This window comes from Stylophora pistillata, chromosome 3, assembly GCF_964205215.1.
Source record: "Stylophora pistillata chromosome 3, jaStyPist1.2, whole genome shotgun sequence".
In the NCBI taxonomy this organism is placed as follows: Eukaryota; Metazoa; Cnidaria; class Anthozoa; order Scleractinia; family Pocilloporidae; genus Stylophora; species Stylophora pistillata.
In genome coordinates this window covers 46434705-46498224 of record NC_142521.1, presented here as the reverse complement: position 1 = coordinate 46498224, position 63520 = coordinate 46434705, and the positions used below count along the sequence as shown (strand labels likewise).

The following is a 63520-nucleotide window of genomic DNA, read 5'->3' as shown; positions in this document are numbered from 1 at the left end:
CTTCTCTCTAAAGCAGAGGTTATAATCTTAACATAACAGGTTAGTTTGTTGACTCACTCTTGCATTTACACTTTTTAATCCCAAAAATAAGCTCATAACAGTGAGGAAAAGTTATTCCTTTAAATTTTTTGGAAGCTCCAAAGGATGCATCCTCGATGGATCTCGCCTTTAAGCATGACAACAGATTGGTCAGTCCGCGTTTGAAAGAGCGGCGTAAACAAATTCTCTCAAGTATTAGCCAAGATTTCAGACTATGCCTTTAGTATCTTCAAACTTTGAATCGCGTACGGCTTTAGTTGGTATTTTGGCGTATTTATAAGCAACTTTCGTGTTTATTATAGAATTTCTCACCACAAAATTCTTAAATGACGAAATTTACCTTAAATTTTCGCCTGCAACAATTTTGAAACGTTGAAACATCCGAAGAATTGATAACGTAGAGGGCCAGAGTGCCAACAGTGTAATACCATCAAGATGTTTAATCTATTACAACTGAGTATTATATTCTTATTCATCAGTATTTAAATATTATATCAATAGGCATGGGTTTTTTGATGATGCTGGAGATGTGAGGAAGCGACGGATTAAAAGTAGTTATAAATGGAATACGGTTAGGTTTTTTTACGTCTTTAGTTTGTAAGGTGAGTGTGCGGGAGATGTCAGCGGCGCGTTGTATTTATTTGGTGACGAATTTGTGGCTGTAACCTCGTGTGAGAAGGTATGAGGTAAGTTGAGCGGCGCGAGTCTCAAAAGTTTTATCTGTAGAACAGATACGTCGTAGGCGGAGTGCTAAACTGAACGGAATGGCTTTTTTGGTATGTAATGGATGGCAAGAAGCGTGCAATAGATACATATGTTTGTCTGTGGGTTTGGTGTAGAGGTCAGTGGAGATATTACCGTCGGTGGTTAAACAGACACTTACGTCAAGGAAAGTCACATTAGTGGAAGAGTGTGAGCTGGTGAATTTGATGGTGGGGTGGATATTGTTAAGATAATCGACGAAAATTTTTAGGTTATCTAAACCTTCGGTCCAGACCATAAAGATATCGTCGATGTATCTAAACCAAGTGTGGGGTTTACATGGGGCATTTTTCAAAGCGTTAGCTTCGAATAGACCCAGAAAAAGGTTAGCGAAAGAAAGGGCCGTTTTGGTACCCATGGCTGTGCCGTGAACTTGGAGGTAATGAGCATCATTAAAAGTAAAATTGTTCATGGTAAGAACCATACGAATGAGGTCACAAAGTGTGACGGTAGGAATAGGGGTATTGGAGCAGGTACACAGTTAAATGGTCACAAGCATTAATACCTTCGTTATGTGGGATATTGGTGCAGAGGGATGAAAACACTGGCATCTACTGCAGTCTTCTAACCGCTGCAAAAAAGCTTTTCCTCAACTGCCAGTTGTCGCCTTCAGACGCTCCCCCAACCTTCGCGACACATTAGTAACAGCCAAACTCCCCTCTAATTCTACCACTTCCCATCCTCAACTCCCCCCCGGCTCTTTCCGTTGTGGTAGAAACTGCGCTACTTACCCCTACATCTCTGACGGTCTTACTAACTATACCTTTTTTTCTACCGGCGAAACACGTCCCATTAAATCTCACTTGACCTGTGACACTAAAAACCTTATCTACTTAATTCAGTGTAACCGCTGTAACTTACAATACATAGGAGAAACTAAACGACGTTTAAGAGACCGTTTTAATGAACACCGCCGTACCATTGATAAACCTAACTCTAAATCTAAACCTACTACAGCGGCAGAACACTTCATTTCCTCTCCTAACCACTCTGCTCACGACATGGAGCTAATCGCCATCGAAAAAGTGTTTTCCAAGAGAGACTCAATACGCAAGGCCACGGAAGCTTTTTTCATTTCAAGAGGCAATACTATTTATCCAGATGGCCTCAACGCTCGCGAAGAAATGTATTAGTTTCTAGTTATTTATCCAATTTACCTTACAACATTTCTATTTTTGCTCACTATTTCTATTTTTATTGTTATCTCATTGTCAATCAAATTAGTTTTACATATTTCCGCGGTTGCATCATACAGCTATCTATGAAGCATCACCTCAATTCTTTGTTAATTCCCATTGCACCTGAAGAAGGCTGGTTTGGCCAGCCGAAATATAGTGCTCGGTCTTAAAATTTACTTATCTACATTGTATCGGTCTTGCCTCTATATTTATATTTCATATTCGTTATTTTGGGCCGATCAGATCAACGCTGATCCAACGTACAAGAGTAGTAGTATCGTCCACGGTTGCCTGCTGAACATTTCACACTTATTCCTATTCCAAACAATTTCATGAGACTTTCGAAATGAACAACAAAGTACTTGAAAAACAATCGCTCCTCGAGAAGACAAACCCAGAAACGACTAGCGGTGGCGATTATTGTCTGAGAAGTAAGCGCTATCATAATGGTCAAGGGCAAATCACCAAAAAAAGGGAAACTATATGTGGTCTTGCATCACATGACAAAACAAGGTTTACAAGACTCGCATCAGGACCTCACGATAATTTGACAACCCTAAACAATTCGCAGACTCTTTACCAATACTAGTAGTTCATACCAATACTAATTACATTCTTGGCTCAGTATTTTTCGGTTTTTTTCGTCTTCTCTATACCCAAATTGTCACTTTCTTCTCTTACAAATGTCATGTCATATCAGTTTCTTTTCATTCATCTTTTTTTCATCATTATTATTTTCATTGTCGTCATTACTATCATCATTATCATTAGCATCGCTAATTTCGTCTTTCACGATCTTTTTCAGCGAAAATTCTTTGTTATATCGATTTGCTATAATCATTCATTTTTTCATTTAAGCGTTCGTTGACTTGTTTATTCTTTATCTGGAGAGAAGGATGAGCACGCAAGATCTCTTCTCCAACGTATTTTTCTTTGTATTGATACAACAGAGCATCGCCGCGACTGATAGAATCTTGACCTGCGGTAAGTTACATGACTCCAGTGTGCTCAAACGAATCAGAGCCAACTACTTTAGTTACTGAGAACCATATGGGCAGTGCCGGAAAACCGCAATGCAATAATCCTAGAGGACTGAACTTTGAAAATTTACCGTCGTCATATTATTGAAAGTAAGACGATAAGTAGATAACAAACAAACAAGCAAACAAACAGACAGACAAGCTTTAATATCACTTGTCACGTCAAGTGTATATTCGGAGATCTATAAATGATTTCTTAAAAAATTATTTTTCGTTATTATCTTAATTATAATCATTGTATCAAATAGTAGTACTCTCCTAAATAATTCTTTTCTTGCTCAATTTTAAACAGGAATTATTAGTGGACAAACTGATGAGTTTCATGCATTGAACTCAGTCTTCAGTTATTTCTCCGGCTTGAAAAATGTTTCAGTGGTTTTAAAAAAATTCAACATTTCAGAAGTTGCAGAACTGTTTGGTGAAGGTAACATGACTCCATATTTGGTCATGTCTGGGTTTTTATGTTATTGAAAAGTTTTGCAGCCAAATAATTCAAGCTTCCTTTTCTACTACAACTACTTCAGCATCAAACGTCATCACACTTATCGAGGGAGGTGTAGCAACCACTTCCGCTTGTGCACTCTCTACAATGACCGGCATTCCTCTCATCCGTCTCTATGGTAACATTGCACCCCTGGACCAATGTGAAAAAGAAATCCGCATGTCAGCAGGATACAGAGATTATGCCCAAGCCACACTTGACATACTGGAAAAGTACGGATGGAAAAATATTGTACTTGTCAATGAAGGTAATAAAGGTCAATTTCATGGATTCCATATGATTATGTCTTTGCTCCTTTCAATGTTTTGCAAACAACATCTGTTATCTTTTGACAGATTCGAGGCATGTTCACTCTGAAAAATCGTTATAAATTACCTTTCACTGAAAGTACGCATCGATAACTTTCAGGCCCGTGAAAAAAATTGTATCCCCCAAAGTGTCTTTTGATGGGTCTTATAGCCTTTTAGGTGTCATAGGTCGTTGATTTTGGTGCTTATTGTTTGATATTGTTTAGAGCGTCGAGTGCACGAGGCTGGACATTTTCTAACTAAATCACGGAAATTACCGCTGATCGTTAATCTAGTTCAGCTTTCTGGGCGCGACAAAAACGAAAAACCGACTGAACCAGCCCACAGAGTAATAGAACAAGTACGGAAGTTTGATGCCCAAGTTATTGTACTCTACTTGGAAAACAAAAACATCGAGCTATTACTGCAACAGGTAAGAATTAGGTCTTTGTTGTCTTTTAAGTCTACATTGCTTCACCAACGCAAATTCCATAATAGCTCATTTGAATCTGTGTCTTATCCTGTGACAGAGGCCTTGTCCGCACGAAAAGACATATGTATGGATCATTCAAGGACAGGTTTGACTTTGGAACTTGTTAAAAGCATTTCAAAAGTAAAGAAAGAATTGCTATTTTAATTTACAATTGGTAATATAGATAATCCAGGTTCTCTTGCCAATCATATTCCAAGGCTGCAGCCTACCGCAGGTAGAAATGTCAACTATGGAATTCACCCGGATTAATTTTCCACTAAATTTAGAAACTGCATGGAACAATTCAGCTTTTATCAGCGAGCTACTTAGTATTGAGTATTTTATTCGTTACATTGAAAGGTGCCCTTGAATTTCACTTGGTATCAAAATGTGGTGATAGCTTTAAAGTTGCCGCATGCCGAGACTTCACTCGTTGATGAAATAAAACATGCTGTTGGACATAACTTTACAGGATTCATCAACGAGGTAAGCTTTCTTTCTTTGGAACGCTTCCAGTTTTTGTTTTAATAAATTTCTTTGTTTATTTGTTTTACACTGGGCTATTTCTCTGCTATATAATTTGGATATATCAACAAAGTTGAAATGGTAAATTGGCCACCATAATGATTACAAAAGCTGACGTTTCGAGCGTTAGCCCTTCGCTCCGACGAGGGGCTAACGCTCGAAACGTCAGCTTTTGTAATCATTACGGTGGCCAATTTACCATTTCAACTTTGTTGATATATCCAAATTATTTCGTTACTCCCACCGACGCAGCCCCAAACAGTTTCTTTCGAAACTATCGGCCTTTATTTCTCTGCTACACTGCTATACCCTTCGGAATGAGATACAAGAGGCTTTGAATTAATCTATTCAGAACCAAATTTCTCAAGACAAACGCAAAGGTGATTTTTGTATGGTTTTTAAACCATATACTCTAAGTACGTATCAGCTTTCTATACAACGACCTCTATAATTTCTCTACCTAACAGTGAAGCATTATTGTGATCTCTTCACCTTTTGACACATCACCAGTAAAAGTTAAGGACATTGTTCTCGCTATAACCTCAGGAACTAGTTGCTGTTATTCATGATGCCGTGCAAATCATCCAGGAAGCAGCGAATACCGAACCTTGTTCGTCGACTTATGGTTCTGATATTCGTCTCGAAGATAGGAACACAATGTTGACATGTATCAGAAAGGTGAGCAAATTTTGCCTCCACAGACATTCTCATTGAATTCTTAGGTTATATCAGCTAAAAAGGACAAATGAGTTTATCAAAACGTTTTCTTTTTAATCTGGGTGCCTAGATCTATTCTTGGTAGTAAAAAAAATAAACAGCGCTCATTTTTATTTCTCTTTCCGAAGGGGGATTGTGGCAATAAAATCCAAGAGTCCCACTACCCCAAACAAAATTGCGTGCGAACAGCTGAATTATGTTAACATATTTCCCAATGAAACAGGTGATCCTCCACGGTATGACTGGACTTCTCCAATTTACCGAGAATGGGACACGGAAATTAATTGAACTGGAAATTTTAAACCTTAGAAACAATTCCTATAGGAAGGTAGGTGTCTCTTATCTACTCTAATAATAATAATAATAATAATAATTTTATTTATATAGCGCTAAAATCCACTAATTGTCCAAAGCGCTGTATACCCACCCAACCCACCCCAGGGGAGGACATCCATCACACAGTAATCTCGTGCGTGGGAAATTAACGTCTCCTGCCCCTAACCCTGCAGGAGACGGGACCTCCATTTATTCGTCCCTATCCGAGAAGACTAGAATATCTAACCATTTCTTGATGTTAAAGAAAGGAAGCATATTCTTCTCAGTTAATTTTAAGACCCTGAGTGTTGGTCCGGCCGGTATTGAACTCTCGACCTCCCGCACAGCAGTCCGGCGCTCTCCCAATTGAGCTAACCAGGCTACGATAACTTCATAGGTATTTTCATTAATTAATTAATGAAAACTTTGATTTCTTTTCATTGTCAAGCAACTGCAAAATTATTAATTTTTTTTTACTTTCTTCTGTTTTACTTTAACTGTAATGTTTTATTTCTATTCAAATATTTTCGCGTTTTTGCTTGAGATTAAATAAAAATTACGAAACGTCAGTAGCTATTTATTTCTTGCCCGTAAGCGCGTTGATTTTTTTTAGATAACTCTGGTAGTTAGTTCATTGCAACTTAGTCAGTCGTTTCATTAGTGTTAGTTGGCGCCGTGTTCCTTTTGTTTAAAAGTTTTACTGCCATACCTGATTAGCTGAAAATTGTAAATTCGTTTACATTTCATTTCGTTTTTTGTCGAGTCCCATCTACAAATCCTTACATCTAAATAGACGTCGATCTGGCAAATAATGGAACAACATGTGTCTTCACTTTGTGGCGTTCAACGTGTAATATTTATCTACGCCCACCGTACTCCTGAGCTTTGAGCTTCCTATTCGAAGTAGCTGAGATTTATAAAGCAAAATCTATTTTGTAGGTTGGTACGTGGAATTCAACCAAAGGTGCTGTTATGACTGGAAATATCAAACGTAACATGGATAGCCCGTTATCAAAAACAACTCTGGAGGGAAGAAAGCTTCGAATCGTTGTTTTATTGGTAATGAGCCTCAAACACAAGTATTCATATTTATGAGTGGTTTATATACCGAGGAATAATTTACCACAATTTGCCTATCAAACTCCAAAAGTATAGTAGCAGTTTCATGAGTGCCTGTGGAAACTTGACGTCCTTAATAAACAGGCTTGCAATGACGAAGAAAATTGATGGCTTGCAAAATTGGCTTTCTAGAGGGAGAAAGAGGGTATTTCTTTATTCAATATTTTTACTCTCTATCTGTATCTGTGTTTCTTGTAATTGTTCATATACCTAGTCCACGTTTTATTGCATTACACAGTATCTTCATTTTGCTTGTCATGTGGGTCGTGAATTTTCATTCCTTCTGAGTTAAACTGGATGACACTGTCTTGTAAATACATATCAGAGAGAGGTTAAAAGGGACCTCGCAAACGCGATCTTAACTTATGCTGTGTAAAGATATTTGTAAAGATTAAGACACTCACACAGAAAATAAATCGAACTTCACAAACTTATAAGCCAGGTAGACAGTCTTGGTGACAATGTGTTAATTAGAAGCCTAATTATTGCTATTACGTAACTGAATTTTCATCATCATCGGCAACAGAGGCAGAAGATGTATTACACTTTCAAAAACGATTGTCGTCTAATATTTTCGCCCCCAGGAAAGTCCCTACGTTATGAAAAAGAGAAAGAACGACGGCGAGTTATTCTATGAAGGATACTGCATTGACTTCCTTAATGAGCTTGCAAGAAATCACACATTTACCTATGAGATCTACATCTCTCCTGACGGTAAATATGGCGCTGAAATGGATAACGGAACTTGGAATGGGGCTATTGGTGAGATTATAAATGAGGTATGCTGTAAAATTTCCCACCAACCTCACTTCTCTGATAGGTCAAATTATTGGAAAGCAAGACAATATAGACAATATATACCTAAAATTAGGAATTGTAAGACTCGGCTGTGGTGGAAAGTTACCTAACCTTGTCCTCAGTTAGGTCCACGAAGCCAAATAATAAAATGATGGTATGGAAGAAATTGGTCCGGATTTCCGACATTTCGCTTCACGCCCATACACACAGTTATTAAGAGAATGGCAGAAACTGCTGATTTGGACGTGCTACAATTACAATTAATCTGTCTTTTGTTTGAAGCTTTCCTGCTAAAAGCCCTGATATATCATTTTTTCAAAATGTGTATTCGATATTACACAGAATGCAAAGATTGTATTTGGCGTGGGAGAAAGATCCATGCGAGCAGTGGAGTTGAAAGGTCTCGTTCATCGAGAGAGAGATACTCCTAAGAGATAAGTAATAAAGATCAAATTAAATAGGCTGTTCTTTTCTTATCTCAAAGCGAGCGGATATGGCTCTTACCTCCCTCACAGTGACAGAAAGGCGAGAGGAGGTTGTGGATTTCAGCGTTCCCTTTATGCACCTCACCTCAGATATATTATTGAGGAAGGCATCGTCCAAAGAAAAATATGAGCTTCTGCAGTTTATGGATCCGTTTGATAATCAAGTCTGGTTCGCTAATTTGGCTACCCTGGTGATCAGCTCTATTGCTGTCTTTGTAATAAACTATTACAGTCCTTATGGATACAAAGATGATGATGGCAGAGGAACATCGAAGGAGTTTACCTTTTCCAACAGTGTATGGTTTGCTTTAGCTTGCATGCTACAACAAGGAGGAGATAATACACCAAAAAGCCTCTCAGGTGGAGTAAAAAGATATCCAAGGGATTACTTAAACGCGATGGTATTCTGGTTCACAACCATATTACTATTGTGTTACCTAAAAATTACTAGACTTTATTTCACGACTCAAGACAGTGCCCAAGCATCAAAAGGCTAGAAAAGATTCTCGTATTATCTTTCAATTCATCACAATTAACTTTATGAAAGAACTGAGAGTAAGTCATCGATTGCCATATGTTATGACAAGCCTTCCTGAAATCCACATATTTTTTATCAAATAATCCTTAGGTCGTATACTTACTGGTTGCTACTGGTTCTGCATACTGATCTGTATCTCGACATATACTGCTAATCTGGCAGCATTTTTCACGGTGAAGATCGCGGTGCATCCTATTCAAAACCTGGGAGAGCTCACAGAATCATCTTACTCTATAGCAGTGCTTAACTCATCCAGTACGTCAGAGTTTTTCAAGGCTAGTGACTACGAAACACACAAAAAGATCTGGCGTAAAATTGAAGCAGATGGCACACTGGTTAAAACCATTTCACAGGGTGTTCAATGGGTGAGAGAAAAAGAACAGTTCGCGCTTATAACTGACGGTCCTTCCCTCAGAAAGATTGTCAGCAAGCCACCTTGTGACTTGGAAGTAGGTAAATACTGAATTAATAGTTGGCAGTTTTATGGAGGCTTTGTGAGTACGTTCATTAATAATAACTGTCGCTGTTTGTAAATACATAAAAACAACACTGAGGCAAAAACATTAATGGAACAATGAAAATAAGTAGCAAATCCAAACAGTATGCGAGGAGTTTTATAACTCCACACAGTTTTCCATCGATATCTATAGCTAATTACTGCGATTGGCCCGACGAAATGTTTTGAACAGGCCTGCACATCACACCTTATACGTTGAACTTGTGTTTAGTGACATTGCATTAAACGGACACCCAGTATTAAGCAGTCGGTTGTCAAAGTCCCGAACCTGTTTCCCCTTAATCACAATAGTTTTCTCCTCTGTTGAGCGGTCGTAAAAACCTTTGAGTGAGTCCTAACGGACTGTTTGTATTACGTTCCGCATAATGTTGAACGGTCACTTAAGCGGAACCAGTCAAATAAAACTAGGAATGATCTTTCAAACAAAATTTAATCTATGTTATTCTCCCGAAATTTGTTTTAAATAGTATTTTTAAACGTGTCATTGTACCTTAGGTAGTCAATTATGGCATAGAATGACGTTTTTATCGTGTTTTTATTTTACCCTTATACCGAGGAACCTTTATTAACCGGTCAACTTGTATTAAGCGGTCACCCCGCCATTCCCCATGGGTGATCGCTTAGTTCAAGTTTGACTTTATACATATTGTAAAAGCATCTGTTTTTTATCCACAGTGCCAGGTTTAAGCACAGCTAAAGGATACGCGCTGGCCTTCCACGCCAACGATCCCCACGTGAATAACTTCAGTCTGACCATTCTGCGCCTACACGAAAACGGTTTTCTCGCCAGCTTGGAACGGAAATGGTGGGAAAGCGAAAATAGCTGTTCAGTGAAAGAAGAAACACGTGAGATATATCATTTTGATAGGACCTTCGCTGCTTTTTGGGATTTACAGAAACTGTGGTCTAAAAAATGTCCTTCCGTTAGTCTCGTTATAGCTTTGAGTTAGGTTCCAATTGTCTTGTTTCCAAGCTTCTGATTCTTAAGAAAGTCCGCGGCCAAAGGAGAAATCGAAATTACGCAGTTACAGATGGTCCTCAATCTCGAGAATTTAGTTCGTTTTATCTCAATCCCAATCCTAATCGAGAGAAAAAAAGTCTCGCGAAATTGATTGACTTCACAAATTGGCACAATAAGATTTTTAAGGTTATTAAGTAGAATTGTCTTGAACTGGTAGGAGCACTTCAGTTGAAAATGGCTTTTGAACAAATTCAACTATTTGCAACAAAAAACCGCAAAGGCGTATATGGAATCTATAAATCACTTAGTTTATGGATGGAATATTATAGCGTTTATTTAGGTTCAAGAAAACCGTGTCTCATTTTTTTTTTCGATTTTTAGCACTTACTCGTAAGCAAATTGGTCTAAATAGTATGTTGGGTGTGTACTTGATCCTGTTCGTTGGAATGGGGATTGCTTTCCTGACCTTGCTTGCCGAAATTTACTGGAAAAGAAGAGCTAAACAAGGTGTGTGTCAAGCAATCAGCGACTGTTATACTGTCTCTATTATTCAAATGGCTGTGATTGACTAGATTCATAATAAAAAGAATGCAGTAATAAGCCATAAATTATGTTTCCCTGGATAAAATTGTTTGTTTAATGCGCATATTTTTAGAAGTAAATCAAACAAGACCTGAAATAGCTCACATTCTCCTTCCTTTCATTCCACAGGGCACAGCTTCGTTCCGTGAAAATTCGGCGCTCAAGACGTGTTCGACTGACTATTTTGTGTCAAAGTATTCGATTAGAAACTAAGTAAACTGAGAGTCGAAGGTTGTATCCTTCGATCGTTGGCGCTTCTTTTTTACTTTTTAATGAAGTTTCCATATAGTAAATTCACGAAAACACAAGAAGTGAGGTTAAAAGAAAGGAAAGAGGGATTTTCCTCGGGGTCAGACTCAAAGTTTTTCTGCAGAATTCTAACAACTCTTTCATCCAATTTCATATCTAAATTGTTAAGTATGACCTGGGAGAGTTCAAGGAAAATAAATATCGTAATGAGCAATGAAGTATGAACTTATGCTTTGAAACTCAAGTTGTAATAAATCAATGCTAATTCATAACTAAAGTAAAAGCTAAGACGAGTGGTCATTTACCTCCTGTGACTGGCAATTTAAGTAAAGTCTGTGTGAATGCCACGACAGGGTAGTGGTGGATATTTACGGAGCCGTGGATTAAAATGGTGAGATAATATAGCAGGAAAACCATGATTTTAAATCATTTATTCCTAGAAAGATTGCAGTATTTTCAGATGCAAATCCTGCGCAGTTGCTCGGAGATGAATTTCAAAGGATATTCGGAGTTTTAGTGACCAATCAGAACACGCCTTTAAAACTATCCACGGCGGTTTAAAATATACCAAATTAAAGTTGTTTATTTTCTGCATATTTATATTTCTTTGCAGTTCTGTCATTCACCAGTTGATTTTCTTTCATAGTCTTTGTTGGGGTCTCAAGATGAAAATTTTAATACACACTCCTCCTTGAGACCTCGTTTTTTTTTGTTTTTTTTATTTTTCTTTTGTAGCGGGAACCCATACTTATAAAACCAACAAACCAAATTGATTTCATTTATTCGCCAATTTCAGTTTCGTACTTTTAAATTTCCTCTTCTTTATGAAACTCTCCCTAAAACACTAAAATTTTCATTGTGTGCGCCATCTGAGAGAAAAAATTAAGATTTAACAATTTTCCTTGAATTCGCTGAATCAATTTCCTAGTGTCGAATAAAACAGTATTGTCCACCTGACCGAGCTCATCTCGTTCCATTACCTCTTGGTGCTGATGTTGCATGTATTTCTAAATTAAAACCGAACGTAGCAGTCCTCCCACATTCAAAGCGTTGCTATGGAATTGACTTGGATTTCAACGTTGCAAGTGGCTTCTTACGCAGTTACGTTTTTAGGGAGTAGCTAGTCATGTGATTGAACTTATCGCCGTAAAATCTAAAAACTAGATCGAGGAAAACCTTTAAAATATGTTGGATACACATTATTTAAAGAAAAAAAAAAGAGCTACTACTTTCGAAAGACTTTACTTGATCATGATTTTCCGACTGGGAAGTTGAAACGTCTGAAAAATTAATATCGCACCGAACCACAGCGCCAATATTGTAATGCCATCAGGATGTATAATTTATGACAAATTAGTCTCATATTGCGACAGCAGAAAATACGCACCTCGTTGGCTATCTGAACTAACGAATAAACAGATCACAAGTTAATTACAAGAGAAGACGCACCCCGTTGGCTATCTGAACCAGCGAATAAATGGGGGACAAGTTAAATTAGTATAAACAATTTTTTAAATATGCCAAAATATCTCAGGTTGTGTTCCACTCTACTCAACTAGAAATTGAGTAGATTAGATCATTAAACCCGTATTTCATTGCTAATCACTCAGGTTTTTTAAGGTCAGAATTTATGAAAGGCTGAAGCTGCTATGGTAAACACTGAATGCTGCATGCATGTATGCGCTTCCTGTGTAATCAAACTTTCATTTAGAAGATATTGCGGCTATGCCATAGATTTCGTCCCAACTAAAGGCCCAAGCATGAGAAACTTCTGTGGTAAATACACAAGGTGTAACAGTACAGTTATATAAAGAGGTAGGATATGGGCGAAAGGGACAATTTACGAATATTTATAATCGGCACAAAAGACGAAATATTTAATTGAAGACAAACCTACTTACTAATGCAAGTTGCTTTGTGTCCTGCAGTTCTCTTTAAAAAAAACTCCCCTGGAAGGTTTCTAATATTTGTAGTTCTATAAATTACACTGCGACTCGTCAGACATCTCCCGTATCTTGGGAATGAGACTTCTCAGGATTCTTCTCTCTAAAGCAGAGGTTATAATCTTAACATAACAGGTTAGTTTGTTGACTCACTCTTGCATTTACACTGTTTAATCCCAAGAATAAGCTCATAACAGTGAGGAAAAGTTATTTCCTCTATATTTTTTGGAGGCTCCAAAGGATGCATCCTCGATGGCTCTCGCCTTTAAGCATGACAACAAATTGGTCAGTCCGCGTTTGAAAGAGCGGCGAAAACAAATTCTCTCAAGTATTGGCCAAGATTTCAGACTATGCCTTTAGTACATACTTTAGTACATACTTCAAACATTGAATCGCGTACGGCTTTAGTTGGTATTTTGGCGTATTTATAAACAACTTTCGTGTTTATTATAGAATTTCTCACCACAAAATTCTTAAATGACGAAGTTTATCTTAAATTTTCGCCTGCAACAATTTTGAAACGTTGAAACATCCGAATAATTGATAACGTAGAGGGCCAGAGTGCCAATATTGTAGTACCATCAAGATGTATAATCTATGACAAATGAGTATTATATTCTTATTCATCAGTATTTAAATATTATATTAATAGGCATGGGTGGGCTTACGGGAAAACTGACCTTGGCAGATAGAACGCAGTTTAGAGCACTAAGGGACCTATCCGCGCTGAAAAAATCATAGGACAAATTTTGTCTCGACAAATTTTTGTCGCCTCTGTTGCATCTGCATTGAAAATGTCGAAGCTGTTAAATCTGACAAATTCGGTTAACAGCCAAAAATAACACCGATACTTTATTTTACTGTAATTCGATTCAATTTAGCTTTTCCTTTCCCTTTGCTTTGAGTGGGCACTTCTGGATCTTGTGCCGCATCTACTGCTTCAATGTTGGACTGATAAAGTGCCGACCGGAAAATCACTCCACCATTGTATCTTGCCCCGGCTGCATCCAGCGCCTGACCTGCTCATAAGACTGGCCGCTATAATTTGCCTATGGATTCAAACTCCAATTAACAGGATTCATCAAAAGTTGTTTGAAGTTGTAAAATCCGGGAGCGCAACGAAAGACGCAATCTTTTGGTAAACTACACTCAGTTCAGTTACCAACCTGGTGGCGGCGTTTACAAAAATATGATCGAGAAGATTATTACGGTTTTGTTTATTTAGTCTATTTTGTAAAGAGGAAATTTTTTTAAACGGTGCGTTTGAAAATTTGTCCGTTTGGGACCAAAATTTTGCAAGTCGCGGCAACCCATCCGCACTTGTAAAGTGTTGATGATAACAGAAAATTTGTCTCAAAAGCAATTTTGTCGCTAGTACGGATAGGCCCTAACCCAAACAATTTCACGAGACTGTCGTAATGAACAACAAAGCACGCGAAAAACAATATCACTCCTGGAGAAGACAAACCCAGACACGACCAGCCGTGGCGATTATTGTTTGAGAAATAAGCGCTATCATAACGGTCAAGGACAAATCACTAAAAAGGAAAAATATATGTGGTTTTGCATCACATGAAAAAACGAGGCTTACGAGACTCGCACCAGGACCTCACGATAATTTGACAGCCCAATTCGCAAACTCTTTACCACTACTACTAGTTCATAACAATACTAATTACTTTCTTGGCTCAGTATTTTTCAGATTTTTTTCTTCTTCTCTGTTCCCAAATCTTCTCTTTCTTCGGTTAAAAATATCATGTCTTGCTAGTTCATTTCAATCATCTTTGTTTTCGTTATTATTATTTTCATTATCGTCATTGATATTATCATTATCATTACCATCGCTAATTTCGTCTTTCACGATCTTTTTCAGCGAAAATTCCTTGTTATATTGATTTTCTCTAAGCATTGATTTATTTATCTCAGCATTCTTTGATTCGTTTATTCTTAATCTGGAGAGAAGGATGAGGACACAAGATCTCTTCTCCAACCTATTTTTGTTTGTATTAATACAACATAGAATCGCCGCCACTAATAGAATCTTGACCTGCGGTAAGTTACATCACTGCATTGCGTTCAAACGAATCAGAGTCAATTACTTTAGTTACTGAGAACCATATGGCCAGTGCAAGAAAACCGCAATGCAATAATCCTAGAGGACTGAACTTTGAAAATTTACCCTCGCCATATTATTAAAAGTCAGACGATAAGTAAAAAACAAACAAACAAACAAACAAACAGATAAACTTTAATATCACTTGTCACACGTCACTTGTATAGTCGGAGGTCTATAAATGATATCAAAAATTCTCTTTCGTTATTATCATAATTATAATCATTGCATTAAATAGTATTACTCGCCTAAATAATTATTTTGGATATATCAACAAAGTTGAAATGGTAAATTGGCCCCCGTAACGATTACAAAAGCTGACGTTTCGAGCGTTAGCCTCTCGTCGGAGTGTTAGCCCTTCGTCGGAGCGTTAGCCCTTCGTCGGAGCGTTAGCCCTTCGTCGGAGCGTTAGCCCTTCGTCGGAGCGTTAGCCCTTCGTCATTCGCTCCGACGAAGGGCTAACGCTCGAAACGTCAGCCTTTGTAATCGTTACGGTGGCCAATTTACCATTTCAACTTTGTTGATATATCCAAATTATTTCCTTACCCCTACCGACGCAGCCCCAAACAGTTTCTTTAGAGACTATCAGCCTTTAAATAATTATTTTCTTGCGCAATTTCAAACAGGATTTATTAATGGACGTTCTGATGAGTTTCATGCATTAAACTCAGTCTTCAGTTATTTCTCTGGCTCGGATAATGTTACAGCAGTTTTGAAAGAATTCAAAATTTCTGAAGCTGCAGCCCTATTTGGTGAAGGTAAGATGTTAAGGACGATTTTCCCAACTTTAGAAAATAGTTAAATAAATAAATAAATAATCAGTTTATTTAACCCTTTGGTAGTGTTAAACACTAAATTACAAGCTAAGGGAGACAATAAAATTCACTCAATTCTAACCAGAACACATTACACTTGGCATAAAAGACAAAAACAATTAAGCCCTATTGTAACTGTGATGGGTAACGAACTTACTAAGGCGGTCTGTTCTGAAGAAACGGAATTGAGAACAGGAAAAACCGGATCTCAACCCGTACCCATGAGCGACATTCGTGGGGTGTGGCAGCAGGTGTGTAAGGAAGCCGGACTCCTTGATGTTAGATATAAAACGCCTGCAAGCCTCATCACGGCGCGCCAACAGAGTAGGCAAGCCACAGCTCACGAGTGCAGACTCATAAGAGCAATCTGGAAATATGATTCTCAGTGTGACACATCTGAACGCTTTCCATCAACTGAACCAGACCGGCGGGTAACGCGGCCCACACCGAACATACAAATTCTAAAATGGGGCCTACCAGGCTACAATAAACCTGAATAAGATCTTTTGGTGGGAGGCCTGATTTCCTTAAAACTCGCAACGTATAGAGCCGCTTGCATGCTTTCTTCACAATATAGTCGCAGTGAATAGACCATGACAAATTGTGACAGATGGACACCGAGTAACTTATAAGATAACACCTGCTCAATCACACATCCTGACATCTGTAAGGGGGGTAGATCTGAGGGCTTATACTGTAAGAAATCTAGGAGTACTTCTTTGCATTTGGATGGGTTTAGCTTCATACCATGACTACTGGCATATAATTCAACAAATATTCCTCGCTACAAAGGGCAACATGCTGGTTGAACATCTAGGAATAGTCTATAAGACTGACATATTATCTACATACTTTACTCTAGTTTTCCAGTCCTTCACTAGGTTATTGACGAGGACTGGGAATAACAGAGGGACTAGTCTTGTCCCCTGAGGAATACCGCCCCTTGGAATAACGCTGTTGGAGAGAGCACAACCAATTTTGACTCGTTGACGATTCGATCAGACTGTATCAACGACGATTTCTTGTTTTAATATTCTTACGACGATGTTACAAGTGACCTAGCGATGCGACGACTAGTGGAAAAACTAACACCTAAAAACATAACGAGTCTCGAATAACGAATCAATATGCAAATGATACTGACGCACTACGTGACAACTGTAACGCAACAAAAGTCTCTTAAGATGAACTCGTCCTTTTTTGGTCATACCTTGTTCTTTTACTGATATACTCTACCACCAACTGATTCATAATTCCTATTCTACCACATTCACTTCAGCATCAAACGTCATTACACTCATCGAGGGAGGTGCAGCAGCCACTTCCGCTTGCACACTGTCTACATTGACCGGCATCCCTCTCATCCGTCTCTATGGTAACATTATTGGACCCCAAGACCAATGTAAAAAATCAATACAGATGTCAGCAGGATACAAAGATTATGCCCATGCCACACTTGAAATATTGAAAAACTACGGGTGGAAAAATGTTGTTGTTGTTTATGAAGGTAACTCATTTTCAGATAAATATTCCCCACATATTTATGTCCAAACGTTGCAGGTGGCCAGCAAACAACATCTATTTACCTTGACAGACTCGAATCATATGAACTCTCAAAGCTACCAATACTTTTCTCCATTGTAAGAATACCTCCAATACTCTAAGGCTCATTCAAGATTGGTCTTGCAGCTTGCTAGTTGTGATATTTCAATGATTTTTGTGCTTATTTGTATGTTATTGTTTAGAGCTCCGAGTCCACGAAGCTGGAAATTTTTTAACAGTTTCGCGGAAGTTTCCGCTGATCATTAATTTAGTTCAGCTTTCTGAAGGAGAAAAAAACGAAGAAGCGACAGAACCAGCGTACAGAGTGATAGAACAAGTACAGAAATTTGATCCCGAAGTTATTGTACTTTACTTGGAAGATAAAAACATCGAGCAAATATTACAACAGGTAATAATTGATAATAAATGTCACTTTTCTTGTTTTGTTTGAAATCTTCTTTGTTTGACGGTCACAACTACCATAGAATCTAATTTTGAATCCGTGTATTATCCTGTGACAGAAGCCTTGTCAACACGAAAAGACATATATATGGATTATTCAAGGACAGGTTTGACTTTGAGACTTGTTGGTAACATTTAAAAGTTAGTTGACATTTGATAGTTTACAATTTCCTCAAACAAAGATCCTCGTTCACCACTGGGCAGACAACATTGTCAGTCAAATTCCAGCATATGCATTCATCAATTACAACTTTGGAATTTGCCCGGATAATTTTATCATTTAATCGAATTAGCTTTTATCAGTGAGCTCTATTCATTACGTTGACAGGTTCCCGTGAATCTTACCAGGCACCGAGACAAGGTGATCGCTTTAAAGTTGCAGCTTGCTGAGACGTCTCCCGTTAATGAACTAAAAACTCATTTTGGAGGCAATTTCACCGATGTTATCGAAGAGGCAAGTTTTCTTTGCGAGAGAAGGTTTTTTTAAAGTGATTTTTGAGTGATTTGGACTACGATATTCCCCTGCTGCATGTTCGTACCTTTCGGAATAAGATAAAGAAGTAGAGTTATTTACACCTGGTTAGCTCGTGGTGTAGAGCCCCGGACAAAAAGTTGTAAACTACTCAATGCAGTCTGGCTCAAGTCCTCTGTAAAATACTGTACAGCCCATAAGAGTATTAATTACACGACTCGGGCAGTCAGAGGGCCATTAACTAAAATCAACCAATCAAAATGCTCTTTTGCCGGTCAATATTCGCTCAGTGTCGGACCGAGAACTGTCCCGAATGGTCCCGAATGATAACGCACTTGTGTCCCTTTGAACTTCAGTCATATAATAAATCTCTTATTAACCAAGCTTGCTCGAGACCGTACTGGAAGAATATCGACCCTCGGTCTTTTTTTGTACGGACCTCGCTGCACTAGGTCCGTACTGTCAAGACCTCGGGCCGATATTCTCCCAGTACGGCCCTCGCGCTTGGTTAATAGGATAAATATATTTATATGGAGAATGCGCTGTAGAAACTCATCATAATCATATGAATCACACGGCTCAAGACAATCGCAAAGACGTCATTCCTGAGAATGATAAAGTAGGAGCGTCGTTTCACTCGTTTTGTAAATGCTTGAGTAGTGGTGGTGACTTCCCTTTAGGTTCTCAAAACGTCAGTTACTGCTGCCGAAAACAGCTTTTACAGACTGAACTGTCCTCGCTCGGTCGGACCACACGATCAAAGGTCACTCCTAAATTTCAAACCATTTAATGCAAATAAACGTAAATTTTCTGAATGACGATCTTATACTTGCATGAGCATGATCCTTTTCTGGCAAAATGTATCCTTTAGAAAAAAATGGGTCCGGCTTGAGGTGTAGTTAAGACCGTGAAGCATTATCCTTATTACTTTTGGACACGCAAACATAGAAAAAGTAACAACAATAACTTTGTCACTGCCTCAGGGAACAGTTGCTGTTGGTTATGACACCTTCCAAATCATCAAGAAAGCTGCAAATACTTGGCCTTGCTCGTCGATTAATGGATCTGACATTAGTCTGGAAGATAGGAACGCAATATTCACATGCATGAGGAAGGTAACCAATTGTATGAAGTGTCAGGGTATGTGTTCAAAGGTAAAAGGACATGTAGTGAAAGGTTCTTCTTTTCATCTGGGAGCCTAGAACTAAACGTGGTGGCTACGAAAATGGCCATTTTTTAATGACTTCTTCCTGGGGGAAGGGGAAGTAACAATAAAAACTAAGAATCTAAATATTCGGAACCTAAATGCTTGTGTTACAGCTAAATCAGTTTTGTTATCATTTCTCTAAATGACACAGGTTATCTTCCGTGGCATGACTGGACTTGTGCAATTTACCGAACATGGGCAGCGGAGAGGAATTGAACTGGAAATCTTAAATCTTCGAAACAATTCCTTTAGAAAGGTAGGTGTGTTTTCCTACCTTGTGATAGCTTTATAAGCATTTTTTTTTCATTTTTATTTATTTCTCTACACCTTAGCAGAACTAGATACAAGGTGAAAAAGTAGAGTAAAAGATATAAAATCTCGAGGAAAAGAGGCTTACATTGCAAAATTACATCACTTAAATTAAGTTACATTGTACATAAGAAGAAGAGGAGAAAGGCAAGTCTAGATTTAGTTCTTATTAACCGAGTGGGAGGTCTGTATGGGAGAATCTTGACCGAGGTCGCATACAGACCGACCTAGCTCGGTTAATAAGATGTTTATTATCTGGCTGTGTCTTATATGCCAATTTTTTATATTCTTTGTACCTTTTTTTTTCTACACCGGTCTAGATGCCGGTCTAGATGGGAAAATCTAGACCGCTTTCGATGATATTGATTTTAGCCAATCAAATTCGTGAGTTCGGTAGTTCGCAGTCCTTGTGAGACACAGCCATATAATAAAAACTAATATCGTGTCCCTGAAATTACCCCAGTATGACCAAAAAAAAAAAAAAAGAAAGAAATTTGTCATTTTAAAAGTAAAGGAAAACTTATAAAAATAGCTCAGTAAATTGTCGAAGAGGTGATGTTTCATTAGTATTGAGCAAGATACCAGCGTAAAGGTGCTTTTCTAAACATCTTTTCAGATGGTTTGTCTTTGATTAATTGCGGAATACTATTCCATAATAATCTTCCAATAACGCTCAGGCGAATCTCCTGAGACTAGTTCGAAATGAGGGTGACTACTTGATTAGATCAGATGATGCACTGCGGGTATTGTAGTTATGTAACTCAGATACTAGTGAAACAGGTATATCATTTCATCCTGGAAATAATCATGTAAAAAGCATGTATGTGTTCAGTTTAACAAAATCAGCAAAATTTTAAAAAGTCTACGGATACGTAGTGTGGAGTTATTGATCCATTAAAGGAACATCATTTATATATAATACAAACCGCTTTAATAAAAATTATATATGTGTACTGCGGTTTTAAGAAATGTTTGAAAGAGATCCTAGCAGTAATGAACACTACTCATGTAGTCGTGAAAACAAGGCCTGAAAAAAATTCAGTCCCTTACGGGATTGAACCCCTGACCTGTGGGATACCGGTGCAGTACTCTACCAACTGAGCTAACAAGCCAACTGGGAGCTGGCCCTTACGGGATTGAACCCATGACCTGTGGGAGACTGGTGCAGTACTCTACCAACTGAGTTAACAAGCCAACTGGGAGCTGGCCCTTACGTTGGTTCGTGTGAAACCCTCGAAGTGATGGATCAATGAATTTGAATAGATGAAAATCATATATGTGTAATGTATTTTCTTAAAACCGTAGTACATAAATGATTTTCACATATTTGAATTCACTGACAATTAATACTAACAGACATGATGATCAGTTCCCAGTTGGCCTGTTAGCTCAGTTGGTAGAGCGCTATACCGGTATCACATAGGTCATCATGGGTTCAACTCCCGTACGGACCTGACTTCATTTTTTGTTTTATTCTCAGGCCTTATTTTCACTACTGCATTAGTAGTGTTCATTACTGCGACATTACGAACCGCTTTGTTTTGTAATAATACTATTTGAGACAGTGGGGCTTTATACTTGTTTCCCCATAATGTACAAACATAAATAAGGTAAGGATATATAAGAAAATAATACAAACTAATACATGTAAGTATCGGTTCTGAGACATGATCTTTTAACTTAACCATTATACACGCATTTATATTTTTGCTCATTTTGCCACATCTGTAGCCAATATGGTCACGCTGTTTAAGGTGACACTTCGATTAATTGTTCTTAATTCTGAGAAAACCTCAAGTGCGCCTGAACTTTTCGCTTCCTTCTCAAACAAACTGCACTTTATAAAATAATGTCCAAATCAGTGGGTCACAAAGGTAAATGTCTAACCACTTTTGTGTCTACACTTGAGTTGATCATTTAAAGACCGCCTTGGTCTTAACTGAAAAACTACGGTATCGAATTCGAAGATGTGAAATTGGAAACATTAATTCTGATGCACGTTTACCAGCAGACCAGTAAAACTCTCTTGTCTTAGCAGGGACATGACGGTAAACCTAATGCAGTACAGAGTATTCTCATCAAAAAACGTACTGATTTCTCGCGGATTTTTGTAAAAAGAAACTTGAGCATTTGTTCTGGGGTAATTTTTTTTATGTCAGTTTTGAAGATATTCGCCTAAGTTTTCCTTTTATCTATTGAAGTATTTTCATATTTTGCAATTATGACTTTAAGATTTCCACAAAAATCTACCAAAAACATCCCTTTTTTTTTATTTTCATCGTGTTAATTAAAACTTCATTGCACTTTGTCGTTTCATTCTAATTTGTAGGTAGGTACCTGGAATTCAACTAAAGGAGCCATCATTACTGGAAATATTCAACATAACTTGGATAGCCCGCTGTCAAAAACATCTCTGGTGGGAAGGAAGCTCCGAGTCGCCGTTGTATTGGTAATGAGGCTCATAGTCAGATATATTTATTATGAACGGTTGGGAGATAATAACGAGACCAGTTTATTACGGTTTATTATAGAGGCCCAAATTTGCTTATTTAATTACCGCATGTAACTGTCTTAATTTTTCCGAAAGCCATAGAGGGACGTTTGCCCATTCGTTGTGAACATTCAAGCAAGTAAAGGTCGGAAAGGTTGATGGCTTGAAAATTGGCTGAGGGAGAGGGTTTTTGTTTTGTTCAGATTAATTTTTACCAATGTGCTGAAAGGACACGATTTGCAGCTCAATGGTTAGCGAAAATTCGAGGTTGAAAACCAGCGCCGTATCACCAGCATTACCACGATTTTCCTTTCCTCCTCAATTAAAGCAAGTAACACCTGATCCTTAGGAATACAACATCTTTTGTTATAGACTCTTGCAAATGCGATATAAACTAGTATTACTTGAGGTCATGTTTTTTTTTTTTTCATTATTTTTTTATTTATTTTATTTATTTTCCTTTTTCTGATATATTAACATTTTATCGATAGTTCAATGTACGAGATGACCTCTAGATAGAAACCACTAGGCTAATAGTTGAGGCCACCACGTACGTAACAATATGCATGCTTACATAGATAGTGCAACAAGTGTGCGGCTTTGTCAATTCAGTAATTATTTTACCAAAAACTCAAACACTCTTTTCTTAAAGTTGGGAAAACTTGACAGAGAAGTGATTGTAACAAGAAGGGAATTTCAGATCTTTGAACCTCGGTAAAGAACTATAAATATTTTCAGATTAGTTCGGCAATGATGCACGCGATAATGTAGGAAGTCTGAGGCACTAGACGGAAAGAAAATTACAATAAGACAAACTTGTGAGTCTAGATGACAGTCTATTCGCTTTGACAACGCGTTGATTTGAAGCCTAGATATCGCAACCGATGATTGTATTGAGATTCATCATCATCGACAACAGTGATAGAAGATAAGTTATTATTTTTAAAACAATTACCGTTTTCTTGTCGTGCCACCAGGAAAGTCCCTATGTAATGGAAAGAAAGAAACATAGCGAATTATTTTACGAAGGATACTGCATTGATTTTCTAAAAGAGCTTGCAAGAAATCTCAAATTTACATATGAAATCTACACCACTCTTGACGGGAAATATGGGGCAGAGATGGAAGACGGAACTTGGAATGGGGTTGTCGGTGAGATTTTAAATAAGGTATGGTTTAAAATTTCCAACTTGATTCGCTTCACTGATATGCTGGAACACTATCTAACTTTATGCTCGGTGAGTTCCAAGAAAACCCAAAGTAGATTTTTTTAAAACCTACAAATCTTTCGGGTGTCCTGACAACTCACCTCGACATAAATACACACGTTATCACACACAAGTACTTTATTTTGTAAAGCGAGTAAGAAGAATAGAAGAATGGATTGCTTTGACCATATTACAACAATTTTTGTTCGAAATATTCCTTCTAAAAGCCTTACTACGAACTGATGTGACATTACAAAGGATGCAATGATTATATTCTTGATTAAAGAAAGATCTATGCAAGCAATGGAGTTAAGATATCTAGCTCATCGGGAAAGAGGTAGTCCTCTTTCAACAATTCATAAAAGAGGTTGTTCTTTTATATTTAAAGCGAGCAGATATGGCTCTTGCCGCCCTCACCATGACTGAAAGGCGAGAGAAAGTCATGGATTTCAGCGTACCCTTTATGCACTTCAACCCAGATTTATTATTGAACAAGGCATCGTCAGAAGAAGAACTTGAGTTTTTGCAGTTCATGGATCCGTTTGATAGGCAAGTTTGGTTCGCTAATTTGGCCACCCTGGTGATCAGCTCTATTGCCGTGTTTGTAATAAACTATTACAGTCCTTATGGATGTAAAGATGATAATGGAAGAGGCACATCAAAAGAGTTTAGCTTTTTCAACAGTGTGTGGTTTGCTTTAGCTTGTATGCTGCAACAGGGAGGAGATAACTCACCAAAAAGCCTTTCAGGTGGAGTAAAACAAACTCTTAGATATCCGAGTGTTTTACTGAAATGTGATGGCATTCTGGCTCCAACTATTTTTGCTGCGTTACCTTAAAATTACTAGTTAATAAATGTACCCTGGCGAAAGTGTCCGTTAAGCGTCAAAAGCTAAAAATATTGTAGTTATTATCTAAAAATTTGTCACAATTTATGAATGGTAATCTTCGGTATAAAGCACCTCCAGGAGAGAACTGGGAGTAAGGTAGTCTGGTTTGAAATCCATTAATTACGCTGGGCCATAGACCTGTGGCCTTCCTAAAATCCATGCATTAAGCCTGGTGATTTTACTTCAAGTATTTGTAAACTTCTTAGGTCGTATACTTACTGGTTGCTATTGGTTCTCCATACTGATCTGCGTCTCAACATACACCGCTAATCTGGCAGCATTTTTCACGATGAACAACGCGGTGCATCCCATTCAAAACCTTGAAGACATCATGAAATCATCTTACTCCGTGGCAGTGCTTAACTCATCCAGTATGTCAGAGTTTTTCAAGAGTAGTGACTACGAAACACACAAAAAAATCTGGCTTAAGATTCAATCCGATGGCACACTGGTTAAAACCATTGCACAGGGCGTTCAATGGGTGAGAGAAAAAGAAAATTTCGCGCTTATAACCGACGGGCCTTGCCTTAGAAAGATCGCCAGCAAGCCACCCTGTGACCTGGAAGTAGGTAACTACTGAAATAGCTGCAAGGTTACATGCAGGGTCTGTAAGTACTTCTGGTAATGAACGTTTCCTGTCATCAACCTTTTGCAGGAGTCGATTATAGGCCAGTATTTCCAGAGTACAACAACAACAAAAATACTAACCACACTAACAATACAAAATAAAACAAGACGAAACAAATGACAAAGGAACTTTCTGATTTCAAAACATCTTCTAGTTATACCTCTAGCTTAATATTGCGATTGGCGTAAAAGATCATTGACATAATCCGATATTTTCTACAGTACCAGGCTTAAGCACGGCTAGAGGATTCGCACTTGCCTTTCAATCCAATGATCACCACGTGAGTGACTTCAGTCTAACCATTCTGCGTCTTCATGAAAACGATTTTCTTGCCAGCTTGGAGCGGAAATGGTGGGAAAGCGATAGTGGCTGTTTGGTAGAGGAAGAAACATGTACGTTGTGTCATTTCGATAGGGCTTTTGATGCTCTTTGGGTTATAATAAAACGATTTATGCTCTTGCCAGTTTCTTCATAGAGGTGAACTAGGTCAACTTTAATCATTTTAAAAACTTTTTTTTTGGTTAAACATCTGATTCTTGGATAAGTAAGGAATCGAAGATCCGCAATTCATCGAGGGTCTTCAATTTCCAGAAATTTCCATAACATAATTCTCCTTTCGAAACGCCCTAAAAAAAATTAGCAACTGATAAGATAATCTTTAAATGTTTTCAAACTGGGTTCTCTTCTTTTGCAAGTGGTGTGGACCATTCAGTTGCAAGTGGGTGAAGCTAAGAATTTATTATTTGCTCCAAAATGCCTCAAAACAGCTGCTAATCAAGAAAGTTGTATCATTGAATCGACAATTTCCATAGCATATGGATGGAGTTGTAAAACGTTTACATAGTTTCGTGCAAATCTGGTGGGTTTTTTTTTTTTTTTTTTTTAAATTTTAATTTTTAGCGTTGTCTCAGAAGCAAATTGATCTGAAGAGTATGGTGGGTGTATACGGGGTCCTCCTTGTTGGAATGGTGATCGCTTTCCTGACGTTGCTCGCTGAAATTTACTGGAAAAGGAGATCTAAACAAGGTTTGTGCCAAGGAATCAGTGAGTGCCACCCTGTTCTTGGTAGTTGCCTCTTACGGGCGATTATCTTATCTAGTAATAGAGATTGCTGGAACTAGGCACGAACATTGTTTCTATGGATGAAAGTATCACCTTGAAACGAAAATTTATGAAGCCAATGACTCAAAAGCAGCTCACATTTTTTTTTTTTCGTTTCTTCCGTAGGGCATAGCTTCGCTCCGTGAACGTTCAGCGCTAAAGATCTGAGCCTAGTTGTTCAAAACAAGATTAACCTAACCCGGGGGTTAGCGTAAATTTTAATTTACTTCGACAGCTCTAGGAAGGGATTTTTCTTTTGTATTTTCTCCAGTTAGTTTCGAGTCTTATTGAGAGAAGATCCAACAAAGCCTTGGCTCTCATACCCGCTCTTCTACATGAGAAATTAAAGCCAAGCTCAACCTTTCAATTTCAGATTAACACCAACCCCCTTTCGAACCCAGCCCTACTCAACTGACTTCAACTTATAATTCTTGGGTCTAAGTATCTCATTACAATGTAAAGAATATCTTGGAGATTTTCTGCTTCGGTCAGTATTCTACTAATTGTAATTAATCTTTGTAAATATTCGAAAGCACGAAGTGAAACAGAAAGACTCAAAGTAAAGAGGAACTCTACCCAGTCTCCGCGTGAGGCAGGATCAACCTCTGTTGTTTGCCGAGCTATAAGACCTCTTTCGCTCAGTCCTAGATCTTTATTTTGAGTATGATTTAGTGGAGCCCAAGGAGGGTAAACATCGCAGTTAAAAATGCGACATAAATTTAAGCTATGAAACCCAAGATTTAGTAAAATAAAAGAGATAACCAGCTAAAGCAGCTCTTGATTGTTAAACAAATTCTCCTTGTCAGCACCTTAGGAAATGTATAGAGAACAGTAAGGAGAATATGCATTCTGATATTAAGGTGTAGAGGGTAAATGGTGAGCAATAAACATGTTTATTACAACTCAAACCATTTGCTGTAATACTTTTATTGACCTTTGCAATGGAGAATGATGGCTTCAAACTGAAGGAAAACAATGAGCTTACAAAAATAGTCAACGGCAAGGGGAGAGTGAGACCATGAACAATTAGCAAAAAATTAAAAAAAAAAAAGGAATACTAGAATCTAGAATCTATTTGTGGTCCATTTAGTGTTACATTTTTGCCAAATAATATTTGCATGCAATAATCAAATGCTTTCTTCCTCATCATAAAGGAAAATCACTGTACCGTATGTCATTGGCAGATAAACAGGAAAAAGCCTCGTTTCAAATTGTGTTGGCAAAGACAGTCATTGAACACTGAATACTCCTTATACTCTATTTATCATATACATGTGGCTCTATGCATTGGTTATTGCCCCTTCACTCTTCTGTATCTTCTGGCTTGCTCTCTTCTCGTGAATGCTTCAGTTTCTCTGTTAAGATGCCAGGCTTCTTCTTCAGGTCTCCTTTTCTCCACAGCACTATCTCCTATAACCAAAACACATTAACATTGAATTTGCAAGCATCCTCCCTAATGACAATACATTAAATTACGCTGAATGCCACTGAGCCCATGGAATGATCACGTGCACACGCCAGAGTGTTATACCTGCTGTTTGAAGTATCTTCTTTCCTCTTCATCAACAAGGACAAGATTTAAGAAGTACCGCACAGAAAACTTCTTGTTGACATCTTTGAAGGTGGGTGTCAGCTCATAACCGGCCAAGAACAGCCGGATTGGAATGGATTCCCCTGAAAAAGGAATGCACACATATCTCTGTCACAATAGTTACACACTTATAAATATACAATGGTATAGCTGATTCTTAGTTTTAATTACCATTTTCTAAGTACATGTAAAGCAGTAAAGGACTCCAAACTCAATCATTTTCACAGATGCTACCTGGCAACTTCAAATCATTAAACGATCAACAGAAACAAAAGTTTGGTTGCAAATAAGATTATTATGAAAAAAATGCTAAATTGCTGAAATGCTGCTTCTACTTGGACTTCACAGTAAGGCTGACACTTGTTTTGGGAAATTCCCTCAACATAACTGCTAATCAGGGGGGAGAGGCAAGTTTCTTTTTAAGAACAAAACAACAGACCATGAATAATATTTCATGAAAATGTTTTTCTTACTTTAATCTTCAACCATAACAAGGAAGTTGTAAAAATGTTTTTACTTATACATGACTGCCAAACACTGAAAAAACCAAAACAGTCTTCCTGCAGTATAAATTATATGTATTGACAGTATAGATGACAACTCAAATTTCTGCATGGACTTTTCAGCAAGTGGGCAAGACCTGTTGTCTCTTCAAACGCTACAAAAGAAAATGATCAAACCTAAAACACACCTCGCACAGGAGCTCCATCCATGATCTCATACTTTGCAATTGTTTCATTTTCATTATAAGTATTGGGACCTAATGAAGAATAACATTACATGTACCAGGGCTTGACACTTATGGTAGCCAACTAGCCACGGACAAGCAGAAATTGAGTTTGGATTGTGGTTTTTGATTTCCACTAGCCAGTTTGGCTAGTATACAAACTGAAATTGTTGTAACATCTAAGATGTCACTAGCCACTTGGGTAGTAAGTTGAAAAGTTAGCGTCGAGCCCTGATGGACATTGGTTAAGTAATGTATAATTATTATGTATAATTATTATCTATAATGATTATGATGAAGTCTGGTTGATACATAAGCGACTCCTTGGGCTTACAAACCATAAATTACATGTAAGCCAATATCAAACAAAAATTCATATTATTTTAGTTACAATTTTGTAATTGATTATCAGAAGTAACAGGATCATTTTAAGCTGTTCGTAAAAATTCTAAACAGCCTAAAAAACAGTTTTCAGTTGTCAAATAACCAGGTAAGAAATTTCAATAAATAGTTAAATAGATAAATAAATAATTTGTGCCACTCTATATGAATGCATTCACACTACATAACCAACAGAACCTGTTTTGTATTTTTTGTAGCAAAGAAGGCTTGCTCACTTTTTAGTTAAAGAACCTAAGTCATTTTCTTAAGTTGCTAAATCTGTGCCTACAAGCATTTAAGTGCTCACCTGTTCCAGTTGTCTCTCTTTTGATAATCGCTAACTCCATGTGTTTGATCTTGATACGCACAAGCAGGAAGTAAATTTTTCCCACAATCACATCTTTTAAGTGGTATCTAGAGAACTAAAAATTTTACTTAATGAGGTGAAATACACAGGGTAAACCTGTATAAAATAACTCTCTTCCTTCAACATCCTCTGTAACTTTTCAGCATTTTTGGCATATAAAAGCAAACCCTGCCAAATGATACTGATAATTAAAAGTAGCCACTCACCATCTCAAAAAAGCCTAAAAGCCTAAAAGCCAAATGGTCTGATTATCTGAAACAGTTTTTGCAATAAAATTCATGAAAAATTTCATTTTGTTTGGGTGACTTCACAGGTGATTAATAACTTCCAGTACAGCAAAAACCCGCGAGTAAGAACCTAGTTTTTTTCACTTAAAGATTTATTCACTCTTTCACGGAAAAATAGAAACTATTTTAGGACTTAACCTCTTTGGCGTCACACCGGAGCTTTGCATCCGTATTTCGTTTTTAGATAGGTACGTGGAATTCGACCAACGGTGCAGTGATGACAGGAAATATCCAAAATAACATGGATAACCCGCTATCAAAAACTACTCTGGAGGGAAGAAAGCTTCGAGTTGTCGTTGTACTGGTAATGGGCCTCAACTGAGATGTCTTATAATAAGTTCGATATAATTTTCTGAACGCAGATGGAGTCTAGGCTTAGGAGATGGAAGAAAAGTGCCTTTTGTGGTCGAAAATCCACCGTAATGTGATGCGGATTCATTTTCAAGTGTCCCGCTTGATTTACAAGCGTGGCTCAGAAAAACAGGAAGTGAACCTAGTAGAACAAAAATAAATCGATCAACAGGAATTCCTGATCAACTTGATCTGAAGCGTAGCTTTTGCTATAATCTACTTGAAAACAATCTCCTTTGATCATTTATGAAAGAAATATTTGGCTACGTGGCAGAATTTGAAATACCAACTTCGAAATGTATAATGGTTAATCTGTTATTATTATGCCACCAGGACGCTCCATTCGCTATGAAAAGGAGAAAGGAAGATGGCGAAGTTTTCTACGAAGGGTACTGTATTGATCTTCTAATTGAGCTTGCAGGAAAACTGAAATTTACCTATGAGGTTTACACTTCCCCTGACGGGAAGTATGGAGCTGAAAATGAGAACGGAACTTGGAATGGAGTCATCAATGAGATTTTAAATGAGGTACGTTACTCAACTCCATAGCATATTTTGTTGATAGGTCAAATTATTGGACAGCAAGTGCATTCGATAAAAAGCTAGAATTACTGTGGTGTAACAGTGCCATCGCTGATACATTGCCACGGTACAGTAATTAACGTTCGTGCAAGAACAGCTAGTAATATACTCAGTTTGTGAGATCGCAAATCTGTTGTGCAGAGAATACAAGGATGCAAGGACGCAAGGATTTTCTTTTGAATAAAGATCTGTGTGAGCTATGAGGTTAAAATTAATCTTCCAAGAATTTTATTTTTATTATTATTATTAATTTTCCTAAAGCGAGCGGATATGGCGATTCCCGCACTCACTATAACTGAAAGGCGAGAGAAAGTCGTGGATTTCAGCTTCCCCTTTATGCACTTCACTACAGATATATTATTGAGGAAGCCATCGTTCAAAGAAAAAATTGACCTTTCTCAGTTTATGGCTCCGTTTGATAATCAAGTTTGGTTCGCTACCTCGGCCACCTTGATAATCATCTCCGTTGCTGTGTTTGTATTAAACTTCTACAGTCCTTATGGATATAAAGATGATAATGACCGAGGCACATCAAAAGAGTTCAGCTTCTTCAACAGTGTGTGGTTTGCTTTAGCTTGTATGCTGCAACAGGGGGGAGATAATACACCAAAGAGCCTATCAGGTGAAGTGTACCAGTGAATGTATCCGATAAAGGAGTTGATTTTGCGAATTCTTGTCATAATAACCATGGACTGCTTGCATTGAACAACAGTTTTCCATAAGTCATTCGTACGTTTCTGTGTAATGTGCCGTTCTATGACAGTGGTTGGGGCGGGCCATTTCGGTTTGAATTTCATTGCACCAGCCATTAGACAGACAGTATTCGTTAAAACCAAACACTAAGCTCAATGATTTTATTCCCAATTATCCTCAGGTCGGATACTTGTTGGTTGTTATTGGTTCTGCATATTGATCTGGGTCTCGACGTACACTGCCAACCTGGCAGCTTTTTTCACTGTAAAAAAGGCCGAGCATCCAATAAATAACATTGAAGACCTTGTGAAATCGTCTTATTCGGTAGCAGTGCTTGATTCATCTAGTACCTCAGAGTGCTTAAAGCTCAGTGGCTACGAAACGCACAAAAAGATCTGGCGAAAAATAGAATCGGAAGGTACTCTTGCTGATAATGTAACACAGGGTGTTGAGTGGGTGAGAGAAAAAGAGGATTTTGCGCTCATAACCGAGGGGCCGTTACTCAAAGAAATTGCTGGCAAGCCACCGTGCGATTTAACAGTTGGTAAATATTACAACACTGAATTTTTTATTAGTCAAAATATGCAAGCTTTTGTAGTTTATGAGCAAGAATTAACAACAGTGTAAAGGCTCTACTCTTTACTTGCGCTCAGGCATTCATTTTGTCAAACTATTGATCGAGTCGATAATAAATCACATATCAATGATCAGTATACAAAAAGACATCAGAGAATCTGTAGACCAAACAAGGTATATACACCGACCCAACACCACGGTTTCTTTAGAAACGTTCACCCTTTATTCATATTCATATAGACCAAACAGTCGTCTATTTATGATCAGAGGAATACCCCAGATTGGATGTTTCCTTTTGCGTGACAGCAACTCACTTTATTTTTCAGTACCAGGTTTCAGCATGACTAAAGGACACGCACTGGCCTTTCACGCCAACGATCCCCATGTGAATGAATTCAGTCTTGCTCTTTTGCGTTTACACGAAAACGGTTTCCTCGCTAACTTGAAACGGATATGGTGGGGAAGCAGAAACGACTGTCCAGTTGAAGAAGAAACATGTATGTTACTTTTTGAAATGATATACCTCTGCTCTTCGGATGTCAAAGGGAGCCATTACTGCAAACTGTGTTTTAAGGCTCTTTTGGCCCCAAAAACTAAGGATGAAAGTAATAATACTAATAAAACGATAATAGTAATTGCATCAATAAAAATATCAAACCACGGAAGTTAAGTTTTTGAACAATTGAATCTCAAAGCGATCTTCGCAGTGATGATGTGTGTTCGAAGTCATTATCACGAAAATATAGGACGACATTGAAATTACGAATTTCAAGATACGAAGTAAAAGAGATTTAGTTCTTTATCAATTTTTTTAACCGTATCGAGAAATCAAGCCTTTAACTTTTTCAAAATCAGGTAAGCGCGAAAATTGGTATCGAATAATGGTATGGAAGCGGCTTGGGGTCTATCAGTGTGAGGTCACTTACGAAAGTCTAGGGAACAGAAGTGATAATAAACACCATTATTACGTACACTGTGAAGATCTTGTCTTATTTCTTCCATTTTCAGCGTTGTCTCGAAAGCAAATTGGTCTTATGAGTCTACTGGGTGTCTACGTGGTGTTATGTGCTGGGATGGTAGCAGCTTTTCTGACCCTTATTCCTGAAATCCTCTGGAAAAGAAGAGCTAAACAAGGTGTTATGAAGTCTTTAGAAAGTTCAGTATGATTCAGGGATTCTTTTATATTTACTTATTTTTATTTATTTTTTATATTTACATTATTACAATGTAGTCATTATGATTATGAATTCAAATTCCGAAGTAAAGGCCACAAGAAAGCAAAACTTCTCTCCGAGGAAATGACTCCAAGTGTGTAGATGGACGTTAAACCAGTAAAAACGTCAAAATAAATCGAAATTAGCCAACGTGAATATTCCAGGCTGATGTTTTGTATAAAAAGTGGAATTTCTAACAATCCGACCAGTAAATCAGCAACAGCCAAACTGATAAGAAGTAAGTAGGTGCGTCTGCGACGTCTCTGTTGGTGGAATGCCCAGATGGTGAACACATTTCTTAAAATGATCAGAAATGCTAACAGTCCAAAAACACAACTCCAAAAGATGTTCCATGAGGAGAAATCCATGTTGGTAAGCAATGGTTTTCCTATCTCCCGGCTAACTTTTCCTGATTAAAATGAAAATTTTAAAAATATCAGATAAGAATAAACTCATCCGTCATCATCATTATCACCTTGTTGTCCATGTAGCTCTCTGCGAACGAAGAGGAACGACTTTGCAGCTTTTTGCGTGGAAGTAGGTGATACTAAGTATGAGAGGTAATCAACCTATCTATGGTATTATGCTCTTCCACGAAACGTACTTTCCTATGTTATCAGTTACTCGCACTATTCAAAGAGCAAATAACGCGTAAATCTAAGAAAAATCTCCCGCGATATTATACGGTTATAGTTGTCTGCTCCTCTATTAAAAGCACTTCCCCAATTTATCTTGCTTCTGTGATCTTTTAGTTATAGGGAAGTTCCAGTTATCGCAAATGTCTCTACATTAATCATTCATTCAAGGAAAAAAAAAGAGAGAAAAAAAAAACACTGCTGAAAAGGAAGAACCTGTATTTGACAAAAGGCTGATAGTTTCTAAAGAAACTGTTTGGGGCTGCGTCGGTGGGGGTAACGAAATAATTTGGATATATCAACAATGTTGAAATGGTAAATTGGCCACCGTAACGATTACAAAAGCTGACGTTTCGAGCGTTAGCCTTTCGTCAAACATTATTTCAACAGGATAAGAGGACTATCTTGAATTCATGCTCGAGATAGCTGCTGTCATTTTTGCAGCCAGTGCGACTTGATATAATGTGATGATCTGGTGTTATCAACTAACTTAATGAATGTAAATTGCCCACAGAAAAGAATTTTTAAACTACGATGGCCAATTACCATTTATGAACACAGCTGATAAAACTAAAGTATCTTGTTATACTCCCCCACTGACGCAACACCGCAATTTCATTCCCCTTTATTGATATCATGTGATATTTTTTATACCCTTTCTAGGTTTTATCTACTTTGGCTTACGAGACTTCCGCCTAACCGTTCTATAAAATGTCAGTAACTTGATAAATGGGGAAGCTTTCAATTCAGAGCAAACATATTTGCTTTTTAAACTATGCTATGTAACGGACAAGCGGGTTAGTTATTGTGCAATCTTATTTTTAGAACCAGCGTATGATGCATATAGGTATTGGAACGAAAGGGTAGCAGAAGGCATTTCCCTAACTGCAAAAATTAAGCTATATTGAAAGGTACACATTTGCCTCGGGTATATTTGTAAATTGCGTATTGAGACATCGATCGTCGGTATATGAACAGTACCCTCCGGAAATCTATAAACTTTATGCAGTTTTGAGACAACCGTTGCCAAGGAAAATGTTTCGACTCGACGCACCTTGATAATAGATACTCAAGTAAACGAGTGTATACCAACGAGAAAGATTGACATCACTACTTGATTACTCAACCCCTCCCACAGTGGAACCTCGATTTAACGAAGTGCCAAGGGACTGGGGAAATTGGTTCGTTATATCGAGGGTTCGCTTTATCGTGTTTATGTGGCGCACAATTTACTGTAACTTTAGCCGGGCTGGAACTGAAGTATTGCTCGTTATACCGAGGACTTCGTTATATAGAGGATAGTTAAATCGAGGTTCCACTGCATTACGCATTGCATATTTATCAGTTACAATACATTTTGAAAATGCCCCTATGTCACTTCACAGGGATATATTAAGTCTTGGAACAACAATTGTGATTTAAATAGCTAAAATTAAAGCTTTTATTCGCCTTTTGCCTTCACCGACGTATTTTCATTTTCTTAAAATAACATAATTGTGACCTTCCTAACTTACATGGAAGCATCGTTTGAAAGTTGAGCACAGATAGTTAAATCAGTATCATTTTTCCATTGATGTCAGCATATGGAATGAAGTAATTACTAAAGGTGAATTTGGCAAACTCTCCTATAATCACGAGGTGTTGCGCAAACAGTAAACGGGCGGATATGTATAACAGTCATTAGCAAAGTGCATCAACTTAGTATAATATACAAGTGTACAATACAACATTGATGGTACTGAGTATCTCTAGCTCACTTTTATTTTTGTCTTACCCAAATCGAGATGTACAGGTGAGCTTCAAGCAAGGGTTGATCCTTTAACAGCCTGGTTTCATGCATATCACTTTTGATGTATAACTTGGTAAGAAGAAAATAATTGAAAAGTTTCTTCGCACCTTCTTATTGGCAAATTCGAGGGTGGTTTATTCTACTACATCTTAGGTGTCGAAAGGAATACCAACCATAAATCTGAATTTTTTATTTCAAAGGACCAAGCATCAAATTTTTCCTCTTCACCCCTATTTACTTGGTTATTTTACGAGGAAAATTTCTGTTTAGCATTTTTTTAACACGCGCGGGTGAGAGACCATGATGAAATGAATTTTGAATGTCAGAGTCATTACAACCGCTGGGAAAAGTATTCATAAAGTCGTAAAGTTTAGATCGCTTTTTTTTCTTCTGGAAAATGTATTTTAACTGGGCAAAACTGAGTCGACAGTGACAAGTAACCATATAACTGTGTCTGAATTTATTGTTTAAACACAAGATCAAGGAAAACGTCTGTACGCAGTTAAACCGATGCTTATCGATCGATATGCATCATGCAAGTGCTTTGCGAAATTCCAACCACGCTATGCTAAACTAGCCCTAGAAGTCAGAGGTCGTTATTACTGTTACAACATTTTCTCTTCCGTTTAACATCTTTGATTAAACGTTTCTAAGTTCATAAAATAAAGTTAATAAAAGGCAATTTAACAATTGTTGGCAGAAGTATAAAGCATTCAGAGATGGGTCGAGTTTGAGTATAATTTGTTTATGTTTATGTTTCACTCATTTTAATTGTTCCTTTTTAGGCATTTATTCATAAGCTTTAGACTGACTTAGTTATGGTTTTTTTTTTTCAGGCGAACAAATATATTATACCTCTTATCATTTTACTGTTTTACGAGCATATGATGCATATTAAGACTGCTTCCTTGCTGATGATCAAAATAATACATTGACACCGCACTCTTTAAACTGCTTCTTTGTTGATAACTACCTGATGAATAGACAGCCCAGAAGTTACCAGCATTCATACTTTTCAAATGACACGTGTTGAAACAATTCATCGTGAAATGATTTTAGTATTTCATTGTTTCTTGTCTGAGAGTGTGGAGAGTTCCATGCATTCACTGATAACCTCACTTTCACTGTGACATGCAATACATTTTCTGACCCCATAATTTCAAGCTAGGTTAAGATGACAGTATGTTTATGATGTTGCTTATGTCTTAATTTGACTAGAAATTATGTATTCCAGCTCAGATTTCAAGAGCTTGGTTTCTGGTTTTATACGAGGATCGTTCACAGCCATAGCTAACTTTTTTTCCGGGTAGGTCGATCAGAAAGGGGGAATAAAAGAGCCTTAGAATTGACAGCGGCTGAATGATAATTGTTAAGGCGTTATATGTAAGTAATCATGAAAGGGCACTGCTCAAACTACTCCATAATGTAGAGGCTAGAATTTGAGGAGCGTCGATCAAAAACCACAGCATTGTTATGTATCAAAAGACTCGTGAATAACAGTCGTAAACGTGCATCAAATTGTCAAAAATCGACGTAATTTTTCATGCTCGTGAATTGTCAGGATATCCTTTTTGTTCTATGAGGAGTAGTTGACAATTTCCGATGTTGATTGGCTTCGATAACAGACAGAAACGATTTTCTGTCTGTTATTGGGGGGCAAGCAGGTGTTTTGAGGTCGAGGGTAACGACTTCCTTGATTACGATCACGAACCATAATGGCATGCTGCGCGCTGTGTGGTAAGTATCCCTTAAAGTCGAAACGCCACAAAAATTTTAATTTAAACTACATATAAATTCTTTCTTAATTCCCGTCTCAATATATTTTTTGATGTATGAATAGGAATGACCGAAGGCAACTACAGGCGACACCACAGGACGTTTGCCTCTAATCTAAAAAAATCTTTCAGTGAAATTGCATCGGCTGACTAAGAAAGCTCATGAATGATCGAGGATTCCACGATGCCTCTCAAAATATAGTATATTAATCAATTTGGTACTTCCTGTGTTCTTGAGTCCTCCATTGTAGTTTCGTAATAGATGGATTATTTAATTATGGATTTTTCTTAAAACAGGTAAAATCAATTTTTAAGCTTTATGCGTCCTACAGACTGCTAAATAATTCAGGCCATTGTCTGAAAACCAACATAGGAAGTTTACTGAGCCTGAATCAAGTTTCGTGACAGATTAGACTGACCACAATTCCCTCAAAGAGTTTGTTCGTCTAGTGTCATCTGAGGTGTTGAGCTTTGCTTAACAGATCAGTTTCTTAAGCAGTCACATGTTCCGGTGACTTTATCTTTAAAATAAGTGAATAACTTGCAATTGTAACCTCTCGTTCTGTTGACTAACGGTAAGTTTTCTCTTTCGTTTATTGCCATTGCTATTTAGGGAAGGATGAAAAGATCTGTAAGATAGATGAAAATGGCCTTGTAAAGTGAACGGTTTTGGGACTGTGGCATTAAATTGAACGAAATTTATGGATTGGCAAGCTACGAATTTCTGACTTATTGATTAGTGCAACTTTGGATTTTGGATCGCCTTAGTCGTGTCGTTGTGTTCTGCAGAGTAATATTTATAATCACTATCACCTTCGCAAAAAAATAAATAAATAAATAAAAAGGCTTATGCGTGATGTATTAGGACGCTATTACTAAAATTGAGTAGTTTGGAGTTTGAATATTAGCTGTAATGTCCACAGGAAGAGCAGGAAAATAACGCAGGAACACAACATGATATAAAACAAAAGTGCATGAGGAATTTGGATTTCAAGAAAGCAGAGTCCAGTCATTAAATGTAGATGTCATATTCATCCTACTCGCTGATTAATGAATTTGTAGTGAAATTAAAACACTGTTGGTGGTACATGAATTTCTGAGATAATGTGTCCCTTGCGTTGCAACGTTTTGGAGACTTTTTGATTAATCTGCAGTAACATCACAAGGTAATCTTCAATGAGACTCAATTTAACGATATTCAGGCGGGTGGAAATATGTTTGAACTAAAAGCGAAAGTCGTTGCAGGGAGAGGAAGTTTCTCTAATTTTAGAAGGACAGAAGAGTCTCATCTCGACGCGGGGGACACATCACCCTAAAAATGGAAATTAGTCACTGAACTAAAGGACCGACTGAGTTATCCTAGTCTGATTTTTTAGAATCTAGTCTAAAAACAATTATAGCCGGCTGAGTACTATTGATCTTTACAGGCGTTTTAAGCGTATTTTCTACTGTAATAAATAAGTTTGGAGTCGTTGCTTTTAATTGGATTCAAGAAAAATAATTTTTTCCCTTGATTGATTTCATAGCAAGCGTTAACTTTACTCTTGCTCTCATTGTTAAAAAACTGGTAAATGCCTCTAAGAAATTTTATATTCACTTTTCAGATTAGTTTCTACCTGAGGTACTTTCAGCAGCACAAGAAGTTGTTAAGGTAAAGAGGAATCTCGTGTATTTCGCAAGTCACGTTATTATTCCAATTTTTAGTGCTTTTTAATAAATGAGATCATGCTATCATTTCAAGCCGTGGAGGGAAATTAAGCACTAAATTAGAACTCGCCAATAGCGAATGAAAAGAAACATTGTGACGTCGAGAAAGTTAAGATAATTTAAATGAAATTTCCATTCAATCCAGCAGTTTTTACAGCTTTTTCACCATTAAAAAAAATTAGAGCTGGCCTAACAGCGACGAAAGAAATATAAAATTAAGTCAAAGCCATAAAATAGAGATCAAATAAATTTAAGTCTTGACAGGAATTTCAAATTTTAGATAAAGTAATCCTATCAGGCATTACGTGACGTTTAATTTTGTCTCAACCGATAAATTTGTCACCGGCCTGTCAGGAGGTGTGGGAAAACTCATCAAGGATGAATTTCAAAGTCCCATGTGTAATGCAAATGTATAGTAATTATATTTTGTTATGCCATGTTAATTAAATGCTTATTGATTCATCTCTTCATCTCCCTTTAATATATATATATATATATATATAACTAACTGCAGACAGTACTTTTTTTTTTTTTTTTTTTTAAATCAACTTTTTTTATACAATGATTAGTGTTATATACAGAACAAAACTCAATTAAAGCTCACTTCAAAGTCGGTGGTAGTAGATCCCACGTATTGCAGGCGACACTTCTTATAGGAAGCCAAGTAAATCACATTTTTAGAGTCACAGGAAAGTCTAGAGTGAATGGTGTAATTTTTGCCGGCTCTGAAAGCTGAGAAATGATTTAGATTCAACGAAGAAATTCTGACAGAGGTCGTATCTTTTCCTATCGCATTTAAAGCAGCCATTGTTATGAGGAATGGTTTGTCTCTCGCTGGAAGTTTTAAAACGAGATGGTGCAAACAATTCTTTGAGATTTTTCGATCGAAGAAAAGATGGTATGATAGAACTTCGAGAAAAAAGTTCTTTCAATTTGGGGTTAGATTGCAGAATAAACAAATGCTTTCTGATTATATTGCCTACGTCGGGCAAGTTAGGATCAAATGCAATAACAAATGGAAATAGTTTCTTCACTTCTTTTCCACGAGTCCTAAGTAAATTATTTCTACGGATGGCGGAGGCTTTGGCGAATTGCTTAGAAACTAATTTAGAAGGGTAATCCTGGTTAACAAGGTCATTTTTGTACTCAGCTGTTTTCTCGGCAAAAAATACTTCTTCAGAGCAATTTCTTTTCAATCTTGTGGCTACTCCAAAAGGAATAGCCTTGAAAACGTGCTTAGCATGGCAGCTGGAAGGCGGAAGATAAAAATGGCTATCTGTGGTTTGGAATAGACGTCTGTCCTGATAGATCCATCGATAAGATGTAAAGTGAGATCAAGTACGTAGAGCTCACGCTCAGAAAAAACTAGCTCAAACTTAATAGTAGGATTCAGAAAATTAATGTAATCAGTAAACTGATGTAGGGCAGGAAGGTCCTGCTGCCAGCGATCAAATACATCATCTCGATATCGCCACCTTAAGGACGGCTTTATCGGACCAGAAAACTTAGCTTTGTGATCAATTTCGCCCATGGCTAAATCGGCATAGCTACAAGCATTCTTCGGACCCATAGCTGTGCCATGGACATGAAGAAAGAAATTCTCTTTAAAAATAGAATGGTTGCATTCCAAACAAAGTTTTACGGCTTCTAAAATACAAGTCGTGGATGGAAATTTGTTTTCTCTAGTATCCAAAGCCTTCCTTACTGCAGTGAGGCCGAGTTTGTTATCGATGTTAGGGAACATTGAAACCACGTCCAACGAGACCAGTAAGGTGCCAGTTGGAAATGGACCGCTTGTGTTAAGATGTTCTATTTTGTTAAAGTGCACCTACACCCAAACATTTTTTTCGCTAACGAAGTAAGCTTATTACTTTGAGTATTTCTGCGCAAAATTTTTTTTATTTGTTCAAATCTTCAATTTTCTATGCCCAGTCAAAATACGGAAAATCGGCCGCCATCTTGCCCCACAACCGAGTTTAAAGAGGAATGGCTCTAGTGGGTAATGTGACGTCAAATCGAGAACACGAAAGTCTGCATTTCACACATTTTCACTTGTTTGGGGAGGTTGTAGTCGATAATTGTCCGAAAATATACCGACTAAGTGTGTTGTAGAAGGATGTAGCAACGTGCGAAATTTGCAAGAGGGTATCGTGCCTCATACATTCTTCATACAACACACCTAGTCGGCATATTTCGGACAATATCGACGATAATCTTCCCAAACAAGTGAAAATGTGTGAGATGCAGACTTTCGTGTTCTCGATTTGACGTCACATTACCCGCTAGAGCCATTCTTCTTTAAACTCGGTCGTGGGGCAAGATGGCGGCCGATTTTCCGTATTTTGACTGGGCATAGAAAATTAAAGATTTGAGCAAATTAAAAAATTTTTGCACAGAAATACTCCAAAAAATAAGCTTATTTCGTTAAGCGAAAAAAAAAATTGGGGTTTAGGTGCACTTTAAGCAGGTCGGTAGTGTCTTTAATAAACGATGGTAATTTTGGAGCAAGTGGTTGAAAATAAAATTCAGTAAAGGCCGATAAGTTTTCAATTGCCGTGCCACAACAAGATGTAATAAGTCTAAGCGGGTTACCCGCTTAGTGTGTTTTGATGTTTCCAAATGCAACTCCTGGTCTCCCTTCTTTATTTAAAACCCATTTGGCTACTTCGGGAGAAATCTCACCTTTTCCGAGCCTTTTGGAGCACCAACTCTCTACTAATGCCAAATGTTTAGAGGTTGGGTCTGATTATAAAGGTTCATAATGCAACTGATTGTTAAGCTGACCAAACATTTTTTCCTCGTACTCCCTTTCATCAATTAAAACAAATCGGGATCCTTTGTCCTGTATACGAATTACTACATTGGAATTTTTAAGTTCTTTAAGCGCAGCCCGTTATTTTTTAGAAAGGTTATCTCTAGCTTGCCTAATGTTCTCAGGATTGATAAGATCACGCCGTACATTAGCTAAAAATAGTTCAATATATATGTATATATATATATATAAATATATAATTTTTTTTATCAAGGTAGCAGTATGGGAAAACCAACTCTTTTCTTTGAGCTCGCACTTATCATGTTCCTCCTAAAAAGAATCAATGCGACAGATAGAGTTTTAACTTGTGGTAAGTTCTATGCGATCAATGAAATTGTTGACTGTTTATGATCTCTTGATGCGGCCTATAGTGAGAGAATAATTAAGTTTTTGAGCAAAAACCCCTCCACAAATACAGTGAGAACCACCACATATTGAAGTGTTCCTTTAAATTAAGCTCAAAAATTAACATGCCTATCGTGGGAATGCAGATAATGATGAACGATTTTTTCATTTTTATTGTAATGAGAGGATCAGAGGTAATCAGCCTGTGTGTCACGTTTTACTGAACTGCGATTGTCGATTTAGCTTTTCTGACCGTGAATATAACATTTGCAATGCAACTGCACCGCTGCTTGATTAACCTTTTCTGCTCTTTTACCTACTTCCATACAGGATTCATCAATGGTCTTACAGCTGAGTTTGACGCGGTAAACTCAGTCTTGAATCATGTCTCTTGCTCGGGAAATATTTCGGTGGTATTGAAAGAATTCAACATTTCTGAAGTAATGAACCTATTTAGTAAAGGTAAGAAGACTATGTCTCTTGAAATATCAATTCATTCGACAGTTACTCTGTTGCTCAAGAATTATCTTTTCAAACATTTATTTTAGCTTCAAACGTCATTTTGCTTATCGAGGGAAGTTCAGCGACAACTCCCGCTTGTGCACTCTCGACAATGACAGGCATTCCTCTCATCCGTCTCCATGGTAACAAAAGACGTTTAGACCAATGTGACAAAGCAATCGTCATGTCAGCAGGATATAAAGACTATGCCCATGCCACAATTGATATACTGAACACCTTCGCATGGAAAAATATTGCGGTGATTTATGAAGGTAATTTGGAGGGTCTCAATAGAATTAACCGATAGCCGTAAAACGGTCAAAAAATTTAGCTGTAAGGCGTAAAAATTTTAAATGTTTTTAACCGTTAGTCGCAAAAAAGTTAACCTTAAAATAAAATTTCTGGCGAAAACAATTGAAAGATAGTAACCGTTAGCCGTAAATTGGCCAAACTTTTGACCATTAGCCGCATAAGCCATCATCTATTGAGACTCTAAATTAAAGGTTAGTTTAATGGCTCCTTATTGTTTTACCTTGTGGTTTCAACATTCCTTTCCTTTGCTTTGTAAATTAAAGAAAAGTGGCAGAAATACCCGCCCTCCCTCAACCTACCTTAAAGAAAATGCTTTGAAATTAATTCACTCTTCTCATGCGTCCGCCATGTTTGATTTAAAGCGAGGCTAACCGCGCAAGCATTGAAAATGGCTGCCACGCACTGTTGTGTGCCGTTGTGTACGGATGATTCAAGATACAACAAAGAGGTATCCTTCCATGCCTTTCCAAAAGAGACCAAAAGGAGAGCAGAGTGGACTGTAAGAATGCGAAGGGATCCAGGACCGAATTTTGAAGTTAGTTCTAACTGTCTGGCATCTCGTTCGGATAGTCTGATTTTGTTTAGAGCTTGATTTAAGCTTCAGATAAAGCTAAAGCATATTCTTCTTATAATTCTATTTATTAGCGCGTTTTTATTGGATTTCATTGATGAAAAGGTTTAAGTGAAATTGATCTTCATATAGTGAATGCAGGCCTATATTCACTATCGCTCCGGTTGCCTTTCTTATGACATCTTGTCAGATTAAAAAGCATACTGCTGTTTGTTCAGAACATTTTGAGAAAACTGATTATAGACGCCCGTTGGCTGGACAGTGGCGGCTATTGAAGTCAAGAGCAGTCCCTTCTTCTTCTCTCTTTGCTTGGACTAAAAAGGAAGAACAGGAAATGTCAAGAAGAATCTTGAAAAGAAAGTCACCAGAGATCCCCCCAACATTTCAGCTTAACACAAAAGGTGCCTACCTTAGTAAATTCCTTTCAGCTTCTGTTCCCATAAACTGCTGCTTTGAAGATGCTTCAAATTTATGTTACTGTTTTTTTTTTTTTTTAGATATGCACTTATGTTACTTTGTTGTGTTTTCTCTGCCATGTTCCATTTATTTGTTCACTTGGATTTAATATTATTTTGCTGTTACACAGGGACTCCATCTAAGAACTTTGAAAATTTAGAGAGAATTTTTTTGTTTTTATAGAACAGGTCACTAACCCAGCATTTACCCATACTCCACATCTTTATGATCATGATTATGGTGTGGTAAGACAGGAAGTGTCAGTTGAGGAGATGCTCCAGGCAGCTAGGAAAGAGATAGAGAGACTCGAACAGGAACTTGATAGGAAGAACAATATAAGTCTGTTCGGCCTTGGCCGATTTATGTATGATGATGAAATGATACGCTTTTATACTGGGTCTCCAAGTAGTAATGTGTTATGGTCATTTATAGATGTGATAAAACCATCTGCTGAAAAAATGATAATGTGGTCTCAAGTTCAACGTGACAGGGCTAAAAAGCCTAGTGGAGGGATAATTAACGCAGAATTTATAAACGTGCAAAAACAGTCCCTTGCTATAGAAGATCAACTGTTCATGTGGTTGTGTAAGGTCAAGCTAGGTACATTTGACTAAGACTTGGCTGTCAGATTCAATGTATCAATTTCTACTGTAAGTAAAATGGTCAAACTTGCTTTATTTTACATTGGGATGTTTACCACTATGGTTGAGTAGATTACACTTTAGAAAAACAATGCCAACTAGTTTTAAAGATAGTTTCAGCAATGTGCGTATGATCATAGATTGCACAGAAATGAAGGTTCAGACACCTTCCTCTCTTGTGCTTCATTCTGAGTTTTACTCTAGTTACAAAAGTGCAACCACTTTCAAAGGTCTTGCTGGTGTTACCCTTAGTGGTGCAGTGTCCTTCATCTCCAAACTCTACACGGGATCTATTAGTGACAGGGAGATAGTGAGAAGGTGTGGAGTTTTAAACCTGTTAGAGGATGGAGATGGGGTTATGACAGACAAAGGTTTCACTATAGAAGACCTTTTATCTCCTTTAAGCTGTTCTCTCAACATTCCACCATTTTTGAGTGAAAAGGTTCAATTTTCCAAGGAAGATGTAGAAAGGACTCAACAAATAGCGAAGGTAAGGATCCATGTAGAGAGGGCAATTCGTAGAGTCAAGGAAAACCATTTATTTGATGCTGTAATTCCACTATCATTGGCCTCTTCATTGAATAAAATATGGTCTGTCTGTTGTATGCTGTCAAACTTTAAAGGACCTATATTTAAAAATGATAGCAATTAATTTGAATGAAACATTTACAAATAAAAATTAGGTTTTATCAGTGATGTAACATTTACAATGATGGAAGATAATAATTGTAATAAAACACAACACATCCCTTTGGTACAGTGTCATAGTTGCACTCGACATACTCTAATTCATTCTCGCTAAACAATGTACCAAACTGTGTTTCTTTGTAGACAGTTTTAGCTCTTCCTAGAAATTCCCTTATAAATTCTGGGTTGGGGTAGTTTGGCAGAGGATTATACAAATTACTCTCTACACCATCTATGGAACGCTTCTTACATTTAGGACCTCCCTCTGATTTTAATTCGGGTTTTCTAACAATAAGATTATCAACAGCTTCAGGATGGATTGCAGCTGAATGGGGCCTGTGCCATTCCTGTGGCATAGATGTCTTGGATGGTACTTCTGGGACAGCATCACATTTAAGGAGGCTGTAATGGGCTGCCTGGTACATCAGTGCCACCTTATGGTTACATATTTCCTGGCCAGCCTTACATGAGCAGGAATGATCCACCACTTCCTTACTGTTAAACGAAATCTTTGAAAGAATATGAAACAGAAGTTTTTTTAAGCTTATAATTATTATTTTGGAAATAAGGAAACAATTAACAAGAAAGCAGGAAATTAAGAAAAAATTATTTACCATAGAATCAAAGAATCAACCTTCAAGACAAGGAACTTCAACTTTCTGTTAATGGGACACTCATCAATAACATCTCTACCTATAAGTACTTAGGTGTTCACCTTGACTCATCACTAAACCTTGCATCACATTTTGACCGAATCTATAAAAAAGCTGCAACCAGAATTAATCTCTTGCGATCAATTCGTCCTTTGATCGACCAAAAGTGTGCAGAATCGATCTATAACACTATGATCGCACCTATTTTTACCTATTGCGGAACACTTGGTCTTAGCTTTCCGGATTACCGAAAGGAAATGATAAAGAACATCGAACGACGAGGCTTTAAAGTTATTGGCTATAGTTCTTTTAATCCCCCATCCGTGAACAATTTGATCAAGCGTAAAAGCTGTTTGTTTGTTTTCGACTGTCTCCTGAATAATGTTTGCACACCCTTTAAGAACTACTTCGAAAGACTGGTTCATTCTAAGGCCACTAGGAATAACGGTACATCAGTGAAATTACCCAAAGTACGTTTAGAATTTGGTAAAAAGAGCTTCTATTACCAAGGAGCAAAGACTTTCACCAACCTGCCTGCTGAACTAAGGTCGTTAGATTCGAGACTGAAATTTAAGAACAAATTGCGAGATTATTTTAGTTAAAAAAAATTCGATCTAAACGTGGTTATAGGTATCCTTTTTCAGAGCATTTTATTTTATTGTATGCTTTTCTAGACCTTAAGATCAATGATTATATCTTGTTAAGTTTTATTTTATTTATTTATTTATTATTTTGACAGGACCCCAAGGACAACAGTGTTACACACTGATGTGTTTTCAATCCTGTATAAAAATTCGTTATTATTATTATTATTATTATTATAATTTATCAATTTGTAATGAATAGCGTACATTCTTGTTCATACAGAAATAAGAAAGAAAGGGAATAATTGAAGGCTATTTGAATTATTTGAAAGAACTTTCACAGTATTCAGTAAAATGTCAACTGCCTCATGCACTTAGGTTACTTAAATTTAGCATTCAGCGAAAAAACAACCATTCAACTAACCTGTAAGTAGTGTGGCTCCTCATTTTTCCTTAACGACTTAAAACATCTTGCTTTGATAAACACAGTGTCATCTTCTCCTCTTTTACCAACTTAAAGAACAATCATACCGGTAGTTAAGTACCTGCTTGGAAATACCCGGCTTTGCAAGCTTGCCCACAAAAGCAAACACTGCAGAAATGAACGATTTACCTTCAAAATCTTTGATAAATCCTTCGCAGAAAAACTTATAGCCTTTAACAATGCCACTCTGGGGTGCTTTGTTGAGCTTAACAAAAGTATCGACGTCTTTCATCGTCATTTCAGGGTTATCTTTCAGTAATCTGGTCCATCCGATCGGCAAAACACTTCTGGCATTGGCAGCCATTTTCAATGTTTGCTCGTTAGCCTCGCTTTCAATCAAACATGGCGGACGCATGAGAAGAGAGAATTGCGATAACAATTCAATTGTTTCACTTTTACCCTTGTGAACTGTTCGATTGAAAACTCACCTTTGAATATGACATGTCCTACAGCCTGTTAGGTATGATATTTAAATGACTTTTAGCTTCTCTGTATGCTTCTGTTTAGAAAGTCGAGTCCACGAGGCTGGCTATTTTCACGCCTTATCCCAGAAATCACAACTGACCGTTGATTTAGTTCAGTTTTCTAACCACGGAAAATTTGAGAATCTAGCAGAACCAGCCATCAGAGCGATGGAACAAGTACAGATTTTTGATGCTGATGTTGTTGTTCTTTACATGGAAAACAATAACATTGAGCTGATGTTACAGCAGGTAATAATCAAATATATATGTTATAAATTAGCCTTCTTGATGTATTTTGTTTTACCAGTGTCATTTTAAAGTAATTTAACACGGAATCTGTCGTTCTTTTTCACGGCAGAAGCCTTGTCGACACAAAAAGAAATATATTTGGATTATTCAAGGACTGGTATGATATTCAAACTTGTTTAAGAAACATTTGAAATTATGCAAAGTATACCTTACAAATGCTGGTGTACTGTCAGCGGAAGCCAGCAGTAACAATGGGGGTAACCGCTTTCAACCCAGAGACTAGGTAGTCGTATTTTCACCATTTTAGTCTCATATCACTATTAACTTTACAACGTTCGGATAAACGTTTATTGTGTTCAAATCAGCTTACGTCAGTTAACTGCTTTTGTGCTTTATTCTTACCCGCTACAGACTCCCTTAAATTTCACCTGGTATCAAAATATTGTGGTGACTTTAAAGCTACTTCAGACCTCAGCCGCTGATGAACTAAAACATGGAGTTGGGTATGGCTACAACAATTTCATCAACAAGGCAAGTCTACTACATTTCCGGCAGCAGTTTTTCTACTTCGCTATTGCTCCACCAAACGTTCCTCCTTTCAGAAACAGTACTGTGCAAAAGTAATGCAAACGTTTATCGTCGAATATCGTGCTTTTTTCTTCCGAGATATCGCCCTATATTAATGAAGTGATGAAGTATTCAATTGAAAATAAGTGTAAAGTCGTTATACTGAAACGCCTGTAATACTGTAGGTTTCCATTTTGCCTGCATAGTGTTGTGTTCACTGTAGGTGTTTTAAAGCCCTAGAATTTGGCATTATACTTGATTGTTGTCGGATCATCATGTAAGACACATGTATGCACAAACTCCAAAAGATACATAGAAAAAGTTACAAATACAACGTGGAAACATAGGTAAGTTAATCTTTAAAATGTGGGAGAACATGTTTATCGGCAGGAAAAGTTGCATGTACGTTAGATATACTTATGATAAAAAAATATTAATTGCCTTCACTGAAAGGAGTGAGGAGTTTCCTCCGCTATTTTTTTTTTTTTTTTTTTTTTTTTTTGACACAAGGTTAAGAAACTGTATTGAAAACGTCGTCCTTTGCCATTTCAACAGGAACTGGTTGCTGTTAGTTACGACGCAATCCAGATTATCCAAAAAGCGGGAAACTCAGAGCCTTGCTTGTCTATTAATGGGTCCGTATCTGGCCCTGAAGATAAGAACGCAATGTTAACATGCATAAGAAAGGTGAAAATAATTTCCACTTTGAATACCTCTGTTTCGTTTTTTCTCCTTTCGTTTGTATATTTTTGTTTTGTTTTGTTGTGTTTTTGTTTTTTTCCCTTTTTATTCAATTTGAAATAATTTCAAAAATGAGTGTGTTCAAGTTAGATTTATTGAATCCTATTTGTAAAATTTAACAGGTCATTCTTCATGGTGTGACAGGACTTCTTCAATTTAATGAGAATGGTGAAAGGGTGGGAGTTCAACTGGAAATCTTAAATCTGCGTAACAATTCCCTCAAGAAGGTAGGTATCAGGCTACCGATTCGTTTTCTAACATATATATATATATATATATATATATATATACCTGCAGACAGTGCACACTGTTTCGACCTATGTGGGTCTCATCAGTGCAGTGCAGACACTGGGCCAAGCTCTGGAATAAACCATTGCCTGGGCGCTACACTTGTGGGACCAAGTGCAGACACGTTGCCATGCGCGAGTGCTCAAATCACAACTAAGGTGATGAGCTTCGCCCGAAGGCTAAGTGCATGGCAACCCCAGTGTAGAGTGCTCAATCGCAAGGTAGCCAAAAGGCAAAGCCAATATATATACACATATATATGAACTTATTTACAAAAGTAAAGAACCACTAATCAAGTCTCATGAACCAAAGGTTCTCGAAAAGCGAAACTGTATGTTTTAGTGCCCCCTTGATGGGGCAGATAGATAGATAGATAGATAGATAGATAGATAGATAGATAGATAGTTTATTCATAACCGATTTGCAACCAAAAGTTGAATTATACGATTATTTACAAGTTTCAAACATTGATAATTACGTTAGACTAAATGTATTAAAACAGCAATAAGAACACTAAATATATGTTCTAAAGCAAAAAACCCCTTGTATAAAACTGTTCAAGCCTAAAGGGCATTGAAGGTAATAAAACTATTACGAAACCTGTTCGTCTTGGGTATTTCTTTATACTGAGTCGCTGCCCAAAGGATTTGTCTAATAACTACCAGATTTATCCAGTCTTTCATGGAAAAATAGATACTATTTTGGGACTTAACCTCTTTCGCGTCATACCTGAGCTTTGTATCCATATTTCGTTTTTAGATAGGTACGTGGAATTCCACCAAAGGTGCAGTGATGACTGGAAATATCCAAAGTAACATGGATAATCCGCTCTCAAAAACTACTCTGGAGGGAAGAAAGCTCCGAGTTGTCGTTGTACTGGTAATGAGCCTCAAGTGAGATGTCTTATAACATGTTCGATATAATTTTCTGAACGCGGATAGAGTCTAGGCTTAACTAGGAGATGGAAGAAAAGGGCCTTTTGTGGTCGAAAATCCACCGTAAGGTGATGCGGATTCACTTTCAAGTGCGCCATTTGATTTCCAAGCGTGGTTAAAGATGGGAAAGCACAGAATAACAGGAAATGAACCCAGTAAAGCAAATTAAAGTAAATAAATCAAGCTGAATTCCTGATCGACTTGATCTGTAGCGTAGCTTTTGCAATAATCTACTTTAGAAAATCTCCTTTGATCATTTCTGAAAAAAATATCTGGCTACATGCATATGGCAGAATTCGAAATACCAACTTTGAATTGAGTAATTAATGATTAATCTGCTATTATTATACCACCAGGACGCTCCATTCGCAATAAAAAGGAGAAAAGAAGATGGCGGATTTTTCTACGAAGGGTACTGTATTGATCTTCTAAATGAGCTTGCAAGAAAACTGAAATTTACCTACGAGGTTTACATTTCTCCTGACGGGAAGTATGGAGCTGAAAACGAGAACGGAACTTGGAACGGAGTTATTAATGAGATTTTGAATGAGGTACGATATGGAATTTCAGAGCGTTTTTTTTGGTTGATGGTTCAAATTATTAGAAAGCAAGTTCATTCGATAAAAATTTAGAATTACTGTGGTGTAACAGTGCCATCACTGATACATTGCCACTGTACAGTAAATAACGTTCTTGCAAGAAGAACCGATTAACATACTCAGTTTGTGAGATCGCAAATCTGTTGTGCAGAGAATGCAAGGAAGCTAAGATTCTCTTCCGAAAGAAGGTCTGCGTGAGTAACAAGGTTAAGATTAATCTTCTAAGAATTTCATTGTTATTATTATTAATATTTCCAAAGCGAACGGATATGGCGATTTCCGCACTAACTATAACTGAAAGGCGAGAGAAAGTCGTGGATTTCAGCTTCCCCTTTATGCACTTCACCACGGATATATTATTGAGGAAGCCATCTTTCGGAGAAAAAATTGACCTTTCCCAGTTTATGGCCCCGTTTGATAATCAAGTCTGGTTCGCTACCTTGGCCACCTTGGTAATCATCTCCATTGCTGTGTTTGTATTAAACTTCTACAGTCCTTATGGATATAAAGATGATAATGGCCGAGGCACATCAAAAGAGTTCAGCTTCTTCAACAGTATGTGGTTTGCTTTAGCTTGTATGCTGCAACAGGGGGGAGATAATACACCAAAGAGCCTATCAGGTTAAGTATATATACGTATACTAGTAAAGATATCCAGTAAAGGAGATGATTCTGCAGAATTCTCGTCATAATAAACGTGGATTACATGTTTTGAACAACAATTTTTCATAAGTCATTCGTACGTTTCCGTGTAATGTGCGGTTCTATGACTGTGGTTAGGGCGGGGCAGTTTGGTTTGAATTTCATTGCACCAGCCATTAGACAGACAGTATTCCTTAAACCCAAAAACTAAGCTTGATATTTTACTCTCAATTATCCTCAGGTCGGATACTCGTTGGTTGTTATTGGTTCTGCATATTAATCTGGGTCTCGACGTACACTGCCAACCTGGCAGCTTTTTTCACTGTAAAAAACGCCGAGCATCCAATAAACAACATTGAAGACCTTGTGAAATCGTCTTATTCGGTAGCAGTGCTTGATTCATCTAGCAACTCTGAGTACTTAAAGCTCAGTGGCTATGAAACACACAAAAAGATCTGGCGAAAAATAGAATCAGAAGGTACTCTTGTTGAAAGCGTAACACAGGGTATTCAGTGGGTGAGAGAAAAAGAGGATTTCGCGCTCATAACCGATGGGCCGTCACTCAAAGAAATTGCTGGCAAGCCACCGTGTGATTTAACAGTTGGTAAATATTACAACACTGAATTTTTATTATTTAAAATATTCATGCGCTCAAGGATGCATTTTGTCATACTATTGATTGAGTGGATAGTTGTTTTATTAAAAAAACGCCCCCAAGATATTAGACAAATCTTCTCGACTTTATTTTGTGAAAAGAAACCGGATTTAACAATGTACAGAAATTAGATTATGATATATTGGCTCATATACCATAATGGCTGAGCCAATAAAAACTCTTGAATTGCATTATCCAATGATCCAGTTTTTAATAATAAATCTTATATCAATGATCAATATACAAAAAGACGCCAGAGAATCTATAGACCAAGCAGTCTTCAGTGTACACCCATGGTTTACCTTTCTGACTGACCAAGCGGAATACCCCAGATTTGATAAATCCATTTGAGTATTTAATCAACAGTGTGACGTCAACTCCTTTTATTTTTTAGTACCAGGTTTAAGCACGTCTAAAGGACACGCACTGGCCTTTCAAGCCAACGATCCCCATGTGAATGAATTCAGTCTTGCTATTTTGCGTTTACAAGAAAACGATTTCCTCGCTAACTTGAAACGGAAATGGTGGGGAAACAGAAACGACTGTCCAGTTAAAGAAGAAACATGTACGTTATTTACATTTGAAATGAAACACCTCTGCTCTTTGGTTGTCAAAGGGAGCCCATCGATGCAAATTATGTGTTAAGGTTGTTTTGGCTCCAAATACTAACTACGGATGAAATTAATAATACTAATAAAACGATAATAATAGTTGCAGCAATAAAAATATCAAATTATGGAAGTTAAGTGTGAAGGTGTAGTCTGATCGTCCGGGTGAGTGTAGTCCTGAGAGGGACTGTTGTCGGTGGCAGTGACTGACGTTTCGACAACCTGTGCGGAAGCCATCATCAGAGTCAAGTGATGACGACTTCCGCACAGGTTGTCGAAACGTCAGTCACTACCACCGACAACAGTCCTTCTCAGGACTACACTCACCCGGACGATCAGACTACACCTTCACATGTTACCCCCGGTTTCAAGCCATTTACTGCATTATGGAAGTTAAGGTTTTGAACAAGTTCTGTGTATTGAACATCAAAGCGATCTTCGTTGCGATGATTTGTATTTGAAGTCATTATCACGAAAATATAACACGATATTGAAATTACAAATTTCAAGATACTTGTCTTGCGAAACTCAGTACTTTATTATACTTTAATAACCATATTGAGAAATCAAGCCTTTAACTTTTTTCAAAGTCAGTTAAACGCGGAAAATGGTATCGAATAATGGCATGGAATCGGATTGAGGTCTATACGATGTATAGGGCCACCTGCGAATATCTGGAGTGCAGAAGTGAGGATAACTATTAATAAGCAAATCCTGTCTTATTTTTTCCATTTTCAGCGTTGTCTCGAAAGCAAATTGATCTTATGAGTCTGCTGGGTGTCTACGTGGTGTTGTGTGCTGGGATGGTAGCAGCTTTCCTGACCCTTATTGCTGAAATATTCTGGAAAAGAAGAGCTAAACAAGGTGTTATGAAGTCTGTAGATAGTTCAGTATGATTTAGTGATTCGTTTATATTTAGAATGTAGTCATTATAATTATGAATTCAAAGTCCGAAGTTATTTAGTTTAAGCTAAACTGATGAGTTCCTAAGTTTAACTTCCATAAGTGAACGCGCTTAGTTTGTCTACTGACCTTGGTTTCGACCCACACGAAACTTCTTGCTTTGGCTTACGCATTCAGAGGTAAATTCATTTTATTGGAACCACTAAGTGCGACGTTGTTAATTTGTGATATTGTTGTAAAATTGGTTGGTTTAGTGTTCTTACAACATATGTTTACTCTCCCAAGGTGAGTCAGCTAGCATGCCCATCTATGCTCAGCAAAAGAAAATAATTATATAAGCATGTACTTTAGAACTTACTGTAGAAGAAGAATGTAGACGGAGCTTAGAAGTGAGTAGATAGAGCGGCACAAGCTTGGCAGAATTCAGCAGCACAAGTCAGTAGGTAGCAGTATGAGTCCGTAAGAGCTCGACGAGATTTAACAGAGTTTAGAGTCAGACAACCAGGGTTACAACGAATACAAAAAGAACTTGATGTAAGGAGATAGAGAAAAAAGAGTGAAAGACAGTTTGAGAGTCCTCGGTGCCTTTCGCTGAGCGTGGTATGGTCCGTAGCTAGTTCCCCCGACTTTGCCCCACAATATACTTGGCGAACTACATCGCAGCAATGGTTTGTATTATGCTGTTATTCAAAACTTTATTCGCTATTTATCTAAATGATGCTAGAGTTTTCTCTAGTAACCAACATGAGGTTGGCTCGTATGATCATTTAAGTTTTGAAGAGTAGAAAAGCAGAAAGCACGAAAAATAATTTCTCCATTGCTTTCGCGAATGAAACCTATAAAAGGCAAATTGCACGTTTTCTTTTTTACACTTATGTACATAAAAACAAAAAACTAATAATCTTTACAGAGCTCATATTATACTTCACTGTAAGTTCTACAGGAAACGGCTCGGTTCCTTTAAAAACTAAAGCCGAAGTTCTGCGTAAGCAACTTCATCCTCTAAACGTTCTTTTAACTACGAATATTATAATAATGTTAACCATGTATTGAAGTTTATTTACCCGATTGCTGTTGCTTTTTTAATATCAATTTAAGTTTTATCATATTTATTTGAGAAAGCAAGGAGCGGAACGTAAAGGAAGGAAAGTGGGACTCGACTATACACCTGGATAAATAGTTTTGGTCGATTCTGAGACGCTATTTTTCGAATCGAATTGTTCGTAAATTGAATTTCCTCCCTTTTGAGAAGCGTTCTCTACCTTCAATTGTTTTATTCGAATCTAAAGAAGTGGCATTTTAGCGTGCTATGAGGGAACATTCATTAGTCTTCGCCTGAAGGGGACGGGATTTTGAGGGGGAACACATAGTTTTCAGGGAAAACAGTGAATCAGCTGTCGTCGCCAACAGAGTATAAAGCGAAGAGTGCCAATTTAATGCTAATGAAGGACGGACCATGATAATGTTACAGAGCCTTATGGGGATCAGGTAGATTTCTATCGTGGTACAACCAAAACCTTCCGAATAAATAATGACCGGTCCCCAGCAACACAAATCAAACTAAAAAATAATGGTTTTTCCATCTCCATAACTCAAAGGTTAAATTCGTACTGTAAACATTAATTTTTTGGAATATTTTCCCTAGGCGCGTGAACTTCTTGACTTTGAAATATGATATAACTCTGTACTGCACTAGTTAATATACTACTTCCTGAGGGTATCTAAAAGATAGAAATGCTGCAGTACATTCTGTTGTTAGCGAAATAATTTACGCAGTGCTGCGGATTCCAAGACGTGCATTGAGAAACATATCTCAGAAGACATTTTCTGCGAGAGAGAAAGCAAGTATACTCTAAAAAAATTTTCCTCTGTGCCCACGTACATGCAGAAGAAAAATACTGCCTTTTCAGTAACATGATCTCATCCGGCTTTGCTAAACCTCAAGAACATACAGAGGGGAAATGGCATCTTAAAAGTAACCCTTATTATTGCATCATAAAGGAAGGAAAAGTCATTGAGAAATATCCTAATAAGAGCTTAACTTTGAGGGCGGGTTTAAAAGCGCTGGCGAATGGCAGGGGTCGCACAAGCCTAGGGAAGGTGTGTTTTTTATTGGGGGTTGGGTCGGGGAGTTTTAGAATTTTTTGGCGACAAAAATCGTAGCCCTCCCACCTCCCAGAATGGATTAATGCATGACCCTTCACAAATAAATACACAAAAACATCTGACCCTTCCCCCACCTCCTCCAAGACAAAAGTAACCGGAAGTGAAAATAACTAACCGGAAGTGTTACTTACATAACTGCGTCTGCGCACAAAGCAATTAATTGGGTGGTGTGTGATTGCACTGTGAAAATTTGAAAATGGGCAAGGATGTACGAGGAATAAAAAGAGGGAAATGTGCTTGTGGTGAATCCGAGGATTTCATGAGGTCAGATGGAGCAACTTGTGGTTATTGTAGTTGTTTGCCGACTCGCCATTCTAGAAGGATGCCCGCTACTCTGACTTTGTTGGTGGCGCATCGGGTCGGCGGGAACAAGTGAAAGTGCAAGTCTAGAGAAGTGGAAAGATGAAGACCCGGGGTGGTTCCCGAACCCAAAAGGTGTATATACTAAATTCTCAAATAGCACTCTGCCCAAAAAACTGTAATCCTTCCCCGGTTGCGAATAAAACAGGTTTGACCCTCCCCAATTTGTAAAAAAAATTTATTAAGGACCCTCCCCTCCAAAGCTCCGGCCCGCCACCCACCCCCCTCCCTTCCCCAATAAAAAACGTACCTTCCCTTATCAGCATCAACGGTCGATTGCCTTTTGCTTTCCGGTTTACTGGCGTGTCAACTTTAACAAGGTAGAGTTATTCATTTATCAAGTAAGAAAGTATGTAAGTAACTAAAATCCTTTATTTAAACACGATCAATGGTTAAAGCAAATACATGCTTGTGGGGGTCGTGTATTGCTTAACTAAGTTTAAAAATCTGAAATACTTTAAATAATAAACACTAGAACTCGTGCACTGCATAAAATTCAGAGGTCTAAAATATAAAATCGCGCATCATCTTCTTAGGTATCGTCTGAACAGATAGGCTGTTAAAATTAAGTTCCCTAAATGATGGGTCCTGTTTCACTTTTCTGAGAAATTTTTTGAGATTACGAGAATCGTATGATACACGATCCTTGCAGTAGAGAGCGCTATTTATGCAATTACGAGAATCGTTTAACTAATCGGAAACGAAGTTCCACAGTGCAGCGCCTCGAAAACGTATCGAGTGTTTCATGAATTGAGTTGAAAATCTTGGAACGATAGCTTTCTTATGTCCTCTTTGGTTCTATCGACTGTCTTGACAAGATTTATTTTGTACATATCGTATACCCGCGAGTCCCAGTTGCTAACTTCCATAGCTGTTTTCGATGACGTTTCCCATGGCAAGTTATAAATCAGCCTTGCAGCTCTACAATGTAGTGCTTGTAGGGATTTTATATGGTCTAAGTTATTGCAATTTCCCCAGATGGTGATCCCGTATGACACAGAAGGAAGGATCACTTTAAAATATAAATCCAGGAGTGATTTTCTTGCTAGAGGAGAGCACTTTTTCAGCAAATTTAGTTTGGTGACAAAGCTGTTCTTTAGATCTGTGAGATGCTGTGTTCAGTGTTTATATAAATACACGTAACTACGATGAATGGTACTAATGAATGTTTTTTCTTCTTACGGCTGTTTATTCGAAAAATACCAATGTTTGTCGGTTCACGTTTATTTGACCATTTCGAATAAACGATTGTATGAAAGTGCAATTGATTGTGCGTCTCTATGCAAATTGCATTATTGTATGTCTCTAAAACGCCATCGATTGTCATACCATACAATTGATTTTCTATTGATGTTAATGATTAACTGTTGCTCGAGATTGAAAATATATTTGTTATCTTTGATCGTCCAAAGGTGCAATTGTTCATCCGGTTATGCTACTAAATGCTAATACATATGCAAATAGCGCTATTTAAAGTTCGTTCGCGTTAGTGAAGTTCATGGAAGAGCTAATGAATGGATATTTTCCGTATAGTTTCAACTGTTGACGTAAATAAATATATATTTTGCGTAAATGAACAACAAAAGGTGTATATTCTATGGCATTGCGAGTGTCCCTTATCTGAAAGCGGTTTTGAAAGTGCTGTATACCTGATAAATTGTGGTTTTTCGCCAGAGGGGGAATCATTTTTATCAAATTCCTAAATTCGGCTGCAAACCCCCAAAACCTCTGTAAAAACACATCAAAACCTCTCTGCAGACTCCAAATGAATACAGATCTCGTAGCCTTGCTCCTTAGGTGTAGTTGGATGAGCTTCCGTACGCCTGGGATGGGAGACTCTTAAATGAGGGACCTAGTTAATATTTATTAATGAAAAATTTTGATTTGCCAACCTTTTCAACATAATTCTTTTAACATGATTCTGGTTCCCAAACGCTGACTTTGCTTTTCCCGAAGGACAAAATTTGAAGCGAAAACGATTATTAGAGGAGTACCAGGATTGAAAGCTAATCAAAAGCTATCCGCAAAAGCTCTCCCTTTCTAATTAAAAGATATCAAAAGCCCTCCCTTTCTATAAAATTAATTGACAACAGAGAATTACCGCGGTATAATGATAGCACGGGTGTAAACTCGAAAGTTCAGTTCTGTGGCGTAGAGGCCAACCGACGGCGAACATTGTCCCCAAGGAAATGAAATGAACGTAACTCTTGTAAAGACGTCCGTAGTCTTTTCAATTTTATCCCAGACATTCCTCTCTGTTTCTTCTGCTAACATTAAAAGAGGGATAGACATCAATCCAACTAATAAATCAGCAACAGCCAAGCTAATGAGAAGAACATAAGTGCGTTTGCACCGCCTCTGTTTGGAGACTATCCAGATGATGGTAACGTAACCAGATGATCAGAAAAGCTAATAAAACGAAGTATATACTCCAGATAACGTTCCACGGGGCAAGATCAGTGATACTTGACAATGCCTCTCTCATGGTCTGTAAAGGAATAAAGCGCTATAATTCTGATTCATGCTTGACTGTTAGCTGTTGCTATATTCGATATCACTGACTGCGTGAGATATTTTTAACATTTGCTTTTTCTGTTGTAGGCTTAGTGCTATAGCATGAAGCAGCCACTATTTCAAAGATAACCGGAAGCAATTGAAAAATCTTAAGGGGCCACTTAGCTCATTTGGAGAATTTGGATTAAATACCACCAAGGGAATGCTAACCTTTGCCTTCTCACCGTTTGACCGTGACGTAGTTTTCATATGCTTAATTTGCCAGAAATTTTGGTGTGATTCATTTCAAGAGATTATAACTGACTCTTGGTCATTTTCAATGAAAAGAAACAGAGAAACGATGGAGGGCAATAAATTGACCTACAGTCGCAACTTAAACCAGCTGAGTGATTCCCTTTATTGCATTTCTTTTTCCTGTCCAGGAAGGAAACTTATTTGAATAGGTAGAGCTTGTGAACTTTTTCATGGACTAGTTACCTGACACTGAAAAATCTTCAAACTACTGGTCAAATATAAACATTCAACCGTGTTGATTTTCTTTTTTACCTTTTTTGAGTTTCTTCTTTGGACTCCTCAAACTTTACTGGGCTGTTACGTCTACAATATTAGTTGCCCACAGGACTTCAGTGCCCGCGATTATCAAATTTTTAACTCATCCAACTATATAAACAATTTACGACAATTGAGTAATACATTGCGACAGTATTCTGGCAGGGAAGACGCACCACACTTGGTATCTTTACTACCGAATGAACAAGACTGGCGTTAATTAAGATAAATAGTAATTACTGCTCGAACACTTTTCAGATATTTGTCTAGAATCTCAAGTTATATTCCATCCTACTCAGTTAAGGTAAGAAACTGAGTTGAAACTTGATCGAAGAGCTCTAAACCTAGCTCAGTGTTGATTCACTTATGCTTTTTAATCGACAGGATTTGTAAAAATTAGAAGTATATTTATTAAATGCTACATGCATGCTGCCTGCAAATGAAACGAAACGGCAACGTTTGTTATTAAGGTTGGTTTTCAATGTAGAGAGCTAACAGATATTTTTACTGTTTCAATCATGGTTTATTTTCTATTTTCAATACTTCTTTTGATATTACCGCTGCACTTCAGATGTAGTCCAACTTTCATGAGACAAATCTCGTCGCTCTACTATAAAATTCATTTTGATTTGTGAGCTTCAAGTAAGAAAGAGAAACGCATAAGGAAAAGTCTCCAAGTGTAACAGTCGTACCAAGAAGGGGAATAGGGGTGAAACGAAGAAACAATTACATCCGCTCCTAACGAGGAGCGAAATATTGAATTGTATACCTACCTACTCGTGCAAGTTGTTTGGTACCCAACTGTGCTCCTAAATAACTCCTTTGGCAGGTGTCTAACATGTTAAGTTCTCTTAATAAGCTTGCAACTCAGCAGACATCCCTCATATCTTTGAAATGAGATTTATCGTGGTTCATCTATTCAAAACTGTGGTAATAATCTTAACATAACAGGTCAGGTTGTTAACTCATTTTTTGCACTAGCACTTCTTATTTACCATAGGGTTAAGGTCATGACAATAAGAAAAATATGTTTCTAATTTTTTGGGAAGAGCTGCAAAATTTGTAGATAGGTTCATGGGACCGGATCCATGGATGTCGCCTTTGAGTTCGGCGACAAATTGATCGGTCTGGTTTTCAAAGTACGGCGAAAATGAATGAGCTCGAATTTTAGTCGAGTTTTCGGACTAAACCTGAAATACCTTCAGACGGTGAGTTACCGATTAATTTAGTCGGTATTTTAGTGTATTGCCCGGCAATGTTTTCATGAAATTTATGAGGGAAATTATCATCACCAAATTATATTATGAAGTGCGGAATGCAGTCATAGAACTCGTATACACCAGTTTTGCGTTGCAATACTCTTTTATTATCGATGAATGAAGTTGAGAATAGTCTACTAAAAACTGTGAGGACTTTATCACACAAAACAAACAAATGTAAATTTAAAATCGAAGGGAAAACAGCGTCGGATCAAAGGATTTACGTAATTAATCCCTGCTGCTGAACAAAGTATAAAATGTATCTCAAAAGTCGAAAATTAACAAATTTTGATACTAAAACTTTGAGGACGATGTTTATTGTGGAACCTTTGAGAGGAATAACCGTGTTATTTCAATCTGAACCAAATGAAAAAAATTATATTTCCTTAGCACGATGGAAAAATTTCCTCTCTCTGTTTCGCACCACACGCATTCACCTCAGGGTGCATCGTTTGTCAATTTTTTTTTTTTTTGTGTGCGCAGATGCCATGTTATAATTACTTTACTTGTTCATTCATTTATTCAGTTGCATGTGCCTTGATTTATGGTTATTATTATCATTTTGTAGATCTGAACGACAGGATGAAGACACAAACCTTTTTCTCTACGTTGTTTTTAATTGTTTCAATCCTACAGAGGATTGCTGCGACCAATAGGATCGTGACTTGTGGTGAGCTACAAGAAATCGTTAAGCTCATCAAGTAATTAACGAATCTGAGCGAGATGCATATTAACGATTACCGCAATGCAATAATCCCGCAAAACTGAACTTTTTAAGCTACCTCCACCCTTCATTCACCACCAGAAATCGGGGAGTTTTTGAGCCCCTTACGAAATGTCAGCGTTATATTGTATTACAGAAAATTCAATAAGGCGGTGGTGGAGGTGAAGTGAACACGTAACTTTCTATTTTCGTAAAACCCCGCCTGAGAAAGGCCTTGTACTTTACTTCCCCAAAAAGCCAAAGGAGACATCAAAACAAGGAAAATGGCGGCCAGATTGTGCAGTTACAGGGACTTGTATCTTTCGTGCTCTTCCTTCCTAAAATTGAAAAGAACTGTAACACCTAGTCGAAGCAGATTTTAAGAATTTGTATGGGAAGATTGAGTCAGAATTATGAGTTTACTCGTATACCTTGGGAAAAATTAGGCTTGAATTCGAGTATTTTTTTTTCGTAGCGATGGACGCTTTAACCAATGCAGGCTGCATTTCCAAGTACACAGCGAAAGAATGTCCCATTCTTAGAAAGCTATTTTGAAAGAACAATTTTTCCCATACATTTTCTTATAGTGTTTCGGCGCCATTTTGCTTGAAACATGAGAACCGCCTCCGCCATATTGTCCCAAATTTCTGGCAATGTGCTATGCAAACGATAAAGAATAAAGTTTTTCAGATAAAACCCGATATTACTTGACAACTCTTACGTCAGCAAAGTCACACGGAAATTCGGAAGACTAAAGGTGTCCATGTTTCGCTTTATTATACTTTATATAATCATTATCATTAACATTATGATAATTGTTATTATTCTTAACATCGTTCTGCCAAACCCATAAATCATGCTCGTCTTCACTATTATCTTCTTGCCCAATTTCAAACAGGATTTATTAATGGACAAACTGACGAGTTTCATGTATTAAACTCAGTCTTCAGTTATTTCTCCGGCTTCAAAAATGTTTCAGTGGTTTTGAAAGAATTCAATATTTCAGAAGCTGCAGAACTATTTGGTGAAGGTAGGGTGACTCCATATTTTATCATGTCCGGATTTTTATGTTGTTGAGAAGTTTTGCAGCCAATTAATTCAAGCTTCTTTTTCTACCACGATTATTTCAGCATCAAACGTCATCACACTTATCGAGGGTGGTGTAGCAACCACTTCCGCTTGTGCACTCTCTACAATGACTGGCATTCCTGTCATCCGTCTCTATGGTAATATTTCACCCCTGGACCAATGTGAAAAAGAAATCCGCATGTCAGCAGGATACAGAGATTATGCCCAAGCCACACTTGACATACTGAAAAAGTACGGGTGGAAAAACATTGTTCTTGTTTATGAAGGTAACTGTGGTCAATATCATGGATTCAATATGATTGTACCTCTGCTCCTTTCAATGTTTAACAAACAACGTCTGTTTCCTTTTGACAGATTCGAGGCGTGCTCACTCTGAAAACTAACTATGAATTAACTTGAATTGAAAGTACACATTGATAACCTTGAGGCCCATGAAAAAATTGTATCCCCTCAAAGGGTCTTTTGATGGGTCTTAAAGCCTTTTAGGTGTAATAGGTCGTTGATTTTAATGCTCATTGTATGTTATTGTTTAGAGCGTCGAGTGCACGAGGCTGGACATTTTCTGACTAAATCACGGAAATTACCGCTGATCGTTAATCTAGTTCAGCTTTCTGGGCGCGACAGAAATGAAGGACCGACTGAACCAGCGCATAGAGTAATAGAACAAGTACAGAAATTTGATGCCCAAGTTATTGTACTCTACTTGGAAAACAAAAACATCGAGCTATTACTGCAACAGGTAAGAATTAGGTCTTTGTTGTCTTTTAAATCTGCATTGTTTCACCAACGCAAATTCCATAATAGCTCATTTTTAATCTGTGTCTTATCTTGTCACAGAGGCCTTGTCAACACGAAAAGAAATATATATGGATCATTCAAGGAGAGGTTTGGTTTTGGAACTTGCTAAAAGCATTTCAAAAGTAAAGAAAGAATTGTTACATTACAATTCGTAGTATAGCTAATCCAAGTTCTCTTGCCAATCATATTCCCAAGGCTGCAGCCTATCGCAGGTAGAACTAACAACTCTTGAATTCGCATGGATTAATTTTCCACTAAATTTAGAAACTGCATGGAACAATTCAACTTTTATCAGCGAGCTATATTCAGTATTTTATTCATTACTTCGAAAGGTGCCCTTGAATTTCACTTGGTACCAAAATGTGGTGATAGCTTTAAAGTTACCGCCTGCTGAGACTTCACTCGTTGATGAAATAAAACATGCTGTTGGACATAATTTTACAG

General features: G+C 37.5%; 6 protein-coding genes and 1 pseudogene across 9 annotated transcripts in view; 5 read left to right on the top strand and 2 right to left on the bottom strand.

The window, feature by feature from the left end:
• Positions 1-3491: 3491 nt before the first annotated feature.
• LOC148736446 (glutamate receptor 2-like) lies at positions 3492-11754 on the top strand. Its single transcript, XM_088754873.1, has 13 exons — positions 3492-3768; positions 4036-4241; positions 4339-4386; positions 4641-4766; positions 5352-5483; positions 5746-5850; positions 6777-6896; positions 7541-7735; positions 8239-8599; positions 8868-9230; positions 9970-10140; positions 10637-10762; positions 10967-11754. The coding sequence occupies exons 1-13, from the start codon at positions 3609-3611 to the stop codon at positions 10984-10986; spliced, it is 2133 nt and encodes a 710-aa protein (XP_088610999.1). The 5' UTR covers positions 3492-3608; the 3' UTR covers positions 10987-11754.
• Positions 11755-13082: 1328 nt separating this feature from the next.
• Positions 13083-27490, top strand: LOC148736445 (glutamate receptor 3-like). 4 transcript variants are annotated; one of them, XM_088754647.1, is made up of 16 exons: positions 13083-13164; positions 14988-15081; positions 15769-15900; positions 17237-17464; positions 17703-17908; positions 18021-18068; positions 18290-18415; positions 19417-19548; positions 19792-19900; positions 22283-22398; positions 23418-23609; positions 24037-24397; positions 24744-25106; positions 25387-25557; positions 26066-26191; positions 26393-27490. In XM_088754647.1, the coding sequence occupies exons 2-16, from the start codon at positions 14994-14996 to the stop codon at positions 26410-26412; spliced, it is 2418 nt and encodes an 805-aa protein (XP_088610773.1). In that variant the 5' UTR covers positions 13083-13164; positions 14988-14993; the 3' UTR covers positions 26413-27490. The 4 variants fall into 4 exon arrangements, 3 of the variants coding, with proteins under 3 accessions (XP_088610773.1, XP_088610774.1, XP_088610775.1); XR_015999111.1 differs by lacking the exon at positions 13083-13164 and having other exon boundaries at positions 13767-15081; positions 26080-26191; positions 26393-26410; XM_088754648.1 differs by lacking the exons at positions 13083-13164; positions 26393-27490 and having other exon boundaries at positions 13767-15081; positions 26077-26191.
• LOC148736444 (vacuolar protein sorting-associated protein 26B-B-like) lies at positions 27178-29413 on the bottom strand. Its single transcript, XM_088754650.1, has 4 exons — positions 29273-29413; positions 28549-28617; positions 27798-27940; positions 27178-27676 (listed from the first exon to the last, which is right to left on the bottom strand). Exons 1-4 carry the CDS (start codon positions 29310-29312, stop codon positions 27569-27571), a joined length of 360 nt encoding a protein of 119 aa, XP_088610776.1. The 5' UTR covers positions 29313-29413; the 3' UTR covers positions 27178-27568.
• Positions 29414-29860: 447 nt separating this feature from the next.
• On the top strand, positions 29861-32987 carry LOC148736443 (glutamate receptor ionotropic, kainate 1-like). The gene is made up of 6 exons (XM_088753068.1): positions 29861-29923; positions 30304-30498; positions 30814-31174; positions 31427-31789; positions 32148-32318; positions 32830-32987. Exons 1-6 carry the CDS (start codon positions 29861-29863, stop codon positions 32985-32987), a joined length of 1311 nt encoding a protein of 436 aa, XP_088609194.1.
• A 4661-nt stretch (positions 32988-37648) lies between these two features.
• Positions 37649-57314, top strand: LOC148736441 (glutamate receptor ionotropic, kainate 2-like). Its single transcript, XM_088755031.1, has 16 exons — positions 37649-37809; positions 38839-38885; positions 41968-42063; positions 42429-42560; positions 42647-42871; positions 47495-47700; positions 47810-47857; positions 48112-48231; positions 48823-48954; positions 49131-49235; positions 50056-50175; positions 50588-50782; positions 51091-51451; positions 51714-52076; positions 52522-52692; positions 53474-57314. Exons 3-16 carry the CDS (start codon positions 41976-41978, stop codon positions 53629-53631), a joined length of 2424 nt encoding a protein of 807 aa, XP_088611157.1. The 5' UTR covers positions 37649-37809; positions 38839-38885; positions 41968-41975; the 3' UTR covers positions 53632-57314.
• LOC148736442 (uncharacterized) lies at positions 39531-41732 on the bottom strand (annotated as a pseudogene).
• Positions 57315-60992: 3678 nt separating the features above from the next.
• Positions 60993-63520, top strand: part of LOC148736439 (glutamate receptor 3-like) — a 12556-nt gene continuing 10028 nt past the window's right edge. Inside the window, exons 1-6 of the mRNA XM_088755337.1 lie at positions 60993-61156; positions 62088-62219; positions 62293-62544; positions 62812-63017; positions 63116-63163; positions 63409-63520. The exon at positions 63409-63520 is cut by the window's right edge and continues 14 nt beyond it. Coding sequence (XP_088611463.1) covers positions 61069-61156; positions 62088-62219; positions 62293-62544; positions 62812-63017; positions 63116-63163; positions 63409-63520 — 838 coding nt within the window. The 5' untranslated portion in view covers positions 60993-61068. The remainder of the gene's footprint in view (positions 61157-62087; positions 62220-62292; positions 62545-62811; positions 63018-63115; positions 63164-63408) is intronic.

Bases quoted from the DNA above. Each gene is read 5' to 3' on its own strand.
- LOC148736443 (XM_088753068.1), top strand. From the start codon at position 29,861: ATGGATAACCCGCTATCAAAAACTACTCTGGAGGGAAGAAAGCTTCGA. The intron at 31,175-31,426 runs GTGAAGTGTACC...AATTATCCTCAG, and splicing joins TACACCAAAGAGCCTATCAG to GTCGGATACTTGTTGGTTGT. The intron at 31,790-32,147 runs GTAAATATTACA...TTTATTTTTCAG, and splicing joins ACCGTGCGATTTAACAGTTG to TACCAGGTTTCAGCATGACT.
- LOC148736445 (XM_088754647.1), top strand. From the start codon at position 14,994: ATGAGGACACAAGATCTCTTCTCCAACCTATTTTTGTTTGTATTAATA. The intron at 23,610-24,036 runs GTATGGTTTAAA...TTATATTTAAAG, and splicing joins TCGGTGAGATTTTAAATAAG to CGAGCAGATATGGCTCTTGC. The intron at 25,107-25,386 runs GTAACTACTGAA...TATTTTCTACAG, and splicing joins ACCCTGTGACCTGGAAGTAG to TACCAGGCTTAAGCACGGCT.
- LOC148736441 (XM_088755031.1), top strand. From the start codon at position 41,976: ATGGGAAAACCAACTCTTTTCTTTGAGCTCGCACTTATCATGTTCCTC. The intron at 48,232-48,822 runs GCAAGTCTACTA...CCATTTCAACAG, and splicing joins ACAACAATTTCATCAACAAG to GAACTGGTTGCTGTTAGTTA. The intron at 51,452-51,713 runs GTTAAGTATATA...AATTATCCTCAG, and splicing joins TACACCAAAGAGCCTATCAG to GTCGGATACTCGTTGGTTGT.
- LOC148736444 (XM_088754650.1), bottom strand. From the start codon at position 29,312: ATGGAGTTAGCGATTATCAAAAGAGAGACAACTGGAACAG. The intron at 27,941-28,548 runs GTGTGTTTTAGG...TTCCTTTTTCAG, and splicing joins GGATGGAGCTCCTGTGCGAG to GGGAATCCATTCCAATCCGG. The intron at 27,677-27,797 runs GTATAACACTCT...TTTTGGTTATAG, and splicing joins GAAGATACTTCAAACAGCAG to GAGATAGTGCTGTGGAGAAA.
- LOC148736446 (XM_088754873.1), top strand. From the start codon at position 3,609: ATGACCGGCATTCCTCTCATCCGTCTCTATGGTAACATTGCACCCCTG. The intron at 3,769-4,035 runs GTAATAAAGGTC...GATATTGTTTAG, and splicing joins TATTGTACTTGTCAATGAAG to AGCGTCGAGTGCACGAGGCT. The intron at 7,736-8,238 runs GTATGCTGTAAA...CTTATCTCAAAG, and splicing joins TTGGTGAGATTATAAATGAG to CGAGCGGATATGGCTCTTAC.